This window comes from Ursus americanus, chromosome 10 (genome assembly GCF_024610735.1).
Source record: "Ursus americanus isolate L20-20 chromosome 10, mUrsAme1.1.p, whole genome shotgun sequence".
NCBI lineage: Eukaryota > Metazoa > Chordata > Mammalia > Carnivora > Ursidae > Ursus > Ursus americanus.
Genome location: NC_142136.1, coordinates 46,793,668 through 46,865,756, shown reverse-complemented (window position 1 = coordinate 46,865,756; position 72,089 = coordinate 46,793,668).

Genomic DNA, 72,089 nt, shown 5'->3' with positions numbered 1-72,089 from the left:
AAGTTATGTTTATCATGACTCTAGGAATATGTTATTGCTTTTGGTTTACTATCTGAAAAAAGAATGCAATTCCAGTGGATTTCATTAGGCTCTTCCTAACATAAATGCTGTTTTGTGTGGGTAACTATTTCAACCATAAATTCAGAAACTAGGGATTTAAGAGCCCGCCATACCAATTATGTGTCAGGTGAAAATTTCATTTTCTATAATCAGTGCACAACAGTGTTATCCTGGATCACAGAAATGAATATTAACTTAGAGCCTGTATCCAATTCAATCAAGTTCCCAAATTTTGGTTATTTCCCTTCCAACAGTGATTAATGATCCTATTGAATGTTGCAGGTGAATTTCTGTAGTGAGAGCAGAAATATTTATAGTACGTATTTGGATGTTATTTCTCAAGATTACCTATGATTATCTTATTTCTAGATATTCTAAGTCTACTCAAGTATAGAAACTGAAAGTAGGTATAGAAATAGTTCTTAATGTCAGTGCTGTTTGCCAAACCTAGCATAATTTTTGGTTATTACTAACAAGGCTGAATCTATTTGGCAAAATATCAGTTTCAGTCCTATAGACTCCATGATAAATTAGCACCTTTCTGTTTGATAATTCCTGTGTATTAAATAGGTCTGGTGATTTCTCTGATCTCACTTCTGGACTATCCACTTTATATCTGGAAATATATTTCAAGTGTTATTCCCATCAACAAGCCATCTCCAGGAGAAGTGCCATTCCTGGCCCCTTTTCATAGATGCATGCACTCACCTCACTAAAGGTGTTCCCATTTGGTGAAGGAGACGTTTTCTGGGCCTTCTTAGTTTGGAGAATAGTTTAGGATTTTACACATGATAAATGCATCCTTAAGTCCTTTCTTTCCTTCATCTACATATTCAAAGGAATTTTTAGATTGTCACTTATGTTAGTGTGAATCATCTTTCAATCAAGATTTCAGTAACTAGCCAAACAAATGATTGTATCTGTGCAATATATATATATATATATATATATCTTCTGTATTCTTTTTTGATATAAGCTTTTTTCTCCTGCATTTGAATATATAATTTCATTATAATTTCATGCATCTGCTGGAATCTGATTCTAGTTAAAGATAATAAGAGAACTGTTGAGTATGGAAAATGGAAGAATTGAATTCTCTTTGGAAGAAACTGCTTTGGTCAAATGATTTTAAGATTTTTGAGTAGGATAGGAATAGTCACATCAGACAGAGGTAATGTCTCCGTTGGAAATAAAGGTTGGAGTCTGGATATTTGGTGTATTTTAAGGCATCCAAACCTCTCAATAGGTCCTTATGCCTACATTCAGTGTTTTATTCTTTTACTATCAAAGCTCTGTCACATTTGATGCATTGTCAGATTGTTAATTCAACCTACATAAATTGAAAACCCTTAGGATCGAGTTTTAGTCTGATTTTCATCTATCTCAGCCTAGAGGCAAAAAGAAATGAGAGATAGTGAAAATCCTTGGTTGTCTGTCTGAGTTTTGAGCTGAGAATTTAGAACCTTGAGCTTGTTACACATTTTCTTTAAGCTATTCAGCAAAATTAAAAGCAACCAGCCCACCCTACAGCCTTGAATTCCTCATACTCTTCATTCTGTTCTTTTTGAGAGGTGGCTCAATTTCTCAAAGCCTTGTCATTAATAGACACTTTATTCTAGGTGACCACAGGTAATAATTTAATTAGCTGTTTTTCCACTGAATGTCATGGGCTGCCAGAATCCCATGTCTTAATCCAACTTGAATGTTCTCTGCCTTCAGCCACAAACCATATAACAAATACTACCTTCCTATAATGTTCTTAAAGTTTTCTTACCCACAACTAATCCAGTTACAAATTTATGTGTCAGTTGATGATCTTAATTGTAAATAATCAGAGCCTATTCTGTGTTATTAAATAAAATGACTCATAAAATTTTGAGTAACTCAAAATATTGTTGAGGACCAAGGACCTATGGTCTAAGCTAAGATTCCAGAAATAGTACCTCCAGAAATGAAATGATCCAAGATTTCAATTATACTGCAATTTCTGACACCTCTGTCAGGAAATTGATCCAGTGACCACTTAAACTGTAAACTGTCACTGGTGAGAGAGAGAGAGAGAGAGAGAGAGAGAGAGAGAGAGAGAGAGATTTCCCATAGAAAGAGTTTAAATCCTTGAGAACAAAAATGATTGAAAAATGTTCAGTACACTGAAAACCCTTATTTATTGTTCAAATTAAGTCTAAAACCTTTAAACAGTTGCTTATGAGTTCTTTATATGTTTGTTGGCCTTTTTGGAATTTTCAAATTGAGATTGGTTGAGTGGAAAACAGACTTCTATACTGGAGGATAGCTCTTTCTAGACTACAGCTATGGAAGCTATGGTTGCTATTGTTTGCACATTTAGCTTCAAGACCAGCAAATGAGGAAGGGTTGGTAGGAGTGATCTCTTCTCAACAGACAGATCTTAATTTAATGCTTACTTTCACCTCTACTCCATACTGTTTTTACTCAGTACTTGGGATCTTTCTTTCTTTCTTCCACCCTTTTTCTTTCTTTCTTTCTTTCTTTCTTTCTTTCTTTCTTTCTTTCTTTCTTTCTTTCTTTCTTCTTTCTTTCTTTTTCTCTCTTCTCTTCTCTTCTCTTCTCTTCTCTTCTCTTCTCTTCTCCTCTTTTTCTTTTCCTTTCCTTCTTTCCTCCAGTATAGTTAACATACAGTGTTGTATTAGTTTCAGGTGTACAATATAGTGATTTACCAGTTCTGTACATTACTTGTGCTTATCATGATGAGTGTACTTTTAATCCTCTTCACCTATTTCATTCATACCCCCATCCACCTCCCCTCTGGTAACCAACAGTTTGTTCTCTATAGGTAAGAGTCTGTTTCTTGGTTTCTCTCTCCCTCCCTCCCTCTCTCTCTCTCTCTCTCTCTCTCTCTTTTTCCCCTCTTGGATTATGTATTTTATTTCTTAAATTCTATATATGAGTGAAATCATATGGTATTTGTCTTTTTCTGCCTGACTTGTTTCACCTAGCATTATACTCTCTAGCTCCATCCATGTAGTTGCAAATGGCAAGATTTCATTCTTTTTTATGTCTAAATAATATTCCATTCTATATATCACCTCTTCTTTATTCATCCATCAGTGGACATTTGGGCTGCTTCCATAATTTGGCTGTTATAAATGATGCTGCAGTAAACATAGGAATGCATGTATCCCTTTGAATTTGTGTTTTTGTATTTTGGAGCTAAGGACCCAGTAGTATGATTACTGGATTGTAGTACCCGGGATTTCTAAGTCCTGAATCTGTCTTTGGATCTGTAAACCTCAAAGGCTCTCTTCCTAAGTGAGTCTCTCTGTCTATGCATAATTTTGGTAGGATTCTTTCTTACCGTAACTATAGTAGGGATGTTTGTGGGTCACTCTGTCATCTTAACTAAAGGGAAAGAAGATCGAGTTAAGTATCTAAAATGCAGTTGCAAAATTTAAATTGGCTTAATAAACAAGAGAGGCATGATGCCAAAAAGCAAATTAATGGTGAGCAGTTATATTATTACTGTATTCCCAGTTTTCATGTCTTATTATTGACATTTCTTACTTTACTTTTAACCTTTAAAATTGTTACAATGATTAACCAAATGAATATTCTCATGACTAAATATTTTTTTTTGAGAAAATATGTTGTCATTGTTTTATGCTGTTCTTCTTACAATAAATTTGACCTCAGTTGATCCTGGAATCAAATTGGATTGCCTGATATTTGAGGTGAAGGAGAAACCAAATAAACCCCAGGGCAATAAACATCACGAAGATGGTTGGCTACCCACAATCAGTTTGCCATTTTTAGGATTACCAGTAAGGTTGATAAGATAAAAACCTTATTTTTCCCCAATAATTTATCATCAGTTTGTTCAAATAGTAATCTAAAAATCCTTTAATTTGCAAAAATTGATTTTTTTAATTAAAATTCAAGTCATCTGTCTCTACTCATCCATTTTCTAACCTTAACCAAAAAAGTGAAATTTTCCTTAATTTGGTATGCTGAAATGCCCAAGAGTTTCAGAGGTCTTTCTGAAAGTTACCCTTAAAAATTATAATTTTATGTCACATATTGAGGAGCCACCTAATCTATGTAAAGATAAATATATTTAATTATGTTAATTTATCTGTCATCTGAGTTACATAAGCATACAAAATTATATTTGCATGTTTATATTATATTCATTTTTTTAAATTTATGCCTCTCCAAACTAGCAATAAATGATTTTTTTAATGTTAAAAATACCATACCATCACAGTACACATCATAGCATATCAGGTTTTCTTCTAAATTATTATCACTCTTATAAAATATTTTCTGATTAAGAAGTATTCCAGCTGAAGATATTTTACTAATTAATAAGATTTTATCTTTATATGTATACTTTTCAACTTCAGAAAATATTGAAATCATCAGTGAATTCTACAATTTCCTAACAGAGTGAAACTTATCAGCGAGAACTGTATGTTCTCTGAACAAATAAATTCCTTATAGCAGTAAATTACTTGTATGATTCAATTTAGTTATGATTTTTTTTTCCAGAGGCTGGGCTAGGTGAAGGACGTATACAGAAAGGATGCCTCTATTTTTTCAAAAAAATCAAAAGTGATTTCTGTTGATAAGTTTAATATTTCCTAGGTAAAACTAATTTTTCTATCAGCTAGACTGATTTCATCATTTTCATTTTCCTTGGGGCTTGGTATAGATGAGCTACGCTGAGGGCCTTTAGTACAATGATTCTACTAATTCACTTTACAAGCCTTTTCAATCACAGAAGATATCTAAGTGTGTATCATCATTGGCATACATCTCTACAGCATTTGATAAAGCAGATCCCCCGCTTTTCCTTGGATTGCTACCACCATCCTTTTTCAGAGATAATACTTCTTTCTACCCTCTTGCCATCAGGTCATTCTTACTCATTTACCTTTCCAAATTATGATCTTTCTCACAGTCTCTTAAATATTAGTATACTTCAATATTCTATCTTTAACACCTTTGTCTTTCTATTTTCCCCTGGATGAGTGTTCATATCCACCAGCATAGTTTATATTACAACTTTGGAGCTGACAGTTTTTAAGTACTTTATGCAACCTCAGACTTTGTTCTTTTCTGAACCAGCTATTCAGTGACCAACTGAACATCTTCACTATGATATCCAAGAAACACCTCAACTCAACATGGAGGGGTGCCTGGGTGGCTCAGTCAGTTAAGTGCCTGCCTTCAGCTCAGGTCATGATCCCAGTGTCCTGGAATCGAGTCCCACATCGGGCTTCTTGCTCAGCTCTTGCTCTTCTCCATCTGCCTGCCGCACCCCCCCCCCCCACTTGTACTCTCTCTCTCTCTCTCTGGCAAATAGGTCAATAAAATCTTAAAAAAAAAAAAAAAAAACTGAACTCTGGATACCCCTGTCACTGTCTAATTCTATGAATTTCTTGGGACAGAGATTTCTATGTTGTTGTACAATGCTGTTGAAATTATCCAGACCCTCTCTCTAATCCTCTAAGAGGCTTATACTGGTTTATTTGGGCTGTGTGGGGGACGTGGGAATGGTATGGTTTCTGGAGAATGGATTAATATGAGATCATATAGAACCAGTAATGACAAATATAAACCAGGGAAAGAGTAACCACAAACCGTTAAACAACTGGTTTTACATGTTCTTACTTTTCACTTCCTTTGCCTTCTTTACTAGATGCAGGGTGAATATATATACTTACCAAGGATATATCAGGAAGAATAAGAGGGAAGAGGCTTAGGGCCAGTGTTTTCAGCTCTGTGCTATGATGAGAAAATAATAATATAAATTATTTATCTAGTAGTAAATAAATTTTTTAACTCAAAGTTTGTGCTAACAGCAAATTAAGCAAATTGAACCCATCCTCTTATGGGAAAAAATGGTGGATATAATATTAATAAAATATCTTGAATTGTAGAACTAACAAGGAATTTAAAAAGTATAGGTCGAGGTTCAGGAAAGATAAAAACCTACAGTGGCTTTATGCCAGCTTTGACATAGATATGTCTCTAATTTTAGATGAGACTACAGAGAGAAATAAGTGACTAGAAGTTTTGGAAGACTTATGGTACAGGATTAATGGTAAGCCAGAAATGACTGTCCTTCAGAGGAAGTGAAATCAAGCATCAAATCACTCCCTACCCTATTTAGAATATGGCTAGGATAATTATGCTTCCTTTCTTCACCATCTAGAAATATAGATAAAACATCTCTGGAATAATATAAGTACACTTGAAGTCACAAATTGTCTCCAGTATTTTTCACAAACAATCATCAGTACATATTCAATATATAACACCCCATTGCATAAGGAAAAAAAAAGCAACTGACTAATGGGGCTCTAGTTCTTTGAATCATAAGAAATAAACTATAAAATAGTTGTGCTTATTGTTGAACTAAATAAAATTTGAAAAATTCAGTCAGTATTTAGAAACTACAAGGCAGAACCAGAGAGTAAAATTTAAATTTCAAAATAAAATAATAATATAATTACAAAATAAATGAAATTAAGAATAGCAGTACTTAACAAACCAGGATTAACAGCAGATGAGATACAACTGAAAAGATAATGAAATTAATTCTGATTTTTACGAATGGAGCTTTAAAAGGATAAAAGGAGGGGCGCTTGGGTGGCACAGCGGTTAAGCGTCTGCCTTCGGCTCAGGGTGTTTTCCCGGCGTTATGGGATCGAGCCCCACATCAGGCTCCTCCGCTATGAGCCTGCTTCTTCCTCTCCCACTCCCCCTGCTTGTGTTCCCTCTCTCGCTGGCTGTCTCTATCTCTGTACAAATAAAAAATAAAATAAAATCTTTAAAAAAAAATAAAAGGATAAAAGGATAAAAGGAAGAAAATAACACAGAATAAAAAATTATTGCTGAGAATTTTCTAAAACAGAAAGTCTTTCTATTGTCGTTTAAGAGGCAGTATGAACTTTCAGCAGGAATACTACAAAGATAATAACTCAGAATCCTGTAACATAGTCTCTTACATAGTCTAAGAGAAAAATCTCAAAACAGTGAGAAGAAAATAATAGATTACCTCCATGTAGGTAAATCTAACATGTGACTTTTCACTAGAAACAGTGAGAGTCAAATGATCATAGGATATTTTTTAAATGCTGAAAAAAAAGACTGTCGATCTAGAATTCTGTATTCAGTGAATAGACACAAAATTGAGTTTCAGACAAACACAGAGATAACATGACTGAATTGAGAAAGCATTGAATCAATGGCTTTCTTTAGGCAGAGAGAAAGTGATCACAGATGGAATTCAAAGATACAAACTGAAGAGTAAAATTTTAAATCTGCAAGTAACTGTAAATGAATATTAACTACTCAATACATTAATAATGTGCTATGGAGTGTTATACATAAAGAAAATTTAATGTGCAAGGTTATGAAAGGTAGTTATTCTAGCAAATAATAACCACAGAAGGAGATCAGGCTATATGAATTTCTGACAAATTAGACTTTAAGAAAAAAAGATATGAGTAGTCTGAGTATATGTATTCAGTAGTGTGAATATATTCACATGCAGGAATAACTGGATATTTTAACACATCTTTCTCAAAATGAATAAAACAAACAATAAAAAATCTATAAAGATATACTTGATTTGAAAAGCAATATTAACAAAATCATCATAATTGATACTTAAAGGACGCTATCCAACAACTGCAGATTACACATTATCTTCAAGCACACATGAAACATTTACACAGATTACCCCATTGCTGAGACATAAAACAAGTTTCAAAAAAATCCAAAGACCTGGAGCATCTGGGTGGCTCAGTTGGTTAAGTGTCTGGCTCTAGTTTTAGGCTCAGGTCATGATCTCAGGGTTGTGAGATCCAGCCCTGTGTCGGGCTCTGTGCTGGGCATGGAGCCTACTTAAGATTCTTTCTCTCCCTCTGCCCATCTCTCCCAGATTGGCTTTCAATTTCTCTCTTATACACACACACACACACACACACAGAGGAAAAGAAAGAAAAAAAGAAGAAAAGAAGAAAAGAAAGAAAGAAAGAAAGAAAGAAAGAAAGAAAGAAAGAAAGAAGAAAATCCAAAGGACCACAGTCACGCAAAGAATATTTTCTTACCACAATAGAATTAAGATAGAAATCATTAACTAAAAAGAAAAATAGAAGATTCCAATGTCTTTCAAAAATAACAAATATACATACAAATATCACAAAGATAAAAGAAGAAATCACAGTGGATATTAGAAAATACAATGAACTGAATGAGAAGGAAAATACCTCACATTTGTGGAATTTAACTAAAGACAGATTCAGATGGGAAATCTTGGGCTTAATTGAATATATTAGAAAAGTGTAAGTTGAAAATCAATGAGATCATTCCTATAAAGAAGTTTTTAAGATGAAAGAAGCTTAAATTCAGAAGAAAAAAACATAAAAAACACGTAAAAATATATGAAGCGCAAGAAGAAACAAATAAGAGATATAAAAAATATTGAAACCAAAAATTCAGTGGTTAAAATACTAAAATAGCTGACAAATAGCTGGCAAGCTCATCAAGTTAAAAAATAGTGCAGGTGCACACAACCTACATTAAATATAAAAAAAAGTGACATCACCAACAATCTTAATGCCAGCAAAACTGCATATTATAATATTTTTTGATTACCTTGAAACCTTAAATGAAGTGAAAAAATGCCTAGTGGAATAACAATCATCAGTACATATTCAATAGCCAATCATCAGTACATATTCAATAGCCAAAACTGACACAAGAAGACACTGAATTATCCTATAAACTGAATCAATCAATCAATTGTAAAATACTTTCCCACAGGAAAAACATCAGTCCCCTATGGCTTTATTGTTGAAGTTCCATTTAAGAAGAAACATTTAAGAAGAAGAAATAACAAGTTAAGAGAGATTTCTTCCTGCCTCATGGCCTTAAACATCATCTTTTTCTTGACTTCAGATGAACTGAAACACCAGTTCTCCCTGAGTCTACTTCCTGGAATCTACTCTTGGTGAAGGTGTTATGAAGATTGTTGAAATGACAATAAAGGATTTAGAATATTACATGAACTTAGCTGATAGAGTAGCAGCAGGGTTTGAGAGGACTGACTCCAATTTTGAAAGAAGTTCTATGGGATAAAACACTATCAAATGGCATCAGATGCTACAGAGAAATAATTTATGAAAGGAAGAGTCAATAGATATAGCAGACTTCATTGTTGTCTTATTTTAGGAATTTGCCACAGCCATTTCAACCTTCAGCAAGCACCATCCTGAACACCCAGCAGCCATTGGCATAGAGATAAGACCCTCCACCAGCAAAAAGATTACGATTTGTGAAAGCTCAGATGATAATTAGCATTTTTTAGCAATAAAGTATTTTTTAATTAAGTACACATTTTTTTTTCTAGACATAATGCTACTGCACACTTACTAGACTGAGCTGTAGTGTAAAGATAACTTTATAGGCACTGGGAAACCAAAAAAAATTGTTTGACTTGCTTTACTGTGGTATTTGCTTTATTGCAGTGGTCCGGAACCAAACTCAAAATATCTCGTAAGTGTGACTGTATTTTTTATATTAGCTATTGTTTTAGCTCCATATCCTAATGTAGAACTCTGTTTCATGCTACTGTTCACTTTGGAGATAAATATCATTTTTTTTAAAGATTTATTTTTTTATCTTAGAGAGAGGGAGAGCATGTGTATATGGGGGGAGGGGTAGAGAGAGAGGGAAAGAAGCAGACTCCCCATTGAGCTGTTTAGTTCCATGAGCCAATCTACAAAAACACCTGCAATTACATTCTGATTGTTAATCCCCATAGTTACAGCTCATTGTATAATTTTTTTTTTAAATTTTACTCCCCCCAAAATTGATTTATAAGTCTATATTTGTACAATGCTTGAAGTTATGATGCATGGTGCATTCCTATCTGAGTGAGTGCATAGAAAATTTTTGGCTAGCACTCTGTTTATTTTATTGCCTTGCTGGTTAGTGTCAACTTGTCTTTTTATAAGTAGAATTGAGCTTCCCTGTGCTGGACATTCCTTTTCTAATATTTGTTTGACCTATGTGCACAAGGCAACTTGATTTTCCATCCCGTTTTCATTAGAAATTGTCTTATAATTACAAGATCACATATAGCTTAGGATATTTAATTTCTGGGACCTACCTTTAATTGTTCTAATTTGTAATGAATTCTGATGTGATGACAAGAAAATATTGGCTAAAACAAGATTGTTTTATTTAGATGACTATGCAAAGATTATTAATGTATGGCAGTACAAAATTATTCTTAAGAATGTGAAGAAATACAAAATTTTCTAAGTCCTATCCTGAAAAAACAAACAGTAAAAATAGATAATGAATAGGAGGGCTCTTTAACAGATGTCTACACTTAGTCATATGCATAAGGATCAAAACAAAATAAAACAGAGTATCTAGTTTCACACCTTTAAACTGTAGTTCAGTCTTTCCTGTAGGTGAAAAAGAGAGTCAGATTTTAAAAGAATATGTACAACATGATTGCAAACAATACTAACCATGGTGGTGGTACACGTATGTGCACACATGGGTGAGTGAGTGTGTGTGTGTGTTCATAATCTTTTAATAATGAACAAATTGTTGATTTTGTTAATGCTCTTTAAGAAGGTCGGTGTATATGGTTTTTCTCTTTTTGTGTAAGAGAATTGCTCTTCAACTCTCTGTAGTGTTTCCTTTTCTATTTTTCCTCTTGAAAAATTGATACATACAATTGTTTTTGTAGTCCTTGAAGTTACTATGTATGGTTCATTGCTATCTGAGTGAGTACATGGGGAAATTTCTGACTACATTTAAAAAGCATATATGTCATAATAGAGTTTGGTCAAGAATAATGACTAAAGAAATTATTTATAGATAGTGGAAAATTTATATTTATAACTTATATTTAACTGTTGTGTATAATTTGGGAGACTTGAAACCTGGGATATTATCTCCACTTGTTCCAACCAGTTGGGGTGCCATTTTAGACCACAGTAATGGTCAGCTGTACTTCCTGCTATGTTTACTAGTACAAAAATATGAGCAGATTCTTAGAAAACATTGACAGATACCTGTAGTGACAGGTAATATACATGATATACTTACGCCGCCTAGTAAATCATAATAAGGAAATCTAAATGGAAAGACCCAGAGTAGATGATGAGTAAATATTGATCTTTCAATAAAAAGTAGGTTAATATGAAATAGTCACCTCATTGCAAGTACGTATATATAAATGCCTAGGTTTATAATGGGGTTAAGGAAAACTTCACCAGCTCAAATGTCATGAATAGGTTCTCTAATAGCATATCATTTCTAATCATAAAGTTTTTTTAAGTATAAATAACATTCAGTCTGAAATGTAAATGACCATAACTGAATTACACAAAATGATGTAATATATACTTTTGAGTATTTAATAAAGAACAATACATTTTTCATGGTAATTTGACACTTTTGATATAGCATAACTCAGTTAAGACTCTTACTTCAGGTACTAGAGGATTCATCCCTATCTTGAGATAGTGAGTTCTTACTTCTTACTTTGGGGGGATAAGCCTAAGTTGAAAATGAAAACACTTTTTGTAGTTATTTGTTACAATGACCTAACACTTCAAAATTCTCCTTTTGAATACCAACAGATATTTAAATAGGTTCTGGAGATATGGCAATATTAAAGTTGTCAAGGAAGGTCTATCACAAAGTGAGTTTTGGTGTAATTTTCCTTTATTACTATAATTATTTTACTTTAAAAGGCAATTTGGGAAGATTTCCCTAATTGTTACTATTAAATACTAATGGTAAACACACATAATAAAGTGCTTACTTAGTGTTTGTTATTTAGATTATGTAAACAACTTTTTTATTATTTTTTAGAATCCCTTATTAAAAATGTTCTGGGAAGGGTGCCTGGGTGGCTCAGTTGATTAAGCATCCGATTCTTGATTTCAGCTCAGGTCATGATCTCAGGGTCCTGGGATTGAGCCCTGCATCAGGCTCCAAGCTCAGCATGGAGTCTGCTTGGGATTCTGTGTCTCCCTCTGCCCCTTCCTGCACCTCCTTAAAATAAATAAACAAATCTTTAAAATAAAGTGTTCTGGGAGTAGGCAGGTAGAGGGGATTCCATTTATATTTTAGTTTGTTCCTCACATGATAGGCTTTTGTAGTTTTTTTTTTTACTTGGCCCATCATTCTACATGGTGAAAGATAAATAAAATTACAACAAAACATGACTTAGTTTATTGACTGACTAGCCACAAAAGTTTGTCTCAATTATTTTCCATTTAACTATAAAAGAAAGGACTACTTAACATAGGAAGCAATTTTATCAATTAAGAAGTAATTTATGTTTACTATTTAATTGATCACTTTTTTCTCTTGAAATGATTAGCTGCTTTCTGTATTATCCTATAAATTAAAATTTTGATAGAATTTTGTCACTGATCTGTTAGAACTTAAATAATACACTATAACTTGTTTTCTTATAGCACAGCTTCTCGCTTTATCCACTTTTTCCAAATAAAATAATAAACACATTCAAATACATTAGAATGCTATTATGCTATTTAAGCTGTTTAGCATGCATTTATTCATCTGCATAATGAGGATAAATGTGTGTTTGACTTGAATTTCAACTTCGAATTGTGTATCTGCGATAGAGTTGATCCCAAGATATGAATTTTTCTTTTTTTCAGATAAGAACTCTGTTAGATTTAATAGACATTTGCTGGGTATTAGGATGAAATTATTACTTAAACCATTTGATCTGCCAGGTGTTAATAGGCAAATACTAAACATACTTGTGTGCCTTCCAATTCCCCTTTGTTTATTTTCTTCATCTCTATCAGCTGTAGACATAATTAAGGGAAAGCCTTGCAAAATTATTTTTTTACACAATTATAACGAGTTTTAGCAAACTATTCTTTAAAATGATATATATATATATATACACACACACATTTATACATATATGTATATACTTATATACATACATATTGTCTGAATTAGGATACTTATATTTTCTTGTCAGATTTCAATATAAATAAGACTTTTTTAATTGCTTAAATGCTACTGAAACTAGCCTATCATACCTTTGTTTAATACATTACATCTTCAATAGCAATGTAGAATTATTTCTTATGGGAAATGAGAAACTGCCTGAAAAATAAAACTACTCTTTCCTATTAATTCATATCCTAATATCAAATTTTAATAAAGCCTGGATAGTTTTTTAGTCATTAATAATTTTTTGATATAAGCAAGCTAAACACTAACTCTAAGTTAGCAACATGTCACTTATACCACCAACCAAACCACAGATTTTTTAACATGAGTTTCTTTTGTTTTTTTTTTAATTTTTTAAAATTTTTTTAATGATTTTTTATTATATTATGTTAGTCACCATACAGTACCATGAATTTCTTTTGTACACATGCATACACCATGATGAAATAAAGAGGATTTTTTTCCCATAACAGAAAATAAAGGATTCTTTGATTCTTTTATTTATTTAATTTAATTTTTAAAAATTGAGGTATAATTGACATATAACATATTAGTTTCAGGTGTACAACATAATGATTTGACATGTATACATCCTGCAATATGATAGCCATGATGAGTGTAACATCCATCACCTTGCATAGTTAAATTTTTTTTCTTGTGATGAAAAATTCTATGGTGAACTCTCTTAGCAACTTTCGATATGCAATATAGTATTGTTAACTATAGTCAGCATTCTGTACATTACATCCCCATGACTATTTTATAACAAAGTTTGTACCCTTTGACCCCCTTCACTCATTTCTTCCTTCTCCTTAGCCCTGCCTCTAGTCTCTATGTTTGAGATTAGTTTTGATTTTCATATGCTTTTGGTTTTTAGATCCCACATATGAATGAGATCATATGGTATTTGTCTTTCCACCACATTCTTTTTCTACTCTTCTGGGATTCCAATTACACATATGTCAGTCCATTGGAAATTGCACCCACAGTCCTTGGCTGCTATGCTCTGTTTAAGTCTCATTCCCCCCCCCCCCCCCCCGTCAAATCCTTTTTATTTTTTTCAGTTATTCTCAGTTTGGAAAGTTTCTGTTGACTATCTTCAAGTTCACTGATTATTCCTTCACTTATGCTCAGTCCACTGATGAGTTTAACAAAGGCATTCATCTTGTTACCATATTTTTCTATATGGAATTCACATTTAGATATAACATGCTTTTTTTATTTAACAAAATATGAAAACATAATTCTTTTTTCAAGAAACAGAATTATTCTTAAGGAAAATAGTAGCTTATCAAGAGTTCCAGGTAGGATAAAAACTAGGCTGAAAGTTTGCAAATGAAGAGCAAAATACTTTCAGTTGTAGTAGTGCTCAGGAAAGAAATACCTTCAAGGTGTGGGATCTTGAACAAGGAGTTGCTAATCTCCTTATAAAGACATTTAACAAAAGCTGAAAGTGAATAGAGTTGTAGGGTGAAAGTCAGGGTAACATTGGAAACAATCCTTGTTATTCTCATAGTCTTTTAGAACTGAAGAGATAACTATTTTCCTTGAACTCTTTCAAAAGCTCATAAGCCAGGCAGAAAAAGAGAAACACTGTGTGGTATCTCTTATACATGGAATCTAAAAAAATAAACAATCATAGTCAAATTCGGAAATAGAGAATAGAAGAGTGATTGCCATGGGCTGGGGGTTGGGAGAAACTGGGAGAAACTGGCAAAAGGGTACAAACTCTTAACTATAGGAATAAGGTCTGAAGATTTAACATAAAACCTGGTCACTATAGTTGATAACACTATATTATAAATGAAATTTGCAGAGTAGAACTTAAACATCCTGATACACACAGAAAATCAAATCACCACAATATTCTGTACTTTTTAAATATTTTACAATTTCCTGTGTCGATTATACCTCAGTAAAGCAGAAATTAAAAAAATAAAACTAAGCAAACAACAACAAAAACAAAGCTCATTAGGGCCGGACACAAGAGCAAGGGAGAGCCAGAGATAGTTTGAATCTTACTGAAACTGAAACATTGCCTTGACCTGGCACAGTATGTTACTGATAAGAGCTAATCAGATCTTCACTGATTTTATTGTGATTTTCTTATGATACTCATTAAAGGAAACAGATACTAACAAGCTCATAAAAACTTTATCTGAAAAGGAGAAATGTGAATGCTTCTCAATTGCTTTATTAATTTAACATTTGAAACCTCAGAACATTGTATGAAAGTAAAATTACAGGCCTATTTTTTCATGAATATGGTATGCACAATCCTATAAAAAAATACAAATAAAATTCAGTGATACAACATGACAAAAATAACAAAACGTGATTTATTCCGAAAATGCAAGATTGATTTAACATTTGAAGGTAAAAGAAAATCCAATGTGAACACAAGCAGAAGAGGAAAAAACATTCGTTTCAAATAGCTGCAGAGAAATTATTTGAAAAAATTAATATTCAATGACTATAAGAACTCAATAAATTAGAAATAGCTGGAAATGTCTTCAACCTAATAAAAGATAGAAAAAAGAATTTAAACCTATTATACTTCATACTGAAATACTATCTAAAGTTAAAAAAGTTAAATATGTCCATAAATACTGGTTATATTCAACATTGACCAATAGGATTCAAAGGGAAGGAAGAAATAAAACTGTTATCACTCATAGATGACATAATCCCCCAAGAGATACAGAAAACTACTATATTTAATAAGTAAATTTGATAAGGCTATGAAGTCAAAATATTGAAAAAGATCTTTCTATATGCTGGCTAGTGGGAAAATAGATTAAAATACTAGGTTTATTAAATATGAAAAGAAAACTCTAAAAGAAGATGTGAAAAGCTTCCATTTTGGAAGACATGAGATACTGTTGAAAGAAATTGTAGATATGAATAAATGGAGGAGTGTACTATGTTCATGGATTTGAACACTCCATATTGTGAAAATGTCAGTTAACCTCAATAGACATGAATTTCATGGAAGTACAGTTAAAAATCCTAACTTTTTTTGGAGAAATTGACAACCTGGGTTTGAATCATACAAAAATGAAAAGAACTCCAAATAATGAAGACAATTTTGAAGAACAAAGCTAAAGAAATCACATTAACACATTTTTAATATTTTGTAAGTATAGCAATTAAGGAAATGTAGCAAAGGTGGCAAAAAGAACAAATTATAGAGTTCAGAATTAGTCTCTAAGATTTGTACATTTATTAGATATATGGCCTTTTCAATAAATAGTGCTGGGTATATCCGCTATCTGTGAAAAAAGTAATAATTTTGAAAATTACTTCACATCATACATATATAGTTATACTGAAAATAAAAGAAAAAAGAAAAACAATTTCAGATACTTTATAGACTTAATTAGGATAGAAAAATCAAAACTTTAGGGGCACCTGGGCGGCGCAGTCGTTAAGCGTCTGCCTTTGGCTCAGGGCGTGATCCCAATGTTCTGGGATCGAGCCCCGCATCAGGCTCCTCGGCTGGGAGCCTGCTTCTTCATCTCCCACTCCTCCTGCTTGTGTTCCCTCTCTCGCTGGCAATCTTTCTCTCTGTCAAATAAATAAATAAAATCTTTAAAAAAAAAAGAAAAAGAAAAATCAAAACTTTAGGAGGAAACAATATCTTTATCACTTGGAACTGACAAAGATTTCTTATATAAAACAATAAAATAATCGAACTGCACTTATTTATATGTTTCATATAACTTAAATTACACATACAAACTCATATAAAATATATATTTAAATATATTACATAAGAATATATATTTAAGTATATTATTAAAAATCAGCCTATAAAATCAGACTACAAAGGAAAAGTCTCAGAATTGAAGAAGATATTTTCCCTAGGTATCCAGCAAAGGACTCATCTCTAGTATGTGTATTTAAAAATCCCAAAAATCAATAATAAAAAGATTGAAAATAATAGAACATTGGAGAAAAAAGAAGACTTGAGCAATCACTTCACAAAAAATAATATCCTAATGGCCAATAAAAACACAATAAGGTGGTGAACTTCATCAGTTATCATAATTCAGTGGCTCTGCACAGTCATCATATAGATACAATGAAAAAGGCAAAAAATACCAACTGTCAAAAAAAAAAAAACATGGACTAACTGAACTTTTCATTAACTTCTGATGTAATCTAGATTACTCTGGAGAAACTTTGACCTTATTTGACAAAACTTGATTTGGTATACCCTGTGACCTATGAATTATACTCCAAAAAGTCCAATATAAATGCATATATAGATGAATCAAAAAACATATACTAAAATGTTTTTAGTGGGGTGCCTGGGTGGACTCAGTTGGTTAAGAGTCTGCCTTTGGCTCAGGTCATGACCTCAGGGTCCTGGGATAGAGCTAGACTTCAGGCTTCCTGATCAGTGGGGAGTCTGCTTCTCCTTTTCCTTCTACTCCCCCCCGCCCCAGCTTGTGCCCTTTCTCTCTGTCTTCCAACTAAATAAATAAATACATTTAAAAATAAAATAAAATAACATGTTCTTAGAGACATTAAAATTCTAAAATCATAAATATCCAAAATGTCCATCAATAGTACAATGGATAAATAAATGATCTTACAATCACACATAGTGTATACTACAATGGCATTGATATTAAGCAGTATACAACCATACAGAATAATATAGATAATTTGAGACAAACCTGGATGGTCACAGAGCCTCATTTCCATTTTCTTTTTGGTTGCTTACTGTAGAACTGGGCCAGCTGACCTAATGTCAACATTCTTTTCTGGTGAAGCTCTTTTCTGGACCTAGACATGAAGTCCTTGATACTCAGTATACACACTCCCTAATGCTGTTTCTGAGCAAGAGATCCAGTGATATATTTCTTGTTATGTAGAAAACTAGGTGTTGCCCAAAGCCTTATTTGGCCACTAATTCACAAATGTACTCCAGTGTCTGTGTGGGGCTTGCTCTCATTCTTAGAATATTTCCCGCCTCAATTCTCTCTTAGTTGGAATCTGGACTGTTGTGCCCATGGACCATTTTTACCCAACCAGTGTTGTGGAGTAATCAGAGTTGGGGCATTCTGCTACTTCTCTGCTTTTTAATCTTCCCTCTCCTGCCCCACAAAATCTGTTATATCTTCAGCGTGTGGTGCTAGTGGTATGCATCTATGAACTCACTGCATGACAAATCTCACAAACATAATACTGAGCACAAGAAGCCAGATACAAAAGAGTATGTCTCCTTTTATATAAAATCAGGTAAAACATCTATACTTTTGGGGCACCTGCGTGGCTCAATCAGTTAAGTGAGCGACTCTTGGTTTCAGCTCAGGTCATGATCTCGGGGTCCACACTCAGTGCAGAGTCTGCTTGTCCCTCTCCCTCTCCCTCTGCTCCCCGCCCCTCATGCTCTGTGTGTATCTCTATCTCTTCCAAATACATAAATAACATCTTTAAAAAAAAAATCTCTGCTTTTATAAGCATCATAGTGGGTTTTTTTTTTTTTTTTTTTAGATTTTATTTATTTATCTGACAGAGAGACAGCCAGCAAGAGAGGGAACACAGCAGGGGAGTGGGAGAGGAAGAAGCAGGCTCCCAGCGGAGGAGCCTGATGTGGGACTCGATCCCGGAATGCCGGGATCACGCCCTGAGCCGAAGGCAGACGCTTACCGACTGCGCTACCCAGGCACCCCAACATCATAGTGTTTTGCTGAGGACTAATGATAGAAAGAATCAGAGGAAATAGGGCTTCTGTGGTGCTGATAGTGGCCTATTTTTATCAGGATTTTGTATACTTCGCTTATTCCGTTCATGAAAATTCATTGAATTTCAAACTAATGATGCTTATGTGCATTTTCTGAAAGTGTATGTCAATGTTTTTAAAAAGAAACACAAATGCATCATCAACAGAAACATTCAGTTCATTGATTTATTCATAATATATAGCATTTTTACATTTCAGACTAAGTTTTTGACAAAGTTAGGTAACTTCAGATAAAAGTAATTAATTTCTAGATAATGTTTATATAAACAATATGCGTTTTTAATTAGTTACTTTAAATGTGTTATATTTTCAGTAATAATTTTTGAAGACAAATGTGTTATTTTGGCTTGAGATTGGACATTTTTTAGAGTAGTAAGTCTGTATTCATGCTTAGTAAAGCTTCAGGAGGAGAAGATGGCTAGCTATTGGAGGGGTAACCCAAGTTAACATTAGGAATTTGAAACTGCTCTGAGCATTTATAAACTTAAGTCTTGTTAAATATTTTAATTTTATCAGTTAGGAAAATGAGTAGAGTTCTTAAATTAGTATATAGAAGAATCAAGGCTCTCTCAAGTACAGACCTCTAATAGAGACTTGCATAGCTGGGTAACATTTGCATATTTATTCTGGAGTGTCTCTAAGATGCATACTGAGGTTGAAAGCACCAGCTTTGTCATCGTATAAATAAAAATTCGTGTTCTGTTAGTTACTTACTGTGCCACAGTGTGCTATTTTCCCCCTCTTTTTTGGCATTAGTTTATCTCATTTCAGAAGTAATAGTTCTTGTTTTATAATATTGTTATGAGGATTAAATGAACTATTATATATAAAACACAAGTTATTTCAAGTGCTTCAAAGTGATCATTGTTTTTCAAGCAGATCAGAAAACTTGAGAGTATTGGACATCATATGCTGATACTGTTAGAGCAAGATATGAAAATATTTATTATTAAATAATCCTTTTGATTGAGATGCTGTCTGTATCAGGAACTGGAAATGACTCCAGTAATTATAATAGCAATATATATGTGAAAGAGAACTATGTATTAACTATTATAAGCAAAGATTTAAAAGTAAAAATGAGTTGCTATTTTATAGAAATATACTATCCATAACTTTTTGAGGGGAATAGAAATATTTAGTTAAAATTTATTCATTTAAAAATGATTCAGTTTAGGGGCGCCTGGGTGGCACAGCGGTTAAGCGTCTGCCTTCAGCTTAGGGCGTGATCCCAGCGTTCTGGGATCGAGTCCCACATCAGGCTCCTCCGTTATGAGCCTGCTTCTTCCTCTCCCACTCCCCCTGCTTGTGTTCCCTCTCTCGCTGGCTGTCTCTGTCTCTGTCAAATAAATAAATAAAATCTTTAAAAAAATAATAATAAAAAAAATAAAAATGATTCAGTTTGGACACTAAGTATACATCTTGATTCTAATCTACTTTTAAAATATTGACAAATGGATTGGATTAGTTCATTGTAATATAATATGCTTTGCTAGGCACACTTCATTCACCTTGGACAAATTCAGAACATATTTTTAAAACAAAAGTTTGAGCTTCTATTCTTACTAAGGTTCAGAAGATAATGGGAATAGTGGATTAGCCTAAAAAACCTAAGCATTTAACCAAAATAAAATGTACAAATTAGCTAATTTATGGAGAGTTTGTCCTATCTCAGTTTCTATATGAAATCTGAAGGTATCTGATATAAGGAATAAGATTTATTACCTTGTTCGCAAAGTTCATTCAAAATAAAAAGGAAATAAGCAAGATTTAGGAAGCTAAAGAAAGATATTTAACTATTTACAAAAACAAATGCTTCTTAATTATACCCTTCTCACTTATAAAATTGATTTATAAATTTTAGGACAGGTTATAAATAACATTTTTATCATTCCTGTTAATATTAAATTTAGATAGTATAAATCAGCATATTGTTTGATTTATTTTAATAATAAAAGCATAGCAGCAAGATTATAAATTTGATTGTTAGAAATTAATCATTGAAATGATATAAGGTGAAAGTTTTAATATGACTGAAGAATCAGTCATTTGGGCATATAAATAGTCCAGTGTCTTGTTTACTCTGCAATGACCACTATTATAATATTTATATATATTTAAGAATTGAATGCTTAATTACCAAGAAGCCTTCTTTAGTAACTAGCCCTAATTTATTCACTGAAATCTATTCATTGGTTTACTAGCAAAAATTGTGAAAATTATAGGTTTAAAATATATAGATAATCACTATTATATCTGTTTATATGGATCTTATCTCCTTAAGATATGCTCCCCCTTTTTTATGGTCTGTCAAATTTCAATAACATAATTAATTTAAAGTGTATTTCATTATAAATGAAAAATAAAACTTCTGAAGGAATAGAGGAAGGACAACCATTGAAGGGGATTCTTAATTCTAAAAAATTGTCACTCCTCCGGAGTTTTAAATGTTTGACCTTCATGGCATGATACAAATCCCATCTGTTTATCCAAATGTTTACTTGAAAGTGGTGATTTGAAGTGAATGCTTTTCTGTAGGTATTTAGATTGGCTAGGAGATTTTATCATGTAATTTGATATTCTAAGGGAGATTGCTGTCAGAATTAAAGGGCATTTTTAATTATATGAAAAATTTTAATGTTAAAAATAGTTTGACCTTAGTAATTAGAGGAAGAATATTAAACTAATGAAATCTTAATGTTATTTTATGAATCATTGCAATATTTGGGTTACATTAAAATAAACATTTGAATTATGATTTGCTTAGTTATAAATTTTCAGAAAATAAGGGAAATTCTATGATGCTTCATTTCTATTTAATAAATCTGAAATTGCTTATATATGGCTAATTCGTATCATTTTGACTTTTAATAAAGATATTAAATATACATAATGGAAAATATTTATTTTTTCAAGCACATTATTATCTATATTTTAAACACTGGCACCAGTCCTTAATAAGGATAGATGTATACAAAGGTGTTTTAAAAATATGCCTGACGGTAATCTGTCTTCTTTTTATTCAAATATTGGATTGATTTAGCTTCACAAATTATCTTAAATAATATCTATTTCAATCATACGAGTTTAGAGGTGAGGGAATTATATAATACAAAAAGACAAACATTTAACTAATGGTAAACTTGTATTTGGAATTACAACTTTTGACTGAAGATTTCTGAATTTTCAGCTTAGAGCAAATTGAAACAAACTCAAATTGGCAAATGCCTCCAGATAGTCGACAGAAGTCAAAACAAAAATTAGTGAAGAAAATGGATTATTCATCTATGCGTTTATGTCATGAGTTATTAAGTAATATGGGGCACAAGTATGAATATGCCTTATTCCAGAGAGTCAAGGACTAAAAAATTCTGGTAAAAGAGTTTAAATATGTGCAGAAATAAATCTAATATAAGGAATCATTCAATTAAAAACATATTTATTGAGTCCTAATTTTGTGCCAAAAACTGTTAGGCATGGAACAACGTGTGTTATTAAAAAATTATTGTGTTATTATTAAAATATTATATTATTATATAATTATATATTACAGTTACATTATATTAATTATATTATTATAAGTGTATTTGCTAAAAGTTTTTAAGTGGTAAAAATGAATATTGATTCATAGTAAATATTGATGATATTAATAGAATTTTCACAGAAAAGTTAGAATTTGAGCTGTACCTATACAGATGTGAAACATGTGAAGAAGGTAATAAATGGAATATAAACCAAACCTTAGGAACACAGCAGGCATATATAGGAATATGGAAAAAGTCTAAGTCTTGTTTGAGAAATAAGTTGTAGTCTAATTCAACAAGGATAGGGTATGTATTCAAGATGGGAGTTGAAGAGAAGGCAAAATACATGTGGTGATGAGATCATGGAAAATGTTGACTATGAAGCTAAGAGGCTTGGAATATTTTCTACATTTGATTAAAATTCAATAAACATTTTTGACTGAATGGTGCATTAGTATAATTCACAATAGAGAGCAGGAATAAGTAGAATTGAGAATTATCATAAGATTTTTAGAAATGCAAAGAAATAGTTAGCAGGGCCTTAATCTCTGTTGACAGTAATGAAAATGAAAGTTTTATTATGAGCAAAAGAGATACTTTGCAGGAAGAATAAACAATTTGATGCCTAATTATAAGGGAGTGACAGAGATTAAGGTTAGTATTCCAATAGGTATACTAATGGTAGTATTACCAATAATAATTTTAAAATAACAAAGAACTGAGGAGAGGAAAACATTTGTCTGGAGGAATAAATAGAGAATGCTTAGAAATAGATAAACGTATCAAAAGTAAAATGGCATATAGTTATATATAACTGAAACTCTTGAAGTGTTCTTTATAAGGAAATGGAATGCTCTATGTTAAATTATTTCTATTTTTCTGCTTTGTCTGTCATAACAAAATATTGCAGATGGGTGGCTTGAACAACTGAAATTCATTTTCTTACAGTTCTGGATGTTAGAAGTCCCACATCAAGGTCCTGGTGATTCTGTTTTTTGTGAAAGCTATCTTCCTGATATGCAAATGGCTGCTTTCTTGCTATGTCAACACCTGGCCTTTCTGGTGTGCATGTGCCAGGAGAGAGAAGGAGGGGGATCTGGTGTCTCTTCTTTTTCTTATAAGGACATCAGTCCTTTCAGATTAGGGCTCCACCATTATGACTTCAATTAACCTTAATTACCTCCTAAAAGCCCTATCTCCAAACACAGTTACATTGAGATTAAGGCTTCAACATATAACTGTTTGGAGATGGCGGCAGAATTTAGTCCATAATAGTATGAAGCAATAGAAAAAGAATAGTTTGTAGAATTTTTAATAGTGGAGAAGAAAAATCCATGGGAAAGTGTATTTGGAGAGCATGAGGTTGAAATACTTCACTAAAAGAGTTGATGAAAAAGACAGAGAGGAGATAAAAATTTAGAATAACATAGAAATCAAGAAACAAGAGGCCTAAGGAAGCAGGAGTGATTCATAATGTAAAATGCCAAAAGCAATAAAACATGCTGAAGATTATGCAAAAGTTATTAAATTTGCCAAATTGACTAGGTAGTAGTCAACAGTTTTAAAGGAGGAGGAGGACCTTAATTAGAAAGGAAAACTTTTTAAAAGTTCTTTAAAAATAATTTTTACATAATTAGGACAAGAAACACATAAAGCAATATATTGAGGTATAAGAAATGTGACATGTTTAGCCACATATGTAATGAGTAAAATGGAAAAGTCTTGAGAAGAAGTATGACTCAGGCATATGTATTTACAAAGTGAAGAACTGGTTTTTAAGTATAGAAGCACCACAGAAATATCAAGTGGAAGTAGAATACTTAAAATGCAAGGGGAAAACTCCAGTTTTGGGCATTACTATTTAAGAAAACACCTTCCCATTTCTTCCAGATATTATACAAAAAGCAAAAATTTCACTGGAAAATGAAATCTTAAAATTAGGAAAGAGATTTTATTTGGACAATTCAAAAATTAATAAAAGCTAATGAATACATGTAAAATTAGAATCAAATGCATTTGTTCAAATATGGCTGACAGAGGAGTATGACAAGGATACTTGAGAAAGCCTCATTTCTAAGAACCATGTACACAGGGCCTGACTAGTCCTCTCTGGATCAAGGGAACTGAAAATGCCCTCCCCACCGCAAATCTGTGCTCTGGTAGTAAGCATCATCAGTCTAAAATTGGTAGAAGTGCAGAGTGGAGAGAGACCTCCTCTGTGGCACAGGCATGTGGGCCTTCTGAAAGCTAAGGATGGAAAAGCCACACTGAATAAAAAGCTTTTGGCACCACAGCTCTTACATTAAGTACAAAAGAGGGGAAACCTACTTTTCTGTCTGTGGACTGTGGTGACCTGAAGGGAATGACAGGAACAATGAAAGAGAAACTCTTTCTAGTTTAGTTATCTAGACTAGATTTATTTAACCTCTCACATGAAGTCTTGCAGAAGAATGGACTTGCCCATTTCTGGTAATAAATATTTATCTTGGTCTCCACTGTTCTTCTAAAAACATTGACCAACATTCAATCAAATCCTATGAGATACATGAAAACACAAGGAGAAAAAAAGAAAACACTTTATTAAGAGATAGTCAACAGAATCAGATGCAGAGATGGCATCTGTATGCATGACAAAAATTGATTGCATTATTACACTCTAAGAAACAAATTCTTAGACCTGAAAAAAATTACAATTTAAAATATTGCTAATAAAAACGAAATAGAAATAAATCTAACAATATATGTGCAAGACTTTTATGTTGAAAACTATAGACTATTGATAGAAATTAAGACAGACATAAATAAATGGAGATCTCTACCAGATAACAATTAAGGGATAGTCCAATATTTTTAAAATATCAGTATTCTCTAAATGGATCTCTAAATTCAATGCTATCCAAAGAAATATTTCAGCACTCTTTTTAAAAAAAAAAAATTGCCTATCTTATCGTAAATTTCATATAGAAATATAAAGAACCTAGAACAGGCAAAGATTCTAAATGGAGTACAAAATTGAACTCAGTTATAAGATGAATATGTTCTGAGGATCTAATGTACAGCACGATGACTATAGTTAATAATACTGTATTGTGTACTTGAAATTTGCTGGGAGAGTAGATCTTAAGTGTTCTCATGGGGAAAAAAAAGGTGACTGTGATGTGATGAATGAATGTGTAATTTACTTGATTATGGTACTCATTTCACAATACATACATATATCAAAATCATGTTGTACATTTTAAATGTGTTATAATTGTGTTTATCAATTATATATCAGTAATCTGGAGGATAAGATAAATTTATAGATTAATAAAATGGAATATAGAGTCCTGGAACATACCCACCTACATATGGCAATGGATTTTCAACAAGGGTACTATTGTACTTCACTGGAGAAAGGATAGTCTTTTCAACAAATGGTGCTTGGAAAATGAATATTCATATGCAAAAGAAGAAGATGAAGGGGAAAGAAGAAGAGGAAGAAGAGGAGGGGAAGCAAGGGGAAGAGGAGAGGGGGAGAACTCTGGGAAGAAGGAGGAGGGGAGGAGGAATCTCTAATTATTTTTAAGTATCACATACAAAATTTAACTCAGATGGTAATAAACAAAAGATAATAGCTAAATTTATAAAATTTGTGGAGGAAGAGAGAGGAAAAAAAATCTTGTGACCTTGGGTTAAATGAAGAAATCTTAGTAGGACACACAAAGAAACATTAAAGGAAAATAAAAAACATTAATTGGACTTTGTAAAAATTAATAAAAATTAAGAATGTGTCCTCTGTTAAAGACATTTTTAAGGAATGAACAGACAAACCAAAGACTAAAACAAAATAGTTTCAAGTCATGTAGCCAATTAAAAAGGTTGTTTCCAGAATAAAGCACTCTCAAAGTGCAACAAGAAAAAAACAAATTCAATTAAAAAATAGGCAAAAAATTGTAACGGATACTGTACCAAAGCAAATAAAGAGGAGCCTATATATATATATATAGAGAGAGAGAGAGAGAGAGCACGCGCATATATATATGTGCGTATAATTAATGGCATTCAGAGTAATGCAAATTAAAAGCACAATAAAATACCATTTACTCTTATTAGAATAAAAATTAAATTTAATTAAATGAAATGAATGAAATTAAATGAAGGAAAATTAAAATTAAGAAAATTTTCTAAAATTAAGAAGGGTGACCATATCAAGTGTTGACCAGAATGTGTAGCAACTGGAACATTCATATGCTGCTGCTGGGAATATAAAATTGTGCAGCCCTTTAGAAAATAGTTGGTCAATTTTATAAAATTTTAAATGTACAGTGAATTTTTTCCACAACTATGTACTTATCCTAGAGAAATTAAACTATGTGATCATATAAATTCACATACAAAAAATATTCATTTTCATTTGCATTAACAAAAAGCGGAAGCAGTCTGTACATCAAGATGTGAGTGGACAAATAAATACTTTATATTAAGTAGAATATTACACTACAATAGAAAAGATGAACTATTGGTATACACAATAACATGAATGAATATCACAATATTTATGGTCTGTAAAGGAAACCACAGAAAAAGAGCACATAGTGGACCATCTCATTTCCATGTAATCATAGAAAATGCAAACTAATCAGTAGTGATAGAAAACAAATCAGTTTTTGCCTGAGGATGGGGGAAAGAGAATATAGAGGCAGAGGAAAAGGGTTACAAGGGGCATGAGGAAAAGTTTTTTAGAAGATGTTATATTCTTTGGGGCGCCTGGGTGGCTCAGTCATTAAGCGGCTGCCTTCAGCTCAGGGCGTGATCCCAGGGTCCTGGGATCGAGCCCCACATCAGGCTCCCTGCAGGGAGCCTGCTTCTTCCTCTTCCACTCCCACTGCTTGTGTTCCCTCTCTCGCTGGCTGTCTCTCTCTGTCAAATAAATAAATAAAATCTTAAAAAAAAAAAAAAAGATGTTATATTCTTTATCTTCATTACAGTGATGATTTCATGAGTGTAAACATATGTCAAAATTGATCAAATTATACAGTTCAAATATTTGCAGTCAATTGTTATTTAAAACTAAATAAAATTGTTTTAGAAAGAGTTATAATTAATAAAATCTGTCCTGAAATACATTAAATGTTGAATTTACATATTACCCTGGCACAATGTATTTCAGGAGATGTTTTTCAGAAAAATTTATTGAATCATACCTAGTAAGTCTATGTAAAGAAAAGAAGGAATCCTAAAGTTAACAGTGTCACTCAAAGGGAAGGTATTATCAACAGTCTATGTGAGACAACCACTGAGCAGTGCATATAAATTTCTCCATGAAAGAACAATTTTATGTTTTTTTATATCCAGTATATTTTTATATCTAACTATGAGATCATTCAAATTTGGAAATATAGACACAGATTTTTTATTTAACAACTCAGGGAGTATTTTCCCTTAAATCTCTCTTAAGGAAAATACTAGAATGAATTCATTTTATCTAAGAGATGGTTTACTAAACCATTGCAAAAACCTGATTAGGAACATTAATACATTTAAGTGTACAAGTAAAACTTAATCAGATGGTGGGATTTAGGTGACACACCAGAATATAAATATATACCTTGTCATATAACTAATAATAAATGGTGAAAAATGTGAAAAGAAGATAGGAAATCAGGTAAGTTCTCTGATTGCCTCTTCTGTTCCAGGTTAAGTCATTGATTATATACAAAGTTATTTGGGGTAAGTGTATTTTTAGTACAAACTAAATACTAAGAAATATATATAAATATTTATATAAGTATATAAATATATATTTTTATATATAGTATTAGTATTATTGGCATTCAAGATAATGCAAATTAAAAGCACAATAAAATATCATTTCAGTCTTATTAGAACGAAAATTAAAATTAAGAAAATTTTCTAAAATTAAGAAGGCTGACCATATCAAGTATTGGCCAGAATGTGCAGCAACTGGAGCATTCATATATGCAACCCCTTTGGAAAATAGGGGTTTTATATATATATAAAATACATATCATTCATGTGTAAACAGGTATGGAAATGAGGGAAATGAGGGGAAGAACAGGTAATCCACTAATTTAATCATGGCTCATAACTTAATAATAAAAGATATTATCAAAAGAAATATCAGACTAAAGATACTATGAGGTTATAATTTAAAAAGTGACCACTACATCAAAAATACAACTATTTCTAAATTTCAGAAAAGTAACATATACACACAAGAGAAAATTGATCTCATAGTGAAATACAGTTTAACATTTCATAAACAAATAGAAAGTAATGTTAATTCCTACTGAAAAGTAAATAGATGTCACAGAAAATCCAAAATTTATTCTGCATTCCAGAGACAGACCTTAAAATAAGAGATTTCCAAAGATTGGCAATTAAAGTGAAGGACAAACATATGGCAAGTAAATGCTAATTAAAAGAAAGCAGGTGTTGCTAACATGACATCAGACATTTTAGAATTCACATCCAAAAAACATTAAATAAAACAGAGAAGAATCTTTATAATTCTAAGTTACATTTTATAATGAAGATGAGTTAGGAATATCTATATACACGCATAAAAATACAGACGTAAATTATTTTTAAGGAGTTATAAACAAAGAGGAGAAGGGAGACAAATACTCAGCAAGAAAAAAAATAGTTATAAGATAAAGTAAAATGAAGTAAAGTAAAATAAAATAAAAAATAAAAAAATATAAAATAAATAAAATAAAATAAAATAAAAATAAAATATACAATACCATTTGGCCAAATCAAGTAAAAGGAGTGAGAGATAATGATTAACTCTCCTACAGTTGGCCTCTTATAAAGCTTCACAGAACCCGAATATGTTCCTGTGCTTAGGTGTTCAATCTTTGCTAATAGGCTGATACTTCAAACCCTTGAGAATGCAAGGGGGGGGGGGGACCAGTCTTTTCCTCAAACATAAATATTGTCATGGCTAACCCTTCCAGTTATCATCATTTCCTGTGGCAATAAGGCATAGATTCCCAGATGAGCTTGCCAAGAGTGAGTTCAGTATCTCCACAGCCATGAACCCCCCCCGCACGTGCATATACATACATATATATGTAAAACAAAGCTCATGCCATATCATATTGCTATTGAACGGTGATCCCTATTCTTACTGATATGTCCCAAATACAATTTCAAAATTTCACAACGAAGAATCAGGTTCTGTTTCTGGAGTCTGAAATCCAGTCCTCTTAGATCTTTGTGTGATGTCTTAACAATGAATGGTGGATCTGCAAACTTTTTGCTTTCTTCAGTGACCACTGTTTCAGTGTTCCATGTGTATGCTACTTGCCGTTCCTTTGTTTACATTACAGAGTGAATGTTCAATAATAATTTAAAAAATGATAGGGTACAATTAACCTCATAAATTTAAAACAAACTTTGATCAATTTTATGCACACTAATATGAAATCCTTGTTAAATTGATTGAATATGTTTCTAAAAAATTCTCAAAAATGACATGAGAAGAGATAAAAATTTTTGAGCAATTATGTTGTTGTTCAGATTAAGAAAGGTGTCAAAGAGTTTCTAAACCTTCCTGCAAAAAAGCAATAGTATCATATGTTGTTATAAGGTAATTCCACCCAAGTTTTTTAAGACAAATGATCCAAGTGATCTTTAAATACTTGCAAAAGTATCGAAGACATTAATACATAACTTGACAATATATAAATCAAACTGAGAATCCTTCATGCAATTCTTTCATAAATATTGTCATAAACATCCTAAATATAATATTAACAAACATAAATTAGCAGTGTATTGAAAGAATTAGACATTAGAGCTGATTAGGTTTTATTTAAGGAATGCTAGGATGTTTCTGTATTCGGAAAGCTGCCAATACAGGCTATCATTAAAAAAATCATAGGAAAAAAATAGTATGATTATCCCTATATTTACTGAAAAACATTTAAAAAATAGGTCTTCTTGATTTTTAAATATCAGTAGTAACAAAATAAATGGTTACATCTTTTAAATGATCAGATTTATCCATCTCAGACCAAGAGACAGCATCCTGCTTAATATGGAAGGGTCTCTATTATACTTAGCTCTCAAAAGTATAAAGAAAAAAAAGCAACAGGAACTAAAGAATAAGGATAAATAATTCACATTATGGATGAATAGGTGGTAATAATCAATGCAAGTTATAGATAATTTGAAATCACAGATGCTTTATATGTGGTTAACCAAAGTGAAATGAGATAAAAGGATGGATATTTCAAAACTTCCTTCCCCCAAAACCTACTGTATTTTTTCCCAAGCCTTTATTACCTTCTGATGTATTACATAATGTACATTTTATAATATTTCAGTCTGCTTTCTCAATTAACATGTAAGGCCCATGATGACAGGGCTTTTTGCCTGCTTGGTTCACTAATGCAATCCAATTGCTCTGTAAATATTTGTAGATGACTGAATAATAATTAGGATGTAAGCAAATCTCATGATGGTAAGGGAGGCCATTTTCATGAAGGCAAATGAACTTCTAGTGTGTTGCATCTATAAGGATTATTTTTTAAGATGATTATTTTTTAAGATTGTACGTTTATTTCATAAAAAATTATGATCCATTCTCTGAGATGCAAATACATGACCTAACAAAAACTTTACCTTCAAATTTTCTTATATAAGTCTCTGAAAAGCATTTTGAAAATAAAATGTATTAATTGCTTATTGTTAAGGAGAAAAATATTAGTCATACATTCTTTCTTGCGCAAGTTGAATCGCTTCATACAGAGAAAAAAAACTAAAGCATCATTCTTGCTGGTTCAGAATCTTCACATTATATCTGTTCTATATTTCTTTACTCCTCTACTTTTTTTTTCTTAAGATTTTATTTGAGAGAGAGACAGAGAGAGCATGAGCAGGGGAGGGGTAGAGGGAGAGAGAATCTGAAACAGACTTTGAGCTCAGCAAGAAGCCCCATGCAGGGCTCCATCCCACTACCACAAGAACATGACTTGTCCTGAAACCAAGAGTAGGTCAGACACTCGACTGATTGAGTCACCCGGGCACCCTTCCTCTACTTATAATAAATTTAAAATGTTGCACTATTCATCTTCAAATAGATCTTTTGTTTCTCCTTTTTAAATCTCTATTACTGGAATAATTAATACGTATTAGTATTTCACATTTTGGTTCACATAATAATTTTCTGTCCACTTCCTTTGCATGGTTTACTTTTTCTAAAACAGCAACTGCATTTTTGCTAAGAAAAAATAGCCCTTTGTTCTGCTATCAATTGAGGTATTCAATAAAGAATTTTAAATATCCCTCTTCTAGATGAGATTCACAGAGGAGTGGACATATTTTATTCTCTACGCTAATGCCTACAATAAAAGGTATGTTTTCTTCAGTTAGAATAGTATATTCAACTTCATTTGTTTACAAGATGATGATAGTTTTCTTTTCTGCCTCTTCCAAGCAATTTATGAAAAAGAGATTTTTCTCTGTGATATTTTCATTATTCCCCAAAGTACTCCATACCACCAGTCCCTATGTCATATATCAGCTTCAAGGTATAGTATCTTTTATTTTTAAAAAAAATCATTATTTATTACAAATTAAATATTATTTTGAATAAAAATTAAAAATATTTAATTATTTCATGATGAAAAAAATATGTTAATTTCTTTCTTGGAGTGAAAACAAGGCACAGATGTATTAGATCTTACTTCATTAGCTAAACAGAAAGTGGCCATCCCAAAAACCATTACATTTACATTTTATTTTGATTTTGCATAGAGATAATAAGGAAATTAAAGGAGATAATAAGATAGGGTTCATTTTTAAAATTTTTTAAAAAAGATTTTATTTATTTGAGTGAGAGAGCAAGAGACAGAGTATGAGCAGGGAGAGGGGCAGAGGGAAAGGAAGAAGGCTCCCCACTGAGCAGGGATTCCCCATATGGGGCTCTATCCCAAGACCCTGGGGTCATGACCTGAGCAGAAGGCCGATGCTTAACTGACTGAGCCACCCAGACATCCTGGGGTTAATTTTTTAAATGAATATTTTAGGTAAGTCAAAGACCTGTAACACTAATAGCATTCAAGAAGCATATAACTAAAATACAGTTTTGATAAAGTTGTAGAGAATGTATGTATCCACTTTAAGTTTCTTCATTTTGTAATTCCATGTAAATCTCAACAGAAGACCTTGATACCATTTTACAAAATGGGAAAAATCCACACAATAGATAATGCATGAAACTATTAATATTTTAAAATTATAATAGGGAATGAACACTTTCTAACCAAAACCCTCATTTGACAGAACACTTAGGAAATATGGTTTTTGTTTTTGAATGGCAAATATAAATCAAATGTTGATTCTCTGAGCCTGTGGATTAGTCGAAGATTTAATCTTGACTTTATAATTTAAATAAAAATTGCAGAACATTTTTTAAATCAGTATGTCAACTCATCCTCGGTATCTTTAAATTTTAAGTTTACGTATCAAATATTATTGGAATATACAGTTACATTAAGGAATAAGTACATTTGGTACTGTTCATTGCCCTCTTCATTTTTATCAAATACTTAATTAAATTAATTTTTTCCAGTGTATTCACTTTCTAAGAAATACTAACATAAACATAGTGAGGATATCTGAAACAAATCTGAAGCTAAAATGAGTAATGACAAAAGACCTCACACTTGAGATCAGTTTGTTTCCATCCTGATATGTAACCAGTCCAGGCGTAGTCTCTGAATAGATGGTTCACCATACTCTCACCTGTAGCATTTTGCATTCATTCTTCAGTACACAGATAACCTTAGCTTTGCAAAATCATCATCATCATCATCATCATTATTACCATCCTCTAAATGTGTTAACATCAATGGGAGTTTGGAAAATAAAACAGAACCTGAATGGAACACCATAACAAAAGATTGCTTTCATCTCTATCTCAACTCTTGACATTATTAAAAACAAAACAGAAAAGCCTCTACTTATTAGAATTAGACTAAAAAATCCATAATGAAATATAACACTAACCTACTACAAGCTTTAAATTAATAAATTAGAGTACAGACTAAGTGATCCCAATAAAATTAGCATAAATAAGATACAAATCTGCCTCTTTTGATTATGGTTCAGACTGGTAGTGTGTTTTAGGTCCATTAGATCTTTCAAAGGTTTAGGATTCTGTCTTCCTTCTTCCTTCCCATTGTTCCATCCCGCCTTCCTTTCCTCCCTCTTTCTCTTCCTCCCTTTTTTCTTCTTTTCTCCTTCCCTCCTTCTTTCTTCCTTCTCCTAAACCTAATATAAAAGGGGTAGGACTCCAAATGTCATAACATATAAAATTTCATTTATAAGAAAGTTTTCAAAAAGGTAAAGCAAATGTTATAGAAGTCTGAAGAGAGTTTATCCGTGGAGAAGATAACTAGGCAGGGGTAGGAGGGAATATTCGGGTATGCTGGAAGTATCCCCAGTCCTACTTACATGCATAATGTGTAGATAGATAGATAGATAGATAGATAGATAGATAGATAGATAGATGATAGATAGATAGATATGGAAAAAAAATTAAATAGAAAAGTGTTCAAATAAGCAAAAAACTGAGAATTTGTCAGCAGCAGACCTACTAATTACTACTGGGTGTTCTTTCGTTAGAGGAAGAATCATCCCAAATTTAAATGCAGAGATGTGGGAAGTAATGAGAATGTAATAAAAATGATAAATTTGGGTAAGTCTAAATGAATATTGATGTAATAAAGAGATATCAATAATTTCTTGTGACATTTAAAATTTACATATTCAAAAACATAACAAATTATCATAGATGAAGGGAGGGAAAACTGGGAAGAAATCAGAGGGGGAGACAAACCTTGAGAGACTCTTGAGTCTGGGAAACAAACAGGGTTGCTGGAGGGGAGGTTGGTGGGGGGATGGGGCAACTGGATGATGGAAATTGAAAAGGCACATGACATGATGAGCACTGGGTGGTATATGCAACTGATGAATTCTTGAACACTACATCTGAAACTAATGATGTATTATATGTTGGCTAATTGAATTTAAATTAAAAAAATAATAAAAGAAGACCTGAGCTAAAAAAAGGTATTACAAAATTAATGGGGACTGTAAATGTAGATAATATGTTCAAATGTACTGTACAAATAGTGGTAAAAATATCAATATATATCAAGCTTTAAGGCCAAGGATACAAATAGAAATTTTTAGAATTTCCAGTAAGAAAATAGTAAAAATAAGTATAATTATTGTGCTTATAGATTAGAAAATGAAATAATAACATATATCATGTACAAAACAAATGGTAAACAAATAGTAAGATATTAGATTTTAAGTCCAAATATATCAGCAATCACATTAAATGTAAATAAGATAAATACTTTAATTAAAAGTAGATGGTCAAATTGGATTGAAAAACTAATGCTGTTTATAAGGGAAAATCACCTTATATATAAAGATGTAGAAAGTTCAGGCAAATCAGTCATAGAGACCTTGTTATTTAACCTAGAAATGTTGGTGTATTTTTTTTTTCTTTTTTGCTGAGAAATAGTTTCAGTTTTCATACCATATTAAATCAATCTCAAAACCAGAAGATGAAAATTTCAATTTGAGTGATAGAAATAATAGAGTCTTAATCTGTCCTTTGGTGGAATTTAACTTTGGAGAATATTTCTTTACACTGAATTGCAGCAATTGGATTTTTTTTTTTTTAAAATAAGTTCTATGATATGCCATTGAGTGCTTTCTCTGATGAATGAAAAAAATCATCAAACATTATGTTATCTGCACTATAGTTTGGCTTCTGAAGAAATCCTCATATTTTATTTTCACATTAAATATCAAGTCACTCTGGCTCTAAGTGGTAGGATTAGGCTTTTTGAGGCCAAATTTAATTTTTAAATTCAAGCCAATTTAGTTCTAAGTAATATGGTTCAATAAGTCATTTCAAATCAGAAAATGATATCTACAGGTTTTGTCATACTTTGGAGAAAATAAGAATTATCTCTAATCTGGGTGATATTTGGAAAACTGCCCAGAGGATTAAAAAACAAAAACAAAGTTTTGATGTTATGATTATTTCCCAAATATACCAGTAGCCCCTCCCTCACACCTCCAAGTGGCAAAAGGTAGGACAAAACTTTCTACTTTTGCTGAATTAGATTAAAACTCTTAATGTCCAATCAATATGATTTGACAGACTGGAGAAAATAGAAGGTGACTTATGGCCACATTTCCCCCCCCCCCAAATACTATGTATAACAAAGCCAGTACAATTTATAATAGCTGAAATGTATTGAGATTTTGGGGAATGGGTATTAAACTATGAATGTCTAATTCCAAAATGCATGCTTGCTCCCATCTACTACCATTTCCCCTTCACCTCCCCCATTACACACTTTTTGCAGAAGGGCAAAATAAGTCTATTTGATTCATTAGAATAAGTGTCTCTCATTCTTAATAGGCAGAATAATTTTAGATACATTATAAATCGTGTTGCATAATGAAAAGCAAAAAATGTATGTATTCAAATCTCAGAGATGGCATTTAAATACATTCTGAAAGTTAAGAAATCTTCAAGACTCTGATTCCCTCATCTGCATAATGGTTATATTAATTTCTTCCCCACAAAGCAATTGTGAAAATTATACTGTAAGGCATCTATGGAGAACCCCTAATAGGAAGGTCCACAGTGAAGATTACTTCCCTTACTGCTTCTTTTATAGTTTTTTCTTCTTTTACCCAAACACAGCTCTCTCACATAAGTTCTTTACATCTTAAAAAAAAAGAAGAAAATATTTTTCTTGCCTTTTATTTGAAATTTGAATTACTCCTATTTTAACATTATTCCTTCTCTAGATTTATAGTCACATGGGTACCTGTGACTTAGTATTTTTACCCTGCTTCTCTCGGTACTACAGTTTGAGACTAAGCCTATATACAAATTTCTTAACACAAAGTAATGATATAATCTTGATATCTGATTACCACTTTAATATACACTCTACTAAGGTTATTTATCAAAATAAAAAAAACTTGTGGATGTTTGATAGGATATATCTAATTTCTAAATTCATTATTGTTAAAACAAGGTGGATAGTGATGACAATGAAAGGAGATAATAACTTAATAGTTTTTTCAGGTTCTTGGAACTGTTGTTATTAAGGAAATTTCTGTTATTTCTCTATTCCACAGAAGAGATGGAAAATGGCCAACATAAAAAAATCTTGAAATCTACATTGCAAAGTCTATATTATGATAAAATAATCATGTTGAACTCAATCTACCATTTTCCATTCTAGTGTTTAATGAAAAATACAAATCCTCTGGCCTCTACCATTTTAATCATACCCATATTCCTTGAGTTCAATTATCTCTTTTTCTCTGAAAGCAGATAACAATAATAGAACACCATTTTTTTTTTAAAAGAAAGCTAGTAAATTACTGGAAAAGTAGAACATTGTGAACTTAAAATGTTTTTAAGTGCAAGATTGAATCAGAAAACAATAGATCCCTGATGAATTCCATTTCTAAAGTTTCTTTTAAATTACTCATATTATTAAGTTATGTGTGCTCAGTACTTTAGAAGAAGAGAGATTTTTGGCCTACAAAAATCTTAAATTTTGGAAAACAAAATGTAATCATCCCTCTAGGTCTTTAGCAATTACTTTTATCTGAGGCACACATTATGTCTCTGTAATACAAGTATTCATTTTCTTGATTCAAAACCTCCTTGATTGCAAGTGCCAGAGTGTTTGTGGTGGTTCAATAGTCGGAGCTGGCATGTCACTATCAATCTGATTGTCCTTCTAAGTAAATTTTGTTACTTGCTAAATAGCTAGAACTTCTGCTTTTTATTTTAGAGCAATAAAACGATACATGCTGAGACTACTGGTTACAAAGCAGCTTTTGAATTCCATATGTGATGTATTTGTATATTTGTTATTATTCTTTTGAATTCTGCTAGACACGAGACATAGTAGCCTTTAGGTAAACTAAGATTTGTATGAGTTAGCTCGTCAAATAGCAGAAAAGTATACATTATTATTTATACAAGAAAGGTAATAATATGATTAAAATAGTGAAATAATGCAGTTTTGAAATAATCCTTTACTGATAAAATAATTTATGTTAGGTGGGGATACTATCTTTGATAAATATTATCACAAAACAGAAATAATAAGTGTGGAAATTTCCAAAACAAAATAGATCTTGGATATATAAATTAGAATAATCACTGATGCAAGTGATTGTTTGCTTTGGTGTGTTTTCATTTAGAAAAAGTGTATAGTTTGTCTTGTAGAATGATTGAAAAAGCAACTGTGCCAATTTTGTTTAAACAATTGAACTGCTAGTTGCAGCAAACGTTTGTACATACAAAGAAAATTGAAGAGTGTTGATGGCCCAAGAGGGTAATGCTTGACTTGTGTTTTGTAGACATATGCAGATAAATGACAGAACATGACATAGAGTTTCTTTATAAAAATATTACCAAAATGAAATTTTCTTTTTATCTATACTGATAATTATTGTGCATTCATATACTCTAACCTTCAGCAAAACATAAATAATAGACTTGCTGCTTTAAAATACATTCCTAGTTTATATTAAATTATTGGTGAAAACTCCTATTAGGCTAGCAGTATGCTACTTAATATAATATAAATATATATTATACGTTACCCAGTCATGTAATGATTTTTTTTAATACTAGCCATGCTGTTAGTGTAATATTGTATCTTTTTCATTCTCTCTATGGTCTTATTCAAAATACATGTCATAATGAGTAATAGGCAAAAGGAATAAAAAGTATGTTTTGAATTCAGTATTTTAACACTATGGCTTTTATGGAACCGATCTGTTTGCTGGGATGTAGCAGGAAAAGAAGGAATAGAAACACCCTATTTATGCCTAAGTTTTTTCACTACTCAATTTTTGCATTCTTATGTGATATGTACCAGCTGGATAGAGGAGATTTGATAGTGTACGTAATATACCCCATCTCGGATGATACAGAATTTACAGACTAGTAGAAAAACAAAATGGTAAATGAGTATTTACACAAACTGATTGCTATTGTACTTGTCACTACGGGAGGGAAGTAGAGAGTGCTGCCTGGGCATATAATAGTAGAACTCAAAACAGAATATTCTTACGGTCTAAGATATCCCTATTTCAATGGGTATAACTTGTGATAGATGCAATAGGTGATAGTAAGTCTTCATGGACAACTGCTTAGCTGAAGCTGTGTCCCTAACTTTGGTTGTTTGTTCCAGAAGAGCTTAAACCAAGTGAAATTTCAAAGGGTCATTCAAAGAGCAGAGTATATGACAAGACATAACCTTTTAAAGTTCCTGTTTTATTCCTGTCATCAGAACTGGGGTGTGCTCCTCATTGGTCCACTGCCAAAGTTGGTATATCACAGTAAGCTTGCCATAAGAGGCAAGGACTTAGCCCTGAATCAGCCAATCTTACCTTTTAAATCTCAAAAAATATATAGCAGCATTAAAAAGTATCCTCATTTTTATTTTCTATAGATTTTGTGAATTTTCTCTACAGTTATTAATGCTTTGTCAAAATATTAAAATACAGATATATACAGTGTATTTTTTTTCATTATCTATCCAAGTAGATGAACTAATCAGAAACAGAACCATAGGAAAGAACATATCTTACTATGTGAGTGTCTCTACACTGTGATTTGGGATTATAAATCGTTTTCTTCATAGGCAGATATTAACTGGAAGTAAAGTGAAGTCTCAAATCAGTTATAAGCCATGAAGTAATAATTTTATCCTACCTTGATGTACTCCAATATAAATTCATTAATTTACTCATTTATTAATTCTTCATTCAATAGTTATTTACTGAAATCTACATGCAACAGTTTTGTCTTCTGAATACAATGGCATTAAGTATTACTTACATTACTTTATATGCAATAAAAACAACTCTAAAAACCTTAAGTAAAAAATATATTTCAAAAGGCAAATGATGGTATACATGATTAGTTGCTGTAGAGGCACTCAGATATCTTTGATGCATCTTTTATCAATACCTTTTTCTATACTTTTGCTTCATTTTCTCAAGCCCATTTCTTCACATGGGGATGCACATGGCTGGCAGATTCACTGTTCAATGTTTAAATGCCTCTATAAGTAGAAGTTAATTTTGCAAATTACAGAATAGACTCTGATTAGCAATTAATGTAAAGTATCAATAATAGCTCATATTGTGATGTAGCTCAGACATATGATAGAATATAATGTAGAATTTCTTTATGAAAATATTAGCGAAATATGAAATTTTCTTTCTATTTTACTATACTGATAATTATTTTGCATTCAGAATATCCCTTGTTCACATAAGTTCTGCAAAATAGGAGCCAAATTTGCCACAAATTTTACTATTTCAAATGACCTTAAGCAGTTCTTAAGCAGATAGGATCCTGTATTGAGAAAAGCTTAATAGACTCACTAGGCTGTGCCAAGATGTAACTGGCTGATTGAAAGACTAATGAGCTCCTTATCACCAAGGTTCCTCAGTCATAACCTGTATGATTACTTGGTGGGGATGTTGTAGACATAATACAGACATCAGTTGGTGAGATTCAGATCACTTCTGATTGTCAGAGTGACAAAATTTAACCACCTCTTAAAGATGATGTGAAAGCTCTTTGAAAAAAGGCACATTAATTTATAATTGTTGATGAATTTTGTTATCATTCTTGTGATGTACAGCTATAGATAGTATTGGGTTCCATAATGGCTTTAGACACTTGTGTGTAAATTCCAAGATATGTATATTTTTTTCAGCAATAGCTACTGACCACATACAAATAGTTCCATCTGAATAAGAGCAGAGCCAGCAGTGTAAAGTTTTGCCTTCTGAATCTAGGACTTTATTCCACAAGACATTCTGAAACTTAAATGTATACTCCAAATTTGCAAGATTTTAAGCTTAACACTACTTTCCAGGTCTATTGCCATTAAAAAAATAGGACATAATCCCTTAAAGAAGTATTTTCAGTAGTTCATGGGTACTTCCTTTATTACTTAAATCAAATAAGGGTTAAAGAAGTAAAACCATTTAATGTGTTGGCATTTTTCTACTCCTTTTAGGTAACAAAATTCAAAGTAGCATGAAAATGGAAATAATTGAAAGGAAAGTTAACCAGATTTTTACTAACCTTCATTATAGTCTTATTTATGTTTGGTTTGAAAAATGAGCAATGTGTATTAAAGTTAGTTTATCCTGAATACATATTTTGAGAATTTTAGCCAAACAGGAGCACTACTGGGGCTAAAATTAGTAAAAAATACTGGTGATTTTGACAGCAAAGAATAGTATTATAGGGAAAAGAAAAATTCATTTTTGTGCACTGAAATGAATGATAAAATCACAGGTGTAAATTGGGGGTATATGCTGGGTAAGAACACAGAAAAAAGACCTTAAATTTGACCAAATAAATTGTAAGGAGGAAACTGACACCATAAAATGAAAGAAGGAAAATACCAAAAGGCAGAAATAAAGGAAATACCTTTTTTTTTTTTTAAGGGAAAGTGGAACAGAATCATCCATAGTTATCAATTGTTTATGCTGCAGGGTAAAGGATCAACAAAAATGAATGAAAAACTTAAGTACTTTTAATACCTTCTTCTTAGCAAAATATTTTCAATGTCTTAAATATAATTTGCAAAATACAAGCCAATATAGCATACTTATCAATTCAGGATATAAATTAACTTCATTCAAAAGCAAATTGCTATACAACCCTTTATACTACAAGAACATTTTTTTCCCTTACATACAGAACTCCAAATCATAAATTTCTTAAACTTTGAGTATATCTGTATTCATATGATTTAAGAAGGGGCAAAATTTAATTGACCTCTCTCTTATCTATTTATATTGTACTTACTGGCAGTATTACAAAAGAGAATATTATGTCTCCATTAGAACAGAAAATACTGTTCCATCTCTTTAATGGCAAGTTATGCCAAAGTCAGAGCAAATGAACCAAACCGAAGATGGCTAAAATACTCCCTGATAAAGATGGAGAAAAATGTGCTTCTAGGTCAATCTTCATCATTTTCTTTTTTGCAAAATTGTATAAATGAATCAATGTGAAAAAAAATATATACCACAGTTTAAACAAACTCTTTAGGAATAGAAAATCCTTACACTCTATCCGTTATAACCTTTAGGGGAGGATCATTAATTAGGAATGCAAATTATTTGAAAACACAATAAACATGGTATCTTGGAAAATCCTCTCCTACTACCAATCTAAGAAAGCCATGACACTTTGACTGTGATAGTATGTGATAGTATGATTACATACATATTGAAAAAAAAAGTTTTGATTTATTTATAAGTGAGACCGTATACTTTGTCCACAAGTTTAAATAGTCTTTATGATGGAGAACCAACACATGGAAACATTTTTATTTTCATTTTTTTCTTAAATTCAGTGATAACGAATATGTTCTTATATTTATACCAACTTCTCAATCCCCCTCCTCCACCCTTCACACACACACACAACTTTTCTTCTGACTTCAAATGGCTTAATCACATTCTGGTAGGACACAGAACCAAGGGGTTTGTAGGGGCAAACTTAACAAAGGTTTACCAGATAGATTTTGTTACTGAATGGCTGAGTAGTTCCTAAATGACTAATACTGCTACAAATTATGAAACACTTTAAAATATACACACCAACCAACCAACCAAATAAGTAGAATTCAAAAAAAAAAAAAAATGTGACTGACCCAAATGAAGTTAAGAGGAACAAGAAAACAGCAAAAAGGAACAAAGACAAAACTATGAAACATATCAATAATTACTTAAAATTGTGCTGGACTAAACACTAAAATCTCTGGAAGTTCAATGTGATCAGAATAGATATTTTAAATTCTCAATTTTTTTTTAGAGATTTAAAATAATAAAATAAATTTTTACATTTACTTTCATTTTAACTATTGTCAGGGATCTTTGTTTTCAAGCAGATAGAAGTTCTTAATAATATAATATTATCTTATATATTTTGTAAGATAGGTAAGGTATTGTAATAACTTCTGACAAAATAACTTCTTTTAACCCTTTTGCACTATGGATCTGCTGGTAATGAATTCTCTCAATTTGCATTTTTCTGAAACAGATTTTCGCATCATGTTTGAAATATCTTTTCTCATGGCTTAATAGTATATGTTGGTGTGTGTGTGTATTTCATTTTATATATTCTAGTATTCCAACTTCTCGTATTTTTTGAAGAGAAACCTGCTATATTTCTTATCTTTGTTTCCCTGTGTATAATGTTTCTTTTTTATTGAATACAATAAAGATATTTAATGTATCTTGGATTTTTAGCAGTTTGAATTTAATGTATCTTGTGATTTTGGAGGATATTTATTTTGCTTGGGGTCTAAGTTTCTTGTCTTGTATTTTGAGGATTTTTGTTTTTTTATTTTTATTTTATTTACTTTGTAGTAAGATTTTTAAAATTTTAATTACAGTATAGTTAATATACAGTGTTATATCAGTTTCAGGTGTACAATATAGTGATTCAACAATTCTATACGTCATTATTCAGTGCTCATGATGATCAGTTTACTCTTAATTCCCTCACCCATCCCCCACCCCCAATAAGCTTTATTTTAAAGGAGTACCCTCAGTTAAAGTTATTTTTTTCAACAACATTTTTTACTTGAAGCATACTTCAGAATACATGGTTCTAAAAGATATTCATAAAACATTCGATCCAAGAAAAATATAATACACATTTTCTTCAAGTATATACAGAGAAGTCCCCTGGTTAAATCACATAAAATGAAACATAACAAATACTATAAATGTAAGAAGACTGAAATCATACCCAGTATATTGTCCAACTCCAGTGGTACAAAACTAAAGATTGACAATAAAACAAAGCTGTAAAACCTTACAAGTAAATGTTAAATATTCAATATGTAAATATTAAACAATACACTACTGCCCAAGCAATGGGCCAAATCAGAAATCATATGGCAACTCAAAATATGTCTCAAAACAACAAAAAAGAAAACAATATTCCAGAACCTATGGGATGAGGCAAAAGCAGATGTTACAGTGAAATTTGTGCTATAAATGCTTGTATGAAGAAAAGAAGTTCAGGGGCGCCTAGGTGGCTCAGTCAGTTAAGTGTTGGCCTTCCACTCAGGTCACGATTCTAGGGTCCTGGGATCGAGCCCCACGTTGGGCTGTCTGCTCAGCAGCAAGTCTGCTTCTCCCTCTCCCTCTGTGATCTCTCTCACTTTCAATCTCAAATAAATAAATAAATAAATAAATAAATAAATAAATAAAATCTTAAAAAAAAAAAAAAGAAATTCAAGTGAACAACTTAACATTACACCACACAGAACTAGAAAAAGAAAAAAGTTAGCTGAAATTTAGTAGAGAAGGAAAATAACAAAGAAAAATCAGAACTAAAATAGAGAGCAGAATAAGCAATAACATAACACTGAAAAAAATGACAGTTAAAAAAAAAAAGGCAATGCTTTAACTACATTAAGAAGAAAAAAAGAAGACTATAAAACCAAAATGGGAAACAGAAGAGAAAACAATACACCAGATAACCACAGAAATACATAGTGTGATAACAGATTGCTATAAACAATTATATACTAACAAATCAGATCACTTAGAAAAAAAAAAACCAACGGATAATTATTAAACACACACAAGTTACCACGGCTGAATCATGAATCTTGAAGATTTTATTCTTGGAAACATGGCTGTTATTTCTTTCCATATTTCTTCTGCCTTGCTTATATTCTCCTCATGGGATTCCAATTACATGTATGTTAGGCCATCTGATTTTGTCACATATCTCTTGGAAGCTTTGTATTTTTTTTTCCATTTCCATTGTTTTTTGTGTTCCAATTTGAGTAATTGTTACTGTTCTATTATCAAGTTTACCTTTTTTTCCCACAGCTGCATCAAGTCTACCAATGAACCTATTGAAATAATTCTTTATCTTTGTTACTAAGCTCTGTTTTGTTTTGCTTTGTTTGTCATGTCCTTTTGACCCTTTTATGTAATTACTCTTTTCTGAAGTTTCCCACATTTTGTGTTTTGTGAAGTGCTTCCACTAGAGCTTTTTATATTTAATCATAACTATTTTAAATTCCCTGTCTGATAAATTCAACATCTGGGTAACTTTAGAGTTTAGTTCTGTTAATCTTGCTTTTTTTGTATCATAATTTTTTATCAATTTTGATAATTTAGTGTAGAAAAAGAGAGACAGAATGGAGTAGTACTTAATGTAATTTAGTGGTTACTTCTCTTTGTCTGCTAGGTCACTAGTCTGGGAAGAGTGGAACTGTGTTTAGATTTTGATGTTGCAATGGTGTCTTTCAGTGGAGCACTGGCTGCAGATTACTGTAGTATTACCTGGGGCTTAGGATGCATATTGATTTTCCAGAGTTTCAATCACTGCTCCTCCTAAAACTAAGTTTTAGGACCTCCTTGTAAATCTGTACTCCAGAAAGGGTCTCTGTATATACTCTTGGCCTGTCCTCTAGTGATAGACTGCCAATTCTAGTTCTCTGATGCTCACTAGTGCTGTATTGTGGGTAAAAGGGTTTTCTTTTCTCTTGATCTGCCTTTGCCTTAGGCAGACTCTGTAACCCCAAGTCTCTGATTTGACTTTCCCTCAGTGGTAGGAGTTGTCTTATGGTTTAGGCCCAGGGTAGTTTTCTGCCCCATCCTCAAAGGTAGAGAGATATTTTTTGCCCCTTTATTATTCTTTCTTACACAGTAGGTCTTCAGTTATGTCACCAAGGTAACAGAGTTTGTTGTTCTTCCCCATTGGCCTAAGATGTGTTGCTCAGAGGCAACTGCCCAGGTAGAGCTTTATATCCTTCATGTATCTGTAACCGCTGCCCTCTCTTGGCCAACACCTATAGCAGGAGTTTCCTCTGGTCTCCTTCCCTTCTTCCAGTTTTTTCTCATGTGTACCTAGTGAGGTCCATGGAGTCTGAAGCCTGCAAGCCTACCTTGTGCATGCAGCTCTTAGTGCTTCTGTACTCATGTGTAAGCCCACTTTCCAGTGTTGATAGGGAGGCCATGGATTTGTTAGGTAGGAGTTATACCCGAATTCTCTATACCTTCTACTTGAGTTTTTTTTTATTATGTTCAGTGAGCCAACATATAGTAAGTACATCATTAGTTTTTGATGTAGTGTTCAATGATTCAGTAGTTGTGTATAACACCTAGTGCTCATCACAACACGTGCCCTCCTTCTACTTGATTTCGATATGAACTTATATCTGCTCTAAAAAACACAAAATCTGTTTTTAGAGAAATGAGCACAGTTACAGTTAATTCATTGGGTATGGCGTTGCAGAAATGTCAGTGTTTAGTAGTTGTATGAATTATTTATAATTAATATCTTGTGGGTATTTCCGGTCTGGGACCATTTTTAACATTATGTTTTTAGAATTACCCATTCCAAAACATACTAGGATATAATTCATAATCACTCCTTGAAAGTGACTTCTATTTAGTTCTTACATCTAGGATATAGCACAGTTTATTGTTATTTTTTTGGACAGTTGACTAGATATTTTCTAGTGCTCTTTCAATGATATGGATGCTTTTTTAAGTCTAAAATTTCAGGTTACTGGCTTTATACATAAAGAGGTGTTATAAAAATTTCACTGCCTTAATGTTAGCCCAAAAGCCAAACTTTTTATCCCTCATGTGTATTAAAATTCCTTGCAGCTCTTAAGGCTAATTGCAAGTTTTAGTTTTTTTTTTTTTCTTTTCCCCCTGAGCACTTAATTTATAACTTAATTTTTTTAGAAGATTTTATTTATTTATTTTACAGATAAAGGGAACACACGCAGACAGTGCGGCAGGCAGAGGGCGAGGGAGAAGCACGCTCCCCGCTGAACAGAGTGCCCGACATGGGGCTCCATCTCAGGACCCCACAATCATGACCTGAGCCGAAGGCAGACACTTAAGCCACTGAGCCACCTAGGCTCCCCTAATCCTTAATTTTAGCTTTAGGAGAATTCAGGTTTGTTTTATCCAACTACATATTAAAATGTATTTAACATCAATTTTATGACATTTTTCTTTGTTTTTTTTAAATAGACGATGAGGCTGGACTTTTAAGTAAATTTCCCAAACAGTAATCACTTCTAATAAGTCATTAATGCTATACAGTATATTGTAACTTTGATTTTTACTTTTCTAAAAGTTACTTTTGAGAATATGGGCTTGTATTTTATATATTTACATATTTACCTGCATGTTTGCTTTTTAAAAGTACTATAATTGTAAATATTCATTTTTTCAACTTTTTAAAAGAAAATGTGTGGCTTTTACTATTTTTGACTTGATGTTTTAATTGGAGATATAAGTGTAGATAATGTTTGGAAGTTATTTTTAGTTAACAATGTGTGTTCTTTAAGGATTCAGTTATCATAGTGCAATTTATTAAGGTAAGGGCCCTGCTTTTGGAGTTCCTAAATTGAATACTTGCTTCACAACTTTGTGCCATATGATGATTCACTTAGCCACATTATGCCTCAATTTAAGGTATTAACTTTGTATTAGTTTTTTTTTAATTTTTATTTTTTTTTATTTCCCCACTACAGTAACTAATTATCACAAATTTAATGACTTAAAGCAACACAAATTATCTTACTATTCTGTAGGTCAGAAGGCGGACATGGATATAATTAATAAAAATCAAGGCATTTGTACAGCCAGCTGACTTCCTTTCTGAAGGTTCTGTGTGAGGATCTGTTGTTCATTCAGGTTGTTGGAAGAATTCAGTTCCTTGCAGTTGTAGGACCAACGTCCCCATTTTCTTGCTGATTTTAAATTCAAGGCCATTCCCATTTTCTAGAAGCACCTACTTCCCTTGGTTTATGGCATCCTTTTTCCATCTTCAAATCCAGCAAGGGCAGGTCTGTCTACTACTTGTAATGTCATTATCTCTCTGATCCTTCTTCTGTCAGTAATTACATCTCTCTTTGACCTCAGCCAAGAAAGAGTCTCTGTTTTTAAGAACTCATGTGATTAGACTGTAACCATCCTCATAATATAGGAAAATCTCACGACCTCAAGGTCTGTGCCAATACATCTGCAGAGTTCCTTTCACTATGTAAGATAATCAAGGAACAATTTCCAGGGATTAGGATGTGAACATCTTTGGAGTATCATTATTCTGCCTACCACAGTTTATTTTATTTATTTTATTTTTTACTGACTCTCCTCACTTTTAAAATTTGCTTCGTCAGAAACTCATGTTAGGTATATACTGGATCTTCAGTTTCATCTCCCAGATCCTTAAACTCTTTTTCATATGTTTTAATTTATATCTTTTGGCAATATTCCTGCAACCACAGCATGCTCCCTAATTCCTGAAGACCTTGGCATATTATCTTCACCAACTCATCAATGTCTGAATAAAAAGGTCATATTTTTCACTTATTTGGAGATATTTTCAAGTCTATTTTTTTCCCCTAAAGGACTCAACTCAAGCCCTACCTCATCCAAATGGTCTGTCTTAACACTTTAATACATACTGATATATGTGGACATGTATTGTACTGGGTTTAATTGATTTGTTTTCTATATTATATATTCATCCTAGTGAAATGTACGTTTTGAAAGCCAGGACCACTGTCCTATACACCTCATTGTTTAGAACAATGTTAGGGTCATCAAAGCATGGGATGAGTGCTTAATGATTCAATGAAAGAATGAATCAATAAATAATCTCACTTAGTGGTTTTTATGGGATAACATGATAGAAAAAAATTATTAAGGTATGGCTAAAGTAGTTCTAGCTTAGGTTGATTTTTAGCTACTTTGTTCCAAAGTTTGGACTTTTCCTTGGTACCAATGTTTTGAAAACAGGAAGCATCTGATGATTTTACATTATGATTTTACTTAATAAATAACTTTTGAGGAAACAATCTGAATAACTTCCATTTGTACCTAAAATCTTATTGAAGATTATTGTAAATTCTTTTGCTTTTATAAACGCTTCATAAAGAATGAGGAATAAACCATAAAAATTAGATCCAAAATTAATAGAATCATGAAAAAGATAATCTTTTAGTTAGATAGGAAAATAACCAGATGAGGTATATTTATACATATATGTTAAGCATATTACTGATACTCATCCTTAATTTACTAATTCATAACTTTGAATATGACATATAAATGACAGCTGCATCCGCATAGAAATTTGGACTAGAAATTCTTTCATTCTATCATTGTTCCACCAATATATAATTGAATAGTCTAGTCATGCTGCACAGTCTAACATAGTTACTGCATTCATGCTTTGAAAGGCTTCTATGGATAACATCTATACTCATACAAGACTCCTTTAATATCTATGTGCAGTGATTTTATTTTGTATATCATCTTTTATTCAAATGGCATCTTGATATATTAAGTGAGGAACAAAAGTATAATTCATCCTTAAAGTAATATGTCAAATTATGACATTTCTAATGAATAAAGGAGAAACACTATTCTGCTTCATATCCTGTTGGTTGAGATTATATATGACTATATAAATAATAAGGGTAAATATACATATATAATTTATCTAGGCCATATGCTTATTTATACAGTAAAACATTACAATTTTGTGAAATTACAGCTAATACAAAAGAATGGAAGGTGATAGCTCTGAGTGATTTAAGGTTAGGACATGCGCCTGGTCTTGGGAAGATCCTCATATTTCCTCTTGGGTGTTCTAAAAACTAACTTGACATCTCCAGATTTGTGAGGTTCTTCTCAATGAATTTGCTTTCCTTTTCCTTTTTCTTCTTTAATGAGAGAAACCCAATTTGCTTTTATTTCTGACATTTTTGAGATTTCTTTAAAACTTTTTTTTACTATCTGCAAATGTTAAAACATTGTAACTTTTTGTTAACATCATTTGTTTCAGGAATAGTTTACATATTGTCAAAATATTCTTTACAAAAAGTTGAGAACATGACCCTTAAGTCTGTTATGTGTCGAATATTTCTTTATCTCTTTAATGAGGAAATCAGTAAGATAATAAAGCTGGTTCCAAGGAGACTACAGACTGGTTTATACAGTCAGTGAAAGAAAAAAAAAGGATAAAATAAGATTGCAAATTAGATACTAATTGTCTAATTTCCTATAGGACAATAAAACAACATTTGGTATAATCTTTTATATTTCTAGTCTTTTAGAATTTTAATTTTAATGTACAAGAATGACTTTGAAAGACACAGTAATCTTTCTGCCATATTTCTACATTTTAAATAATTTTTCTTTTTTTTTTTTTTTTTTTTTTTTTTTTTTTTTTTTTTTAAAGATTTTATTTATTTATGTGACAGAGAGACAGCCAGCGAGAGAGGGAACACAGCAGGGGGAGTGGGAGAGGAAGAAGCAGGCTCATAGCGGAAGAGCCTGATGTGGGACTCGATCCCGGATCGCCAGGATCACGCCCTGAGCCGAAGGCAGACGCTTTAACGACTGCGCTACCCAGGCGCCCCTAAATAATTTTTCTTAATGGCATATTTAACCTCCGTAGTTCTAACTATGATGTTTGGAGGTCTTCCTGATTTCTGAGGTTTAAGAAGAAATGGCACACCCTTGCACTGCATACACTTTAGAAATCCTGCATTTTTCTCAATCATAGTAAGGTACTAACATCTACCCCTCTGTTCCTATAGCTGTTATTCCCGATCAATATCTCTGTCCCTTACACCAGCTACTCACTAAGTAAAATATCTACGCTTGAAACATTGCAACAAAGGTGTTCACACATATGTAGTGCTTTTAATGAGAAATTTTGAAGTTTCCAATTTTATTAAAGAAGTGTAACTAATAAAGTGCTGGAAATATCTTCTATTTCAGTGTTAGTAATACCTTATATCCTAGAAATGCATTGTTTATTTTTGTCTGCAAAATTTGTTACTGGCCATGACCCTATCTCTTGTTCTGATCCTTGGGGCATCTCTTCTATGACCTGTACAGTTGATTTTTGTTTGTTTGTTTTTCAGTTTAAAAAGATTTTTCTCTCTGCTATGTAGGTCAAGTATTATACCAAATATTTGAAAAAGGCAAATGAGACAGAATTTAACTATTTTATTCCCAAGATACTAGCCACTAATGTTGGAAATGGTACAACCCATAAATAATAAAACTCCTACTACGTTAAACTCTACACGGCACTTCACATTATTTTGAAATTATTAAAAGTATTAAATGCCCAGCAATGTGTTAATTTCAACTGATATATTTATTTCACAAGAATTCAGGTTTGGATTTTGCTTGGATTGAGAGATACTCTTTCAGTGACAGTTTTTCTCTAATGTTTGTTCTTGGCGAAGGTTTTAAGTGGATTAAGGTAGTTAAGGGTCCGGTGAAAGTGGAATCATCCTAGACCCTCCAGTCAGAATGCCTGGTTTTGAATCCAGGCTCTTTTTTTTTTTTTTTTTTAAGACTTCATTTATTTATTTGACAGAGAGAGACAGCCAGTGAGAGAGGGAACACAAGCAGGGGGAGTGGGAGAGGGAGAAGCAGGCTCCCAGAGGAGGAGTCCTAATGTGGGGCTCGATCCCAGAACGCCAGGATCACACCCTGAGCCCAAGGCAGATGCTTAACATCTGAGCCACCCAGGCGCCCCTGAATCCAGGCTCTTAACAGTGACAACAGTTGTACATCTCTTGGCATGGTTGTGAGAATTAAATAAGTTTACTCATTAAGCAGTTAGGAAAGGTGGCTAATATAGAAAATATCATCTATTGTTGTTATTATTATTAAACACAGCAGTGACATGATAAAAATGCCTCACTACTGTTCTAAGAAGATTATATAACTCAGATTAAGCAATTATAATATCCAAACTTAGAAATGAAGATTGTGTCACTTATTTACATAAAATATATGGCAATAGGTGATACTCCATTTAGTGAAAGGAGAGAAAGGAAAAAAAACATGTTCCTGAAAATGTAAATATGCAATGGGTTGAAGAGGGGCCTTCTGGATATGGAAGGGCAGGATATGGCGGAATGGTAGGAAAGTGTGGAGATCAGAATTACAAAAACTTCCAACTACTAACTTAGAAAAGATGAAGACTGTCATAAGGAAAAGTTATATTAGCTCCTTGTTATAAGAGAATTCTGTCTAAAAATTTTAAGTTTAAAATGTTCTGCACAAATTTGCATTCTAGCTTTTTCTTACTTATCCCTGCTTTTGTTTTGAGCAGTTGGCTCAGTCAAAATTATAGAAGGAAAAAATTAACCTTGAAGGTAACACAGACTAATATTTGCCAGAATATTTACTATTAAACTAACTAAGTATCTCCAATGTTATAATGTGGCAACAATGAAGGTATCTTCCCCCCCCCACACACAATTGCTTTAAACGGGATAATGTCTTTGAACTCTCCCATATCCCTGAATTGTACTCAATTGGAATATTTGATAGTATTTGACCACTAAGAAATTGTAATGAAGAAAAAAGCATTACCATTTTCCCTCATATTTTAAGGTGGCCATCCTTAAAAAACAACAACAACAACAACAACAACAACAAAAACCCTATAGCCTCAAAATCCACTCTGTGGAAACCAATGTCGTTGGATCATTATCACAGTTCTTTTCACTGTGCTAAATGAGCTGAACCTTTTTGAACAAAATGTCTGTGTTCTTTAATAGAGGATAACTAGGAAGCTTCAGCCACTGCTTGTTGCCTCTGCAGTGAGATGTCCTCATTGTGTTTTTTCATGTCATTATCATATACTTGGGTTTGCTCTCACTTCAGAATCCAGAGGAGCCAGTGGGAACTAATTTGCCATATCAGTTTTATGGACTTAACTGCCTTATTAAATATAATGTGCCAAAATGGAAACTCCTCAGTGTCATGTATTCTATCTGAATTTCTACAATATTTGAATTACTTCATTGTTGAGGCTTTATAAAAAGCATGTAATAAGAAAATTCTAAAGTCCTACATGAACAGTTGGCACAGGGTTTAATTGCACACTTGTTTCAATCAGCTCTGGGTGTTTGAAATATCCTGTTTAAGTCTCGTCTTCATGATATAAATATAGTAACAGATTTTGCCAATTGAACCGAAGGATCATCAAGTTCCCTTTTGTTTTATTTTGTTTTGTTTTAGTATTTATTTACTTGCTTGGCTAATTTAGGCAACATCGACAATCTTTTCATTGCCTTTGTAAAATAGTCTTGAATACAATATAAAGGAGAGACTAAAAATATGTATTAAATATGTTGTGACTGGAACTGAACAAATAGTTGACAACTGACCCCTAAAAACATACCATCATGCTCAAAAGCATGAAAATACCATGCTTTACTGTAGAGAATAGCATATTGAAATTGTACGGTGTACTAAATACATCTTTGCATACATTATATTATTTGATTCTCACATGCTCGTTATAAAGCAGGACAGCAAACATCTCCTTTACAGAAAACTGAGGCTCAGACTGGTTGTAACTTGACCTTTACAATGCATCAGAATGATCTAGAGAATGTTATAAAAATGCCAGTGCTTGTCTACTCCCAAGATCAACTGAATAAGGATTTCTGTGGAAAAGGCCTGTGTATGCACATTTAAATAATTTCCCTAATCAATCCTCAAGGAAGATTGGCGACCTCTCTTTATATTGTGTGTATATGGGGTTGAGTCTAAGCACTCTGTATTAAAGTGCGCAGAGCAATGTGGGGAACCTGGGAATCTGGTAGTGCATGAGTGAGGAAAATCAGATTCATCTTTTACGATGAATACTTCAATATTACTTACTGGGACTTTTGAAAAAGTAGAAAGGGAACATGGAAGGGGAAGGGGCTCACCTCAGTAAGGTGGCACCCACATCCCAAAATCTCTTTTTCTGTGGTTCAGTGAGAAAGGGTAGAACTTCTGAAATAGTTATTTATGTAAACAATTCCAAACCTGTCACAATCAGAAGAGAGCCTCAAAGAATGACCATATCCCTGGCCCTAGTAGACTTTAAATACTGATAATGAGAGTTAAGGTGGAAAGTTCTTCTCCATGGGTTTTAAGGATATGGTTTCTTTTTATCTCTTGATGGCATATTCTGTTTTGCTTGGAGACAGATAATTTAGGTAATCTCTAAAGAAACTGAGTAATGTGATTCAATACAATGAGTTAATATGTATCATTTTAAGCTTGATGCAAGCTTAAGTCTGGATAAAATGTCATGTTTTGGAAAGAACTGTTTACATTTATTTTGATGAAATATAATGTAAAACTACACTAATCTCTGATGTCCTAGAGACAGTGTGTCCTTTTTTCTTGCTTACTTATTTAGCCCTAAGGCCTCAGAATTATAATAACTCAAAGCTTTATTTTAAAAACCCTATCACCACTTTTCGATGCTTGAGATATTGCATCTTGTATAAAGAGTCCATTTTAGGGGTCTGATTTCAAGGTCAGATAAGTGAGCACAGAGCATTACATCTGCAGTTGGAGATTTATAAAATGGCAGGTAACGCATGCCTGACTATCTGAATTCAAAATCTAAAACATCTCGATAATAGCCATCTTAATCACCTGGCTTTGGCACACAGCATTTTCTTTCTCCTTTTTTTTTTCTTTTGTATGAGACCTCTCTATATTTTCCCATCACAGATTTAAGTGGATATTTTAATGTTTTCTTTAAACTATGCGTTAGACTAGAGAAGATTGTTTTATTTCTGATAGGAAGTAAAAATTTAATGCTAGGGTGATCAGAATCAGTGTAGTTAGACTTCACAATTTTCATAATCTGTGTTGTCTTAGAGTACACTAAGAAGATATTTTACAAACATAAATAAATTTGCAACAATGGAGTTTTGGCATGGAGAGTTTGTTCTCTCTCTCTCTGAAAATATAAGGTAAATGTTCATGAGTACTGAGTGTATACTTTTCTAGGAGAATACAGAAAGATAATATTATTACTGTTTCTTAAGTGTTTCATAGAAGAAACCAGAGAATTGTAAACTTCAGAGACATAGGAATTTTATCTGGTAACACTTGTACCTTTAGTGCATAGGGGATAATAGATATTGAAAAAATAATTGATTGAATGATTGTGACCTTGGGGATACCATATAGTTCTTCTCCAAATGAGTATTAAATTGGTTAAAAGAGTTAGAATAGGCCCATGAATAACACTCAAAATGTGTTATTATGTATGATTGTGTGTTATTATGAATATTAGCAGTAGTTTTATTGTAGAAAACCAGAATAAGCTAGTTACTATTTGCATGACCTGTGCATGATGAATCAAGATGAATCAAAAGAGTATTTTTATTTATTTTTAAGAGTATTTTTAAACACAACATGAATCTTACTAAAACGACAAGAGTGTATATCTCTGATATTTAAAAAAGATAACTAGTTTCCCAAATTGCTAATTATACTTTGTGATACCAATCTGTTAAAACTTTATAAAAAATGAGAATATTCTATTTCATAGGCAGACAACCAACAAAATAGGATTGAGATCATGCTTCTGACCATAGGTACTATTTTTTTGTTGTTGTTTCATTGTTAACTCTGCAGATGGGCAAAGAAGAACATTTTGTATTCTGGGAACGCTGAGTACCTTCTTTTTTACCCTGTCTCCTAGTTCTATGTTGTACTATGTACAATTGATTTTTTCTTATGTTTTTTCATGCTGAAAATGAATATTTTGGCATTACGAGGTGTATATATTTGGAAAAAATGTAAAATTATATCCACATAAGGGCAGATATCGTGGATGCACTGTTAACAAACACATATAATTTGGATGAGCTAAAAATGTGTTGAGTCACAGTGCGAGATTTAAATTTAGATACACTTTTCCAGATTATCTGAGACACTGCATTGAGTGAATGTTCCCCTCAGTGTGGAAAGATTACTGCTGGTTAAAACAGTCAATGATATACTAAGTTTGAAGTTCTCCCAGGTGCCTATATCTGGCTCTTGCTGAGGGGCAGATAATGGCCTACCTAGGGTGTCCTTTTTCAAATTGTGTTATTTGCTTTCCGATTTTTATCTGCCTTGCTTTAAATTTGCAACTGGAGTTTAAAGAGTTACTTTTTTTTTAAGGTTTATGGATTTAAGTCCAAGACTTAAGAACCCTGAGAGAGATCAGTGAAGATTCTAGAATCCATTTGTGTAGACTATCACACCAACACCTGGGTTTAGCAAAAGTTTTTTTAGTTTTAAGAATCATTGCAGTCAGTGTCAGTATATGTTAACAGTGTTAGACCCACAAAAAGAAAAGCATCAGAGTTGTTCATTTGCATTAAAATTTTAATGCTCATATGTATTACCTTAACACTTAGAGAAACCATTGTAGGAAAAAGATGGAAGCTCCCTGGAATCCATTGCTATTAATTTTGAGACAGGAAGAAGTGCAGTTGTAGCAACTAATTCCTTAATAAACTATAATTTATAGCATCTAAAATCAGCAATCCTTGTTTTTAAAGGATAAAACATTGTGCTAGGATATGGTAAAGTAGAGGTATACTGAATGGAGAGATACTTATACAAATGTGAAACTTCACTGTAAACATATATTGAAATAATTAAAACTTTGGTAGAAATACCTGAATTTTTGACATTATAGTGCAGGAACAATAATTTCTCATAAGTGCTAAATGTTAGGTTAATCCTTCTCTTACTATAGATTATTATTGTGCAGTATATTTCCAGTTCTAAATAGATGCTCATATTCAGTTGTGACCTGTACAAGAACAAGATTTTTTTTTGATAATTTGGCAAGAAAAAAAAAGAACTATATTTTTTTACAAGATTCAGGACCTAAATGAAATTAAGTAGCTAAATACTAATTGTGGTTCTTAAGGAATATTTTGTTTAGTGTGATGAATGCTAATGCACTAGACAATTCAATATAGATTAAAATTGTTATATATGTAAAATCTCTATCATTAGGCTATACATTCATTCACATTTTTATTAACATTTTTTATAATAAATGTATGTCTACTTAAAATTATCTAACATATTCAATCTAAATACTTGAATTAACTTTAAATGTATATCTCCATATTTAATTGTTTGTTCGTGGTATTTTGTAAAATTAAGAAATTTTAATTTCAGCACTCACCTTGAGACAGTGCAGGAGAGCTGGTGATACTGATAGATGAGATATCAGCTTCCAAGGAGTAGTGATTATAAGGAGCTTAGGGCTCAAGAAACATAACTCTAGGTGAATCTGAGAAGTTCCTAAAATGTATTTAACACATTCTTTCCCTTCTACCACTCATATCCACTCATACTCTACCATTATATCCATCTCCCATGCTACAGTTAGGTGTGTGTGTGTGTGTGTGTGTATGTGTGAAACCCATCACTTTTTTCTATAAGGTGAGAGTGATTAGTTTGATCATTCAAAGTTTTCTTCAAGATTTGTAGAACATAGCATGTCCTAAAATGCATAAGGTACAAAGTTTGGATAAAACTAGTTACTGTTGAAGTTGCTCCAGAGGCTTTAACTAATATTCATCCTTTTCCTTATTGAGCAACCATTCTAAATTTCTTTCATCCATTGTGAGCACTTCTGTTGATTGGGTTTGTTTGCTGCTGGTGATAACCAAATGTCATCTTTGAGGGGTCTAGGACTTTAGCAGCCTTGTATTTATTGGATTGTGATTGTTGCAATCACTTTTTGATAGGTATCACTATGCAAGTAGGTACTAAGAATAAGCTCTGTGAAACCTCTGAGTTCTATTCCTCCTTGTCCCCAGCAAAACTCATGTGGTAACAACCCTAATGTCTCCTGGAAATTACAATCATTACCTCAAGTAGAGTAGCTTTTTAATACGCTTGTTTTTGTTTTGTTCTTTTTTTAACTGGCCTGACCAGACTAAAGTGGTTAGATGACAGTTGTAGCTTCAAATTTAATAAAACCTTACTAATTCCACTGAAGGAAATAATCTCCTCTTAGAACCAAGGTCTCTAATTAGAAAGAGACTAGGAGAGTTTGGACTAGAACCTTATGTTTTCAAATGGTTCACTGGGAGAAATAATGAGAGGTGCCTCTCCTGCTTCTACTTTTTGTTTCCTGGACCCATGTATTCTAGCTAGTGGGGACAACTGTGTCATTTATCACAACCTGGAGGACATTGCTCCAGTCTTGCATGCTGGTGACATTGAGCCAGAATCTAAGCTGAATCTTGAACGGATCACTCCCAAATTTTGTCAGGCTAGCTTTTGATAAATGGGGTAGTATATGGCAAAATTAATATTTCTCAAGGTCATGAGCCAGCTGTGTTAATCTCTTGGCTATAGAATAAATTCTTTGCCTGAAACAGTATTATGGAGGATAACAAATGTATGGAAAAAGCTCTCTGTAAGTCTTCAGATGATTGTGTTGGCCAAGGCACTTTGGATATGAAAGCACATTCATATATGGAATATATACAGTCATTCAGATGGGAAAGGTCAAGTATAATTGCTTTGCCCCAAGATAATCAGCTAGTATATCCAAGCAATGGTACTGAAGGATCAGTGTTGATCTATGCTTCTGGAAACTTTCACATAGCAGAGGCATAGGTAGAGAATTTATGGAGAGGTAGGCCATGTAGCTGGGTATGTGAATAGCCTTCATTCCTGTTATTACAGATTTCCTATTGATGGGATTACAAAGCACTGTGATTGACTAGAGATAAACTGGATGATATTCACCTAGCCACTTAGCTGTTGAGAGGCATCCTTTTGATGGATCATTTCCAGTACACAGGAACATGAGCCACAAATTGTCTAATTACTTGGGTCCCTATGGACCAACTACATACCTCATCCCCTGAACTCCTTCTAGTCTTTTTACTTCAGGACCCAGAAAACTTGCCCCAGCATTTGCCACTTCCAAGGAATCAGTGAATATCCCACTTGAGGGAAATTCTTGCTCTGTATGGAATAGATACCCAAGTGTATTGCTTATTATTCTCCTCACTGGGAGGATTACTCTTTATCACTTGGAAGAAGAGTTGTAATGACCTTCTATTCATTTCTCATTAATGTCTCAGTAGGCTAGTATTTCCTTCTTCATGAAATAAGTTCTGGCTCTATTAGAGTCCTTTTTGAAGTTTCTAAGCCTCTAGCAATAGTTGGAAAATGTTCTTTATTCAGATATCTGGATCCCTTTCCCCAAGACCTTGAATTACCAGTAATGCTCTGGCATCAACCAGTTACTTAGAGATGAGTCTAAGCTCTATAGGAATACTTGTTCATGCTGCTTAGTACTATTATTTCCAACATCTCACCTTTCTACCCTCCGCAGTAAATGTTGTAGTTTGTGCCACTTTTTATTTCTGTATAACTTCACTGTTTTGTTTTTGCCTTTCTAGTCTTCTAATACTGGTTTATCAGGTTTAAAATTTCTATAAATTTTTCTCTGTTACAAACACTGGTCTGAATTATTTTCTGACAGGACCAATAAACTAATTAATTCCAGGAGTAAGCTCAGAAAATAGGCTCTCAATAAGGAATTTTGAAGTGGGTTTAAACATCATGCCAGTGGGAAATGGAATGCTAGCAATCCTCAGCATGCAGGGGCATCACCATTAATCAAATTATCACCTGTGGTTGACTGTGATTAAGTGCCTATAATGCAAATGCCTTGTGGGACCAACTTGCTGCTCACTCAACTGTTATGGAAATAATGATAATTACAAGGATTATGAGATGGGATGGCTTCTCTGAATGCCCTGGAATGCTTACATAATGAAAATGACAAGCTCAGGTTTTTAGTTTCTCATCTCAGGTTGTCATATGAAGCTAGAGACCTTCTAAGGTGGCCTTAAAAGCATCTCTTATTTATTATAGGTCCAGGTCAAGTTTGATGAACATTGGGCACTAAATATAATTCGACTGTTTGCAGACTTACAATGTCAGTTGAGTTCGCATCCTCACAAAATTTATGACGTGAATTCAGGATATTTTTGGGAAACAGTGAGAATGGATATTCTTGTGGACCCAGATAAAGATGCAGCGGGGCTTGTACTTTCTTATTTGGTGATACTGAGACCTAAATCTAATCATAGATCTGGAGACAGTGAGGGTGATTGGGGGGTTAGGTCTTGAGGAGACAATATTCATTTTGAAAGAAACTTACTCTATGTCAGTCATGTTTGTTTTTCTCCGGAAAAGATGAAAAAGGTGCTTTTGCTAGTTCTGAAATTTCAGGAGCTTCTCAGACTGCTCCAAGCAATACTCTCCATCCAGAGTCTTGACTTCAAAAGAAAAGATCTATGAAGGTTGTGTGAAGTGAATTTTATAGATTTGATATGCTGATAATCAAATGCTGAGGCAGAGTATCAGCATAGTGTTTTCTGCCTCAGCTAGGAAGAAGACTTATTTTAAAGTTGCTGAAGAGGTTCTATTTGTTTGTTCAGGGCATGCTTTACGTTGACTAAAAATCATTTTATTTTATTGAAAATCACAGAAAAGCCATCATATAATGTATGATAATATTATCTACATACTGATTAAATCCCACAGCTATTTGAACTACTATCTCTCTGCAATCTATTTGCACTTCATTAAAATTAGCCATAACTTAATAAATTATGCCATCAAAGGTTAAAAATTATTGCAAGTGATCATTGTCATCATCTAGTTTATAGAACTACTACTGATATCTATTGTTTTTAGCTCAGGTTCATTAGAAATAGAACCTGATGCAAGACATAAGGGCTGATGCTTAAGGAGATGCGAGTCTAGTGCAGTAAGAATTATAGAAAAGCAAAGTGGCATGTAAAGTACAGAATTATAACATGTACATTGCCAAGGTAGTCACTGCTTCATGAAACATGAGAAGACATGACCCCATTGCTTGATCATATGAGATGCCTGTAAACAGATTGTACAGGAAAGCTACACCTCCGAATTATCTGCTGAAGATAGAAAAGGAAAGGAATTATTTTGCCAGTGCACTCTTATTTACTCTTTCCTACTGATCATAATTGGTTTCATGGAAAGCCAGTTCTCCCATACTTACAGATTATAGTCCCTTTTGGGAAGTTGCTGGGGAAGCCAGATCAGATAAATTATAGCATGATGCTACATCTAAATATAAAATGGGAGGAGTCAAAGTTTCTTGGGTCCATTTGGATCAGCCCTCAGGCACAATGCATATTATGAAAACCATGCAAGAGCCATATCAGTGGAATTTGTGACAGCCATTCTTGCTGAATAGGGCTTCAGTGATATTGCTGCAGTGAGAGAGGTGGTAACAAGGTGCCTGGGGAGACAATAAATTTGAGATAATCTATGTAATGCATACAGTGTATCTGATAACAAGTCTTACAACATTTTTGATATAAGTTGAAGTAAATGCTTTCTCAAAAATTAAACCATACTCTTATGCCTTATCTAGGAAGGTCCTTCTCCATGACTATAGAACTGTTGAGTATGTGGTGCAAGAGTTATGACATTACTAGTAGTAACTACTTGAAAGTAGAATTTAAAGTGCAGAAACCACACTGATGTTACCTATGAGTCATTAGGGAAAGTCAATGATTTTTCATATGGAGAGCAAGGTGAATGCTGTATTACATGAAATTATTTCAAAAATAAGTTCTAAAATATTACAAAGTAACCAAAAAATATGTAATGGGGACTTAATCGATCCTGGCCTATGGATACTTTCGTAAATAATTGTAATCTACCTTTATATAAGATAAAGTGATATCAATGACAGATTTTTGTAGGATGATTCCAGATGACCACCCTACATAGTCCACTGAAAAATAATCCACTGGAGATACAAGTGCTGTGGCTCCATCACTCAGATACCAGAGAAACAAATCAAAGCTATATGATAAAGCAATCTTGAGAATAGTTTGATGGTATAGTTGTAATAACTAGAGAGGGATAATTTGAGTAGTAGTTTAATAATACTACTAATATATTCTAGATAATGTGGGGCACAGAGGCAGAAAAAAAGGGAGAAAAGGGCAGCCAATATTATGAATGATGTGAATTCTCAAAATTTTGATTAATCTGTCTCTGATAATGAATGACTTAGAAAACTTTTATATATGTTAACTACCTAAAAAGTTGACCAGATTCTTATGATAGATATTTCTTCTTTAGGAAGGAAGAGAGAAAAATAAACTGGGTTTCTGTGGACTATGGAATTTTTGCAGCAAACCATAAAATGACCTTTAACTGAGCATAACTTAAAATTAAGCTAGTTGTATCAGGCATAACTACAATAAATGTTAGACTCATTGAAAGACAAAATAGAACCTCAAATTCCAATCCTCACTAATTCTATTTCAGGAAGAGGGCTAGATTTGACAAGCAGGTGTTAAGGTGGTCAATTAGGACAACAATTTAAACTTAAAGTTACAATGGAGCCTTTAATCACTTACCATGACTGTATAAGCAAGGGAAAAACAAAACAAAACAAAACAAAACAAAACAGGCTCTGCTCCTCAGGGTTTCATTTTCCCCCATGGAATGGCACCAGGTGGGATTTGGGTAGATGGAGTACAGATGAGGCTGTTCGTCTCAGTGCCAAGGAGCCCAGAAAAAAGGGCTTCTATCCTTTTTGGAACCATGGACTGTATGAGATGGAGAAAGGCCAGGAATACAAAAGTACCTAGTCCAGGTGGAGAATAATCCTTCAGGCTAAGGCCTTCATAAGAAGGCTCCGAATGATGGTGGTTGAGGTAGGAATGAACTCCCTCCATAAACTGCAAAGCACTGGCTGTACATCAAGTCTGGTATGGGGACAGCAGCTTGCCACCATCAGACTTACCAGGCATAACCTTATAAGTGCCTAGGGTCAGGCTTGAAATACCACACACAGGAGTTTTGGCCTTCATAGGATTCCGAGGTATGAGTGGCCCACCTCCCCCTCCACTTTGAGGGTAAATCCTCAATAATCTTGTTCATAGACATAATATTAATCATATCCCATTTCTGGTCAAAATATTTTCCAAAGCACACTTGTGGAGAAATTTGCTTTCAGAATATGAACAGGCTCCTGTTATCAAATGAAGACCACCATGGCGCTCATTCTGTGAGGACTCAGAATATGGGAGACAATTCAGGAGAAAATAATTGATTTTTTATGGTACAGTAAAGCTATAAAAAGTACTTGCTTGCTTTAATTATGGTTAGATATGTTATTTGGTGACCTATTGACAACAGAATTAATTTGATCCTCTAGGATTTAGGTTCAAGAGATGAGAATTGAACTACTCTGACCTTATTGAATACAAATCTAAGTAAATGAAGAAACACTAACTGCTGTTTTTAAAGGAGGAAGAGGCTGTAATTGGTTTAGTTAAAAATAACAATGCTAATACAAGATTGTTCCCTCCTAAAGGCAAAGTGGTAAGCCTCAAAGTAGAATTCAAATTCCAATTATTTTTCCAGCCACCTTTACTGATGTGTTTCAGTGAATGGCTTTTACATATTCTTCAATTACTTAAGTCATCTAGGGGTTTTCTGCTGAATCAAAAATGTATGATGAGAGGAATACTTCAAGATGCCTGAGTAAGGATATCTGAAAATTTACTCATCCCTGAAAGCAATGAGAACTCAAGAAAAAACTGAAGAAAATCAACTTTTTCAGAACTCTGAAAATTAATCGACTTTACAGAATCAGTTCAGGAAAATCACTAAACAAAACAACAGAAGCAACAACAACAACAAACAGCAACACAAAAAGCAAATCTGGGATGGTTAGTTGTGATTTATAGAATTGTCACATTATATTATTTAAATATCCACTTTTCAACAATACATTATGAAACACACAAGTAAGCACTAAAATATGGCAGATAAATAGGAAAAATGTGTCTGCAGAAACTGTCACTGAGGAAGCCCAGATATTATACCTACTATGCACATTATAGTCTTTTTATACTATATAAAAGTCTAATCCACTCATAAATATGTACAAAATGTAAAGAATATTATGTCCAAAAATTAAAGGACAATCTGACACTGATGACTCACCAAATAGAGAATATCAATACAGAGGTAGGATTTTTTAAAAAGAAAAGAATTCTTGAGCTAGAAATTATAATAATGAAATGACAAACTCACTAGAAGGGTTCAACTACAGATTTGAGCAGGCAGAAGAAGTGATTAGCAAACTTAAAGATAGATCAATTGGGATTATGCTTTCTAAGTAACAGAAATAATAAAGAGTGAAGAAAAATGAATGATCATCAGAGAAGGGGACACTATTAAGCCTACCAACATACATGTAATAGAAATACCAGAAGAAGTGAGAAAGACACAAAAAGAGTATTTGAAGAAATAATGGCTGAAACTCCCCCAAATTGATTAAAAGTTTAAGTAACTCCAAGTAGGATAAAAATCAAAGAGACCCATGCTGAGATACGTCATAATCAAACTGTCAAAAGCCAGATACAAAGAGAGAACCTAGAAAGCACAAGTAATGCATCATACACAAGTGACCTTCAGTAAAATAAACAGCTGATTTCTCATCAGAAACCACAGAGAGCATAGGTCAGTGGAATGACATATTCAAAGTGCTGAAAGAAAAGATGGTTAACCAAGAATTCTATACGCAGAAAAATAGTCCCTAAACAATGAAGACGTTAATACTATTCACACATTGAGCAAAAACTGAGATGCCACTAGTTTACTTTAGTAATACTAAAAAGTATCTTTCAACTGAGAAGAAAGAAGTCAGACAGTAAGTTGAATCCACAAAAGAAATTTTCACTAAAGAAGATAACTACAGAGATAAATACAAAAGAGAATATAAATGTATTTTTCTTTTGCCATCAAACTAAAATGACAACTACGTAAAGCAAATGTAAACCTCTGTTTATGGGCCCACAATGTATAAAAAACATAATTTGTATGCAAATTTTGGTGCATTTGACTCATTTTTGTCCCCAAAGCTAGACATAACTAAACAGTCCTAGAATAAAAGTAAGGATAAGGCCAGCTTATATTTCCTACCCAAGACCGGATTATCAGATCCCTAAGCGGTGTAAGTAAGGACCAGTGCAAATTCACAGAGAAGAAAAGGAGGCACTACATCTGTGTATTCTCCATTTTACAATATTTTGAAAGCTTTATCTCCTAGGAGTGCAATTTAATAGGAACTAAGTTATGTATTTCTTTTAGATTTGGGTGTTTTGATGGTTTCCCTCAGCTACACGGGAGTACTTAGAATTCCAAACTGATTTATCAGTGGTAATATATGACTAATTGAATATTCCAAGATTATTCTATCTAAACTTAGCTCTAGTGATGAGGGAAAAAATGTCAGGTACATAAGAATTACCTTAGATTCAAAAATGTCCCCATATATCTCTCAGTCTTTTGAAATCCTGAGACAGAACTAAACATAATTGCCTAGAACCAAAGTAAATATGCTGTTTGGCAAAATAGAAAAAAAAATTACATACTTCACTTTCAGATAATTTATGTAGTAGATAAGTCACATTTTCTTCAATATTTTGGCTTTTATTTACATAATTTTCACCTTTACATATCCATGGAACTTATGCAAGGTCAGTACAGACTCTAGGCTGTATTATATCATTAGAATGTATATAAACTAATAACTCAGTTTAAATTAATCTTGTAAAATTAGGTAGAACATCTTTGTTGTAACAGTCTTTTGCATAGAATCTAGTAGAGTGAAATATTTTAGGAATGATTGCTGCATTAGAAAGCTTTGAGCATTACACATTTGTTAAATAAATGTCAAGAACGATTCACCAAACTTTATGTTAAATGAGAGGTAAGTATATTGGTACTTGTTTATAATTTTTTTTTCTCTCAAGGGTATAATTTTGGTCAGCTGATGGATGACTGGACTTATTACATACTGAAAATATAGTCATCTATTGACTCCCACTTATGGATCTTATTGTATATATTATAGGCATTTGGTTTCTTAGGAAAAGTTCTCCAAAATATTGGCAAAATATCTTGAATTCTTTCAGATGACTATGAATTTTATTTTGCATTTTTTGTTATGATAGCATGATTTGCTTTAAGAATTTTTACTAGAAGTGGAGCTGAGGATTAGTAATAATTTCTCATTGTTCATTAACATATAATTCAATAGCATGCAATTTCCAGATACCCTTAAGTCTCAACCTAAAAATTCAGTATTGTGTGATCAACAGCATGTTTAGACATTCTCTTTACAATTTAACTTATTCTTTTTATGACATTGGATCTGTTAATGCTTGCATTTGCTTTTCTTAATGTCTAGACAGTAGTTAGCTATTCAGCTAAATAATTTTCTTTTAGTATGATCATGCAAATATAGTTCCTTGTTCCAGCTTCATTAAGTAATTGTTATGACTATTAAGTATGCTCCATTTGATAAAGTACAAGGTTCTAATCACATGGTTATTTCCTTCATTTGTGATTTTACTGGACAGAACAGTTTTATCTAAATAAAGTCCCCATTGATGTTTATTTTCTTTATGGGATTAGATAAAAGAATAAGAAAAGCTCATGATACAGCACTGTTGTTTCTGTTGGACTTGACTGCAGCAATGTAATTTTCATTGTTGGTTCAATTAGATCTAGTTCCACTTGCCTATAAGCCATCTCTTCAACTGGTGTTATTTGTGTGATACTTTCCTTAGAGTTAAAAGGGAGCAATTATTCCAATCTCTTTTAATAAAAGTTTTTTGAGCTCCTACAATGAAAACTGTTCTAAGAATTTTGATGCTTTTACATTTGCCATTTTATCTTCAAAAATCTGTTTCTTAATATTAAAGGTGACTTTAATTGATACAGTATTGTAGAATTCACATTGTACTTTTAAATGGGTTTTATAATTGTAAATTTCAAAAAACAAGTCCAAATATGTCATGGAAATATTATGTTTTCTATTATACACATGTAGAAAACATAGTCCGTCTTAAAGCAAACACATAATACTAAATGCTTAAACTATACTAGTGCCTTGTTTCCTTACATCCTTGAGTATGAACAGATATTTATGCTATGTGATAACTACTCATATTGACAGAACACATTTGACTAATATTTAGATAACAATAACAGTAAAAAATAAAATAATGAAAATGGTAATTTAACTATATCAAAGGTAAATGTAGCAATAAATAATTTGTATTCTGTATTTGTTGTGTATTAGTACTTTGCTATTCATTTTACATTTTTATTCCTTATAGATACTCTCCACATAAGGTATGAATGACTCCATTTATAGGGAAGAAACAGCAGTTCTGGCAATTACTTATACTTCTCAAGATTATGAAATATCCCCATTAGTTCGATTAAATAATAAAATAGTCCAACATTAAAGACCATAAGAGAGTTACACTCTCTGACTCAACTAGGTTTGGACAACCATCCAAAAGAGAAGCCTGAGCCCTTAACTTGCAAGAGGAGTCCACATCAAGGGAACAGATTATCTTCTTTCCAGATCCCTGACACTTTGTTTTCCCATTAAATTTCTGCCACCCATTTCTCTAACCTCTACCCAGTAAAGAAGTCAGGCTTTCAGTGAAACAGAACACAAGTTAGAAGCCAACCTTCTAAGCATGTTTTTCAATCTCTCTCTCTACCCCACTCCTTTCCCTTACATCTCTCAGTAAACTAAAAAATTAAAAGGGTGTGTGTATGAACTGATTTAGAGTTCATGATAATCCATGTGAGGTTTAGAGCTTAGAGAGAAGTGTAAATCTACAAAATAATAGCCCTAATTATTTCTATATTCTTTTTTTTTAAGATTATTTATTTGAGAGAGAGACAGAGCAAGTGCACACGTGGGTGGGGGATGGGCAGAGAAAGAGGAAAAGAATCCCAAGCAGACTCTCAGAGAGCACGGAGCCTGATGCCAGGATTGATTTCACCACCTGAGACCATTACCTGAGCCCATATCAAGTTGGAGGTATAACTGACTCAGTCACCCAGGTGACCTATATGTGTTTCTATATTCCAACAACAGCAATATCATGTGTATTAATATACATCAGAAACATTTAGAAAATGCATGTATTAACAATTAGGTGACTATTTCACAAATTTTATTATTCCTACAGTGTTTTATTTCTTCTAAAAGTATATATTGTTGCCCTCTTAACTCTGTAACATTTCAATTATAATTTTGCCTGAGCCAAGAGGTTAATCATATAAGATAAATTATATTTGCATGAAATATTTTATGTTCCATCTTCAAAATCAAGAACTTATGGACACTAGATAAAAGGGCATGTGTATGATTTGTGGAGAATATTCTTATTTATTACTTTATTCTTATTAGCCTTTACTAATTATTTTAAGATCTCGTATTTGGGTCCTTTTTAATTATTACGTCAAGAGAATGTCCTTGTTTTCAAAGCATATGACTCTGCTTGATCTGATAAGTTCCATTTGGTCATTGGAGATCCACTTTTCTGTCTCCAACATTGTTAATCATTTCATTACCAATAACTCTTTTACTGTTACTTTAAAGCATGCATACATATGTATATATATATGTATACATACACACGTATATATATACATACACATATACACACACACGTATACAAACCCATATACTGAGAAAAGCAGAAAAGTCTCTGTGAAGCTGGCAGTTAACCTCTAAATCCCAATTTCTGCACATGTGAAACAGGAATAAATATACCTCATACGGTTTAGGTATTGAATAAGATTGCCCATATAAAGAGCTTAGGTTAGTGCCTATTGCTTGGTAAGGATTCACTTGATGTTATCATTGTTGTCATTATTATGCCAACCTCAACCTTAAATTTCTCTGTTTTCATGTTAAACAAAGAAACTCAAATATATAGTGTATGCCATTTGTTTTCAAATCTGGCTATCCACTAATATCATCTAACTAGATTTTAACAACAACAACAAAAATAATACGAGTCTTCATTCCTGGGGATCGATTCGGTAGGATTGTGTTGGAATCCAAAGTTTGTGTATTTAAAAACATAATCTTTGGTTTATTTTGAAGTTGCTGGGCCTTTAGAGGCACTCCATAGTGTGAAGCTGCCTTTGCTTATGATCCTTTATTTGGATTCTCTTGTTCAAGGCTATAAACTCATTTACTTAGTTAATTCATCAATATTGATAGAAGGCCAAGGTCTGGCTTTCATTGATTAATATGTATGATAATTATATGTGTATATGATAATTGCTAAATTTTCTATGTCATTCTATTTTTTTTTAAGGAGAAAAATCAGTTAATTTTGACTCACTATAATAACTGAATTATTTAGTTTTCTAGTTTTATGTTTCTGGTTTTAACATTACCTTCTATCCAACCCATCTTCAGTATGTAGTTCTGCTTCTTTTTTTGTTTTGGAAATATTCACATTATAATTTACATTTAAATCTCTATTGATTTAGGAATGACATTTATTCTTCACATATAAAAGGAAAAATTAGCATGATTTTAAGTATCCTTTCACAACATTTTTGCTATTTACCAGATTAAAACATCCTCCCCTTTTGCTCAGGAACTATATATCCTGGAGAGTAAAGAATTGGTATTGATCAAAGCTATCTTACTTGATTAATTTTATATTTATTTTGTAAAACATTAGATATATGCATTGTAGCCACATTAACAAATATACGTGTTTCCTAACACATCATCTGGGCATGCAACCGAACTTTCCTGTAATTAGTATAAATTTTTATTTTAATCTCACACCTAGATAAGGAGATGCAATTAAAAATAAAATAGAAAGTCACTGAAGACCATAGGAAAAAATATATATGAAATATAATTTGTATATATTATATATAATATATTTATAATTTTATGTTATATATTTTATTTGCTTTCTATTCTATTATTACAGAATATTACCTATTTATAATATATGCATATTATTTATCCATAAATATGTGTAAATATCTCCATAAAGCCTTTACTGATAGTATCAACCAAAAAGGTTTTTCCTTTTTTTCAAACTTATTTTCATTGAGATATAATTGACATAAAAGATTGTATAAGTTTAAGGTTTAAACATGTTGATTTGGTACATTTATGTATTGCGATATAATGTTAACTAACACCTCTATTGTGTCACATAATCATCGTTTCTTTTTTTGTGATATGAATAGTAAGATCTGGCCTATTTTTTTTAAAGATTTTATTTATTTATTTGACAGAAAGAAAGACAGCCAGCGACAGAGGGAACACAGCAGGGGGAGTGGGAGAAGAAGAAGCAGTTTCCTAGCGGAGGAGCCTGATGCAGGGCTCAATCCCAGAATGCTGGGATCACGCCCTGAGCCAAAGGCAGACACTTAACGACTGAGCCACCTAGGCACCCCTAAACTTGTGCTATTAATCAACATATTCCTAATTCCCCAACACCACAGCCTCTAATAATCACCAGTTTAATCTTCTAAGTTCAGTTTTTGAAATTCCACATATAAGTGATATCATATAGCATTTAACTTTCTCTGTCTGACTTATTTCACTTAGCATAATGTCCTAAAATTAAAATTCATCCTCGTTGTCATGAATGGCAAGGTTTCCTTCCTTCTCATGGCTGAGTAGTATTCCACTGTGTGAGTGTGTGTGTGTGTGTGTGTGTGTGTGTGTGTGTGTTTATATGCCTGTGTGTGTGTGTGTGTGTGTGTATAAAAACTTCTTTATTCATCAGTTGACAGACACTTAGGTTGTTTCCATATCTTGGCTATTGTAAATAATGCTCCAAGAAACATGAGAATGCATATATCTCTTCAATATCCTGTTTTCATTTCCTTTGGAGATAGATAGATCGATCGATCGATCGATCCAGAAGTAGAATTGCTGGATCATACATTAGTTCCATCTTTTAATTTTTTGAGGACCCTCCATACTGTTTTCTGTAGTGATTGGACCTATAAAGGACTACTACGTATAGTTATATGCCAACAAATTGAATAACCTAGAAGAAATTGATAAATTCCTTTTAGGATACTATTTACCAAGACTGAATGAATAAGAAGTAGTAAATCTGAGTAGAACAATAATGAGAAAAGAGGTTGAATCAGTAATTTAAAACTTCCTGAGACAGAAAACCCCAGGTCCAGATGGCTTTACTGGTGAATTCTAGCAAACATTTAAGAAGATTTAATGCCAATCCTTCTCAAACTCTTTCAAAAAATTGAAGAGAAAGGAATATTTCCAAACTGATTTTGCAAGCCTAGTATTATCCTAAGCAGATAAGAATACTACAAGAAGAGAAAACTATAAACCACTATACCTAATGAATATAGAAGCAAAATTTCTCAACAAAATACTAGCAAACCAAATTCAACAACATAGTAAAAGGAATATATATGTGATCAAGTGGGATTTATTCCTGGGATGTGAGGATATTTCAACATACACAAGTCAATAAATGTGATATAGCACATTAATAGAATGAAATATAAAAATCATATCATCTCAATAGATGCAGTAAAGCATTTGACAAAATACAACACTCTTTCATGATGAAAACTCTCAACAAATTGGATATAGAAGGAATATACCTCAAGATAATAAAGACCATATACAACAACACACAACTAACATCATATTCAAGAGTGACAACAGAAAGTTTTTTTCTCTAAGATGAGGAACAAGACAAAGGTAACCATTCTCATAACTCTTATCCAACCTAGTACTGGAAGTCCTAACCAGAGCATTAGACAAGACAAATAAGTTAAACAAATCAGAAAGGAAGAAGTAAAAATTGTCATTATTTGCAGATGATATGATCTTCTATTTGGAAAATCCTAAAGACTTAACAAAAAAACTTGGAGCTATTCAATGATTTCAGTAAATTTTTAGGATATAAAATCAATATATAGATTAGTTGCATTTCTGTACACTAACAATGAAACTTCTAAAAAAGAAAGAAAACTATCCCATTTATAATAACATCAAAAACAATAAATTACTTAGGGATAAATTTAACTAAGGAAATGTAAGATCTGGGCAATAAAAACTCTAAGACGTTGATGAAAGCAATTGAAGAAAACAAATGGAAAGATATTCTATGTTTATGGCTTGAAAAAATTAATATTTTAAAATGTCATACCACCCAATGCTATCTAAGCACTCGACGCAATCCTTATCAAAATTCCAGTGGCACTTTTCACAGAAATGGACAAAAAGCAATCCTAAAATTTATGTGTAACTACAAAAGTCCTCAAATAGCTAAAGCACTCCCAAAGAAGAGAAAAAAACCAGACATCACACTTCCTGATTTCAAACTGTACTGCAAAGCTAGAGTAGTTAAAAGAGTATGATACTGACATAAAAATAGACACATAGTTGAAGGGAACAGAATAGAGGGCCCAGACATAAACACCCACATATATGTTCAACTAATATTTGACATGGGAACCAAAAACACCCAATGGTAATAGGGTAGTCTCTCCTACAAATGATGCTGGGAAAGCTGGTAAACACATACAGAAAAATGAAACGAGACCCCTATCTTATACCACTCACAAATGTTAACTTGAAATGGGTCAAAGACTTACACAAAAAAACTTGAAACTGTAAAATTCCTAGAAATAACATGGGCAGAAGCTCCTTGACATTGTAATGGGCAATTCTTTTTTTTGGATATGACACCAAAACCTCAAGCAACAAAAGGAAAAATAAACAAGTGGGACTATATCAAACTGAAATTATTCTGTACAGCAAAAAAAACAAATGACAAAATGAAAAGACAACCTATAGAATGGAGAAAATATTTGCAAACCAT